At 42.9% G+C, this 72089-nt stretch overlaps 1 protein-coding gene across 4 annotated transcripts; it reads left to right on the top strand.

Annotated features, from left to right (window-relative positions):
* Window positions 1-12708: 12708 nt before the first annotated feature.
* On the top strand, window positions 12709-70235 carry LOC147262799 (uncharacterized). Of its 4 annotated transcripts, none has more exons than XM_086201981.1 (6): window positions 12709-12800; window positions 58949-59073; window positions 64855-65122; window positions 65701-65772; window positions 66040-67426; window positions 68878-70234. In XM_086201981.1, exons 4-6 carry the CDS (start codon window positions 65706-65708, stop codon window positions 69974-69976), a joined length of 2553 nt encoding a protein of 850 aa, XP_086058107.1. In that variant the 5' UTR covers window positions 12709-12800; window positions 58949-59073; window positions 64855-65122; window positions 65701-65705; the 3' UTR covers window positions 69977-70234. The 4 variants fall into 4 exon arrangements, with proteins under 4 accessions (XP_086058107.1, XP_086058106.1, XP_086058105.1 ...); XM_086201980.1 differs by having other exon boundaries at window positions 64435-65122; XM_086201979.1 differs by lacking the exons at window positions 12709-12800; window positions 58949-59073 and having other exon boundaries at window positions 59244-65122.
* Window positions 70236-72089: the final 1854 nt, after the last annotated feature.

Below are 72089 nucleotides of genomic sequence, written 5' to 3'. Positions count from 1 at the left end.
ATTAGTAACCCTTTTACCCTCTTTATAAAATTGTCGTCGTTAAAAAAAGATTGTCCCGCCTCTGAGCCGGCAGCGGAGGAGGTAGCTGCGGCGCCGAATAAGCCGTAACAGCACTTATGCAACCGGTCTACAGCGGAATAAGTGCGTAAACGAGGCTTGTGTTCAAGGACGAGCTGATACCTCTTTGAAACTGATCCCGGAGCAGATATTGGTCTCCGGGGTATGAAGCTACACTGGCTATCTCTCTCCTTCTCCTTAGGGAACTATTCAGCCGCAGCTTTGACATCTGCTTCGCCCCCTAGTTGCACACTGGTGTCCACACAGAAGACAGAAGGGACAAAGATGTCCAGCTTGGGCCAGCTAGCGTCACTGGCTCAGGGGGGGTCGTGGGGGTTGGAGGTCACAGTCTGACGGTTGAACAGTGGAGGGCCATGTCCTCGGTATCCGTGTGCCTGCACGCTCGTGCGCCTCTTGATGTTCCCGTCAATCTCAGATGGAATTTAGCCCCCGCTTCCATAAAACAGAGTTCAAAATGAGACGAACAGATGCGCGGTGCACAGATGATTTAGATTACGGTATATGACATATGTTCGTTTACATTTCTGCAAAGTAAATTCATCTGCTGCGCATTTGACTGCGAGGCCTAAACACATCCATGTGCCTTCCTGCTATGTAGCTGGGAGAGTCCAGTCACGGAGGAACCGGCCATTGCTGGTCTGACTAGCAGCGTTGCACAATCCATTGATGCATGGAGGTTAAAAGCAAACGCGCATTGTTTCATGCAAAAAGGTACCAAAGATCACGAATTCCCTGAACTAAATATTTAAAATCAGCGTATTTGGTTATATTGCATTATTTTTGAGTGCAGGTTGTTGGAAACAATGAGGACCAGGAGAAACTCCATTTTGTGGCGTAACTCAAAAAAATACCCGATCTCGAACACGCCTGATCTGATGATTACGAAGTTTTTATCGCACGCTTGTTGATTTAAGAAAAAAACACTTAAGGCTGCTGTGCTTTATTTAAAACTAAATTGGAGGACATATCTGCCACTATAAATGATGTGTTTTTACACTGTCTATGCACAGATTAGTGTATGAAGTATAGCATCTGCTGCAACAACTACTACTGGGGGACTGAAAATGGATATTAGCTAATAGCTTTATCTGCTGCAATGCATCTTCTCTCATAAATTGAGATTAATGTGCTTTTTGTTGTACGCGGCCCTTGACAAAATAAACATAATCAGCTAAACCGGGGGGGGGGGGGGGGCGCCTGCATGGCTTTAGGCTAACCGGTCGGGTCACGTACCGTCTGGTCTGTGGAGTAACAATCTCTTTATATGGGAAACAGAGGTTGTGATTTGATCTGTAACTATTTATAATTTATCTACTACAACCTTCACTTCCTGTCTTTCCTTTCAACAAAAAAATAAATCATCCCATATCTCTTTATCTCAGGTTAGTGCTACTTTTTTTTTTTTATCGCTCAGATTCTTTCTGAAATAACTTCTTCCCTTCTCTCTCTGTCTCTCTACCATCTCACCCCTCCGTCTATCTTTATCCCTCCCTCCCCGAGCTGTCGCCAGTCAGCCCACACAGCAAGGGGGACTTAATGCCAGACTTGCATCAGGCCTTATTGGGCGAAGGTGAAAGGTTCACCACGCATCATATGATAGTCTCTGGATGCACACAACACTTGCGTTTTCATGGTTGACATATTAGCGTGAGGGTGAAAGAAAAGAAGGTGGAGCTGAAAACTAGGTTTGAATATTTCTGTTTATCAGTGGGCGTAACAGTTGAGATGTAGATTATGTAACTTGTTATGTTGCGTCTGTCACTGTATGTCGTCCTAAATTGCAACAACAAATCCTGAACTTACTACAAGGTCATTAACTCGTTGTCTTTTTTCTTGTCGTTTTCAAGCCAAAAGCCTTCCGAAAAAAAATCTCCTGTACATAAAGTTCCGTCCATTACATTCGTAAAAGTACATCGACGCTGCTGTAGAACTCATATTGATTTGTTTACATGGAGAACAATAATCCCTCCTTGTTATAAGAAGACAATATTTGGATTAAGGTGACTGCATGAGCAGCTTATAGAATATTCCATTAATATTTGCGTGCCAGAGAGATTAGTTGGACAGAGGATGCACGGCCACGTAAAGCCCCCTACATGCTGCGTTACAGTTTCCATCCACAGTTTGACCTGAAATCATTTCTACCTCATTGCTACATGGTATAGTTGAAGTGTTTTTTTTACTCACTATTTAATACCAAGCCAACTTTGCGTCGCTCGCTGGATGCTACACCTGCGTGAAAAAGCTCCCTCAGGACCTTGCTGTGCGATTATGATGTCTTCAACTCCAATTATGATCTTTTTCAGAAAAAAAGCCGCCAGATGCTGTTCACCTTGTGTCTAAGTCAGATTAAAACTGGAATATTTAACGATTCAACAAAACCAATGCGTGACATTTTGCCCTCCTTTTATCTTTATGCTTTGGTCTCCACTACTGCTTATGTCTGTGCTCGCCAGCTTGTTTCCAACCTCGTCTGCTTGCCATCTGGTGCTCGTCAGGTAGCGTGCAATGGGTTTATCAGAGCTTTGTGTCGTATACAAGAAACAAACCTGATGAAAGAGAACACAAACGGTAAAGTCGAGGGATGGTGATTCTGGTGGAGCTGGGGCATCGCTACAAGCGAAGCCCTTTTATACAATACACAGTAATTACCAAGTTAAAGGTTTCCTATATTGAAATAAATTACAAGTGAAACTGGCAGAGGGGAATTTACTGTGGTTTAAAAAAAATATCCTCCTGTATTGAATCTAAAAATTGAAAGAAACTGTGTTTGCTTTGTCCCACATGTTCTTCCTGCCCAACAGCAGTGATAACAACACGCTCTGTGTGCTAATGATAAGGCATCATGCTAACCACCGCCGATGTCTTCATCCGTTTGTGTTCTCCTACACATGGTTATCTGAACGTCGGCGGTCAGACATGGAGGCAACATATTCCTGTGGTCAGCCTCTCCCAATCAGTAGGCAAAAGCTCTCAGAGGGAGAGAAAGAGAGAGAAAACCAGCCACCTAAATATAGCCTGGCCTTGGGCTCAGCAAGAGGCCCTCTGCATGAAGTCTGGCCACACACACACACACACGCACACACACGCACACACACACAAAGACAGTATGCGCGCATAGATTTTTCTAGATTAAAGCATTCATTTAAAAAGTAAAGAGGCACTCAGGATCAATACCATGCTCTTTAGCGTGTTATGTAGACCAGTGTGCAGGCGGGGCTTACTTAAATAGAGTGCTGCTGGGATGACGTATTTTTGTTGGCAAACACAGAGTAGAGCATCACCGTGCCATGAGAATTTTTGGTTATGACAAAAATAAATTCTGTGTGGCAGGCAAAAGCTTCTGAGCCCATCCACGATGGCTAGTATCGCAACAATCGCTGCCGTTAATAACCACGGCAAATATGTTTGTCGTGTAAGACCGTCCGGCACTTCTCTATTCGCAACAAATTTCTTTGTTCTCAACAAGTCAATTATTTCTTCCTCCAAGCATTTCAAATGCCAGAATCTCTTTGGAAGCAGCTCCCGTTGTGGCGTGAGGTGGCCACAAAGGAAGGAGGCGACGTAGCTTTTTTTTCAAATCCCGCTATGAGGTTCTGGTGTCATGAACTTCGCACATCACTCGTGTTTTTCTGGGTTTACACAGTATGGTTCCACAAGATAATCACAAGTTAACACAACTTTTCCCATTTGTGAAGCTTGAATACCATCTCTACAGTAAAAAAAACACTCATGTTAAGCTTTGTAAAAGGGAATGGAAAGCTACAAAGAAGCTAACGTTAGGCTACTAACAAACTACAGCACGTATGTTACACTTCAGTGCCACGGTAACTAGTTTTGCACTTATTTTTTGTTCTTCTGCATGTTCCATGTTTGATGTTTGGTGCCCGTGACAACATCTGTGGTCACTTGTTAGCAGTTAGCTTGTTGGTGTTTGTAAGACGTGTATTTTACTGATACTTAATGCCGTACAAGAAACCTTGAAATATCTCAAGCATGCACACAGACCTTATTTCAGGCACTTTAACCACAAAAACTTTTCAAAATGAAACCACATGCTCAACAATGTCGCCTTACTTATGGGTTTTAGGACTCATTCCTGTGCCACTCTGTAGAATATAGATACACACACACACACACACTTTCGACTTGGAATGAATATTTGCATCGCTGACCATCACATTTCTGCTGACTGGAGGAGAAAATCCCCTCGTGAGAGACGTGTGACAGCAGCCATTTCACAACGGAGCAGAAGGTTCACATCCACAAAATCTTTAGCAAAAATGTTGAGACACAAACCGCTGTTACATCATAGACTGTGACTCAATTTGATAAGAGTTCATCAGTGCTTCAGCCTAATGTCCTTTTGATGACTTCCCCCTTTCAGCAGCAGGGGAGAAGACAAAAGTAGCTTTTATCCGAAAGCACGTGTTCATTTAAAGCCCTCGCTACTTGTAAACACGATGCAGCTTGCTAACCTCAAAGTACATGATCATTCCACTGTGCCCGACTGGTTCCACCGTCAGCTGGTTGGCTTAGTTTCAGGTGGTTTGGTTTATTTTTCTGAGTAACTGACAGGAAAGAGGTGAGAGAACACGGCGTCTCAGCTGTTTCCTGTTTACACTGATGGGAAAATGTAATTTGCTAGCAACACTGAGATGATGGAGTGATAAAGTGATAAAGGAGGCGATTTAGTGAGGGGAAACGAGGGGGGATGAGATCAGGAATTAGAGTGAATTAGAGATAAATGTAGGGCTTGTGAAATGTGTAGAGAAGGGTGTGACAGCAAAAGTGTTGAGAGAATGAGTGGGTGAGAGAGAGAAAGTATTCAACAGACAGAGAGAAAACAGCTAACAGGAAGATCTCTGCCTCGTCTCTTCTCCGCTATGAACACAGCTGTCTGAGAACACACACACACACACACACACACACACACACTGTCACACACCTTCAAAACACCCACAGTCAAGAAGTAACAGTCAACAACGTGCGTGTGTTCTCGAAAACACATTTCCAGCCCTGTGAAAGATAATAATTACACACAGAACCACGCTCGTAGTCACGTACACTCACACTTGATTACACACGCTTGGCCTTGCAGCCTCACCACAACACAACTCTAGAGACCAAACAGTCCAAACACCTTTTCACCCTCGAGACCTGAACAGGACTTAAAAATGGAAACACACATTCTTCCAGGAACGACGATGGTAAAAACAAACGAGGTTTCTTCATCCCAAACACCAGTTAAACTGGTCAAATCCGAGTATGTTTGGTCTCTGGGGGATATATTCAGGCTCCTGTGGCAATAAGATACGGAGTTTTAAAAAAAAAATAGTCACAGCAAATGTTCAGAAACAGCCGTGACCTACATAAGACTGGCAGCTTAATGAGTAACTTTAACAGACTAATTTCCCTATGGGACTAATGTATCACTCATTACCCATACATCACTTCACCATATCACCACTAAAGATACACAAGCCTGAGCTGGATAAATAAGTGAGGTTATACAGTGTAACCCCGACTCCGTGAGTACTGGAGGGGACGGTAGAAATGGAATTACTGCATTCAGGCGGGCAGGTCTATGCATAAAGTAAATACTGCGATTCACTGGGTTGCAATCTATCTTATCTCAAAACGGAAAGTAAGAAAACTCTGCTTGTGACTCAAATAAATCAACATTCTCTTGTTAGATCAAAGTCAAACTTGGTGCCTCAAGGAATCCCAGCAGCAATTTTGAGGACCAGGCTCTGAAGGGCTCTTGGGTCTGAGATGACGGAAAAACTGAGATGAAAGTCAGGGCTGACTGAGATGACAAGATTCTAGATGTCCCTCGAGATAGGAGCCGAGACGATGGACAGGATTCTGGATAGCTTTGATGCTCTGTGTATGTACGCGGTGATCAAAACACTCGAGAGATCAAAGATGACAGGATGAGATCAAAGTAGAGATGATAGCCCCGCCCCTCGTACAGCGTGAGTTGAAAGTGCACATATGCTCCTTTCCCCAGCAGCTAGTAGCCTAGACATGAATCAGTCGCTCTCCTCAAAGAGGAATGGACTGAAAAATATGCATTCATCCTCCCACACACCTCAAAGAGGATTCTGCTGCCTTGATTTGTAACTGTGCAGCTCTTCCACCAGCGTGTTCAGGGATCAAACACAGACACAACAACAGCTAGAGGAGAGCGCACCCCTCTGTCAAGGCGCGGCCGTCTCTGCTATTAGATGCAAATTTGTAATTATACGTTGCGGCCTTCACAGTCAAACCTAATTTGGACCGAAGTTTCGATTGTGTCCTCCATCACGTCGTTAAAAACGACAAAAGATTGGCTTCTATTTTTCCAGTAAACATCTGGCAGCTTGTGACAGCCCAACAAATTACTAACACACTTTATGGTGCGGTTTCTATATTTTTCGGGAGATATTTTGCAATGTTAAAGACATTGAGAAGTAAATCTTTAGGGTTAGCCCTCAAATTTGCACTGGTTCCTACTTGAGTCGTGCTTCAGGCACCTTGCTCGTCTGCCTCCGCCATCACTTTATGAATGTGAGTTGGAAGGAGGCTGCGTTTGAGTGCGGCTAACGCACAGACGGCCTCATATAAATGAAACCCATTTATCTTTGTCCCGTTGAAAACGTTTTTTGCAGGCCTTCATGAATCACAGCTTTAAAGTGGTGAATATCTGGTTAGAGTATGTGAGAATCTGTTTAAGGAAAGATTGTGGTGTGGGCTAAAATATACACTTTTGTCAAGGTTGCACATGCGTGTCTTGCACGGTGTCTCACACTGAGGTGGATGTTGGACTTAGTTGAAAGCCCTGTTCTTCCCTCAAGGATGTTACTTTTTAAATAGTAAGAAATAGTGGAAACACACACCCTTTCCTTTCATTAAAATGATATCAGAGTGGCGGGATGCAGACATGCACTCAAAAATGAAGGTATGGGAAAAGAACAGCTCTGAGTATTTCCTAAAAAGTAGAATATTGGTCTTCAAGAGGCCAGAGATGCACACCGGAAAGGTACAAAGTGAACTGAAGGGTACACAAATGCTTTTCAGTTGGCTCACCTCCCTCCAGTGACAAGCATTTGTGCCTCTTGCACTCCTATGTTTGACAGTGAAGGGACAATTGAATTTGATCTCTCCAACACGGTTGATAAAGGGACAGAAATAAGAAGCTCAGGGGTGAGGAGAAAGCGGATGACTGATAAAGTCACAACAATGTGGGCAAAGCTTCGGTTGTTGGCGAGCCGAGGAGACGCACTCCTCCGCCCTCCCCATCGCAGCTGTTGGTGTGGAGTCAAGGCAAGTATGTGACATGACCCCCTCTATTCACTTTAGGATCGGGTCTATCGCAGGATTTTAATGTGGGCTTGGCTGGAATGGCTTGGACTAATGCCATACATTCCTCTGTCACTGTTCGTGCGCTTTCTGTTGGCCTACTTGTGTCAAAAAGCACATAAAGCACGTACGGTTCACCCACACCCTTGAGAGGAGGAGGAAGCCATTTTACTGTTCCTTCCTCAGACTTTAAATTAAGACTTGAGAGGAGTTGAATGGTGAAGATACAATTAGTCGAGCCCTTATCGGGCACTCGCGTGCGACTTCTTTTGGGAAACAAAGCACAGACTGGCGCAGCTTTGTACCTTGAACCACACGAACAGACTGTACTTACGGTGGCTATGGATAACACATGGAACGTACCGTGAATCAAAGAGCACGTGCTGATTTTTTTCCACACACGCTCCCTCTGCACACTCCCATAGCTAACACATTGTGCTCCACTGGCCTATATCACAGGCGACATGAAAGCAAACGATTAAGAGCGTGTGGGTTGACAGATTCGAGCCTTAATACTTCTCGTAAGGGGAACATCTGCTACCCTTCGTATCAGAGTCCTCGGTTTTTAAATATCCATTTCTGTCTTCCTCATTTTCTATCTGTTCAGTTGTTTTTCTGCAGCTTGTCTGGTATCTTTTTTTTTTTAACCTCTTTGTCCCCCGGCTTTTGGCTTGTCCGTAACTCTCCACCACAGCCGGGGTTGTTTTGGAACTGTTCTGTGCATCAGAGGCTGAAAACAACTGGTCTGCATTTTTGTAAAAAGCCACTCCACTCCCCGCGAAGAAGAGTTGACCCTTCTGAAGGGCACGAGGGGGTCCTTGCTGTTCCTCCCTGTCCACTTGTCTTTCACTGTCCTTCTTTGCATATTTCTGTATTTCCATGACTGCTGGTAATGAGATGCACAGCGGGCAATAAGCAGCATGTTCTGGCCATAATTCACTTTACCAGAATGACATGGAAAAGGACAATTTTGGTTTTCTTGGAAATGTCAAACACATGCCACCGTGGCCATCTGTGGGGGTGGATGTAGGCAACGAGCCGCTTACGTTATAATCAAGATTGAACTGAATTTGAATAATATCTGTGACATTTGGTTCAATGCAAAGGTTTTTAAGCGTCTTCATTTTAATTTCTACATCAAAATGTGTTCTTAGAATGAAAAAAAGCACTGTGCACCTTGGTCGGCTATCAAAAAAACAAAAATTTCTTTCCATTTTCTGGGCACCTTATTGCTGTTTGTTTTCATTCCTTGGATGAAAATAAAAATATGACACCGTAAATCCACCGTAAACTGCATCGGCATGCTGGAGCATGAAAGCAGTCTTTGACTGTGGCTGCATACGCTTGGCCTACTTTTTGAATCCATTAAATTATTGGGTGGGAGGGATGGCTGTGGTTTCTTTTATGTATTAGAAAATTCATATGGTGTATATAAATCTGTGTGTGTTGTTTGTATGTCTGAGCGAATCAGAGCAGAGGAAGGGATGTGCTGTTTATGTCTGCAGTTATCTAGCTCTGTATTGTCATACTGGAGTTTATTGAGTGACTTGACAGTATATATAACGGTATCAAAGTATATTTTCTTCTACTGTGGCTGGGGGGGGGGGGGGGGGGGTGTAGCGTCTGATCATTTCTGGATTGGTGGTTCAATCCCTGGCTTCTCTAGTATGCGAGTGTCTGCAGGTGTCTTCTAGCAAAACACTGAACCGTGAGTTGCTCCTGATCGACACAGCAGCACCTTGCATGTTACCTCCACCACCATAGTGCATAAAACTAAGTACTTTGAGTACTAGAAAGCTAGAAATGTACAATACCGAACCTTAAAATTGACCAGATTTGCAAGTTTTTCCCATTAAACCTGAGATATTTCTGTAGTGTGTTGTACAGGATAATGTTGTTGTGACATTAGTTGGACTACAAAATATTACGTTAGGGACAAAGTAAGTGAATACCATAACCCATCGCCACTTTTCTGTTTTCTTCGATGAAACTGAAGAGACAGCAGTGAAAATACACAAACCAGGATGAGGAAAGACCTTCTTGACGCATGACGTCCAGCGAGGTGACCTTATCAAACCCGGGCAACAGTATCTGGTAACAGTGAGCTTCCTCCGGACTCAGGAGCTCTGCTGTGTGTGCAGCAATCACATTTGGTGTATTTGCATCTTGTGAGGTCTCCTTTATTTGCACGTCTCCATCGGCATTTCCAACCTTCTTGGCGAATATACAAATTCAACGCAAACACAGCGATTGAAGCAAGAGAAGTTCCTTGTGTAGAGATAAAAACAAACAAAAAAACATGGTGTATACGGTCAAATTGTGGCCATTTAACTCATTGTTTTCTTGAAATCCTGCATCGTTTACATCCCCGTCTGCTACTTCGCGACGTCTTTCTCACTGCTGTTGTCAGTGTTTTGCAATGGCGGTTATGATTAAGCAGAGCTTGCTACAAGAAAGGATGTGCCAAATACAAACAAAACCAACGGACTCTCTTCCAGAAACATTGCACCGTAGCACCATTGGGTGGCAAAGATCTCCACGTGGTCGCTTTAACTCAGACAACCGTGTGCTTGTGGCGTTGTAAAATCTTCAGCTGATCAATGTAGATCGTCGTCAGATTTAAACACGGTAAAATCTCAGTCAGCACTCTAAGGCTTATATCAGGAGAATACATTATTATTTGATAGTTTTGTTTGATAGCAGCTGGTGTCTTCCATTCAGTTGTTCATCTTCACTGTTTCAGGCTGACTTGGATACTGCCTGACATAAAAGAACTTTGTTGAGTTGGGAACAAGATCAGATACAGCTACATGTTCCTGCATTTGTTCCTGTCTGTCAGGGGAGAGCGACGACGTGCCTGAGAGCATGATTGTCTGCACATATCTAATGCCTCGCGTAGGTGTTTCACAATCCTCAGTATCATGTTTGAAATACTGGTTTGTGTGTGTGTGTATATACTTTTTCTCTATTCACTAAAGTGAAACTATCCAAAATTCGTGAATTTGGCAGCTTGTGACTAACCCGCACAACTAATTTCAGCAGGGATATCCACAGAGAAGGTGTTTTAACAAGTTTTTTTTTTTCAAATGAATGCAGCATAGGAGCCAAGTAAATGCAGGTCCTGCCAAAAACAAAACCTGTTCAAAGAGAAATACTAAGCCTCGCTCTCCCACATCCCTGCTTCTCACCAAGGACATGTTTGATGTCATCCAAAACAATGTTTATCTTTCCTCTGTGTACCACAGCTTTGTTTATGCGTCATCCCTCTTGCACTTATAATTATCAGTGTGTGTATGTGCCATGCAGCAAATAATGGTGTTTTATTGACACGAGACACCATTAGGGATTGTGGGTAGTTCGCATTTGAGAATAATGTAAAAATAGCTTTGTTTTCAAATGGTAAATGAGCTCATTTACTTTGATACTCAGGGTTGGATGAGAAGAGTCACAACACTCATGTCTATGGGACAAGTATGGAGTTAGCACTGAGAGGCCATTATCTTAGCTAGCATAGAAGCTGGAAAAAAGGGAGTATGTATGGTGTTATGTCCTCAAATTTATATACGGATGAAATGATGAAATATGTTTGTTCACTTTGGAGGTGTAAGAAGGCTAATTATGAACATTAGTGAGTGCTAAGTTAGTTGTAGCTCCTTGTATAAAATCTTTATGCACAGCTAAGCCAACTAAGAGTGATATTGAGGCCCCAGGATGATTTTGAACATCGGTGAGAGCTAAATTAGTTTTGTTTTTGTGTTTACAAGCTTTATGGTGAGCTAAGCTAACTGAGATTGCCATTGAGGCACTGGTCGGCTGATTTTAAACATTGGTGAGACCTAAGTTAGCTTTATCTCTTTGTTTACAGTCTTAATGCTAAGCTAACTAAGAGGGCTATTGAACTGTGAAATGCTCATTTTGTACATAGGTGAGAGATAAGTTAGCTTTATCACCTTGTTTACAATCTTTATGCTAAGCTAAGCTAACTGAGACCAATACTGAGGTGCTGGTAGATTGATATTGAACACTGGTGAGAGCTGAGTTCGTATTAACTCCTTGTTTATCATCTTCATGCTAAGGTAAGCTAACTGAGACTGATACTAAAGTGCTGACAAGCTGATATTGAACACTGGTGAGAGCTCGCTTAGCTTTAACTCCTTGTTTAGAGTCTTTATATTAAGATATGCTAACTGAGAGGGATATTGAAGATGTCTTCATGTGTCAGGAAATTTTTGTGCAGAATCGTAATTTTTGTGCATAATCTTAAATTTGCATAATCTTAAATTAGCATAAGGATGTACAGTTTGGCTAACACCCAGAGGCTGCAATATAGTAACCCTGACTATTTATGTTTTGTCATCAAAGTGTTGCAATTCATCGTTATTTCTTTTTCTGGATTTGTTTTTTTGCTAGAATAATTGCAAAAATTGCACATGACAAGATCCTATAGTCGAGTGGGACAAAGGCATTCTATCTCTAATGTATTACAGCCTCAAAAAACTCTCTTATTTGACCAGCAGTGATCAGTGGATGTTTGGTTTTTGTAAATTAATTATCTAAATAGTTTAGTTAGTTATCTGTCCATCAACTAATCAATTACTGGAATAAGCCAGGCCTCTGATGTGTATCATTTCTGTTTTACGCCGCCGCTGCCAGCAGATGCTGTCATTCAGTGTTTGTGTGTGCGCGTATTACGGTAGACAAGCTGGCAACTGTGCACATACGTGCGTCACGCATGCGAACAATGCCACCAGTTGCTGTGGGTGGAAGCTCCCTGGTCGTCTGCCAGCGTGTGGGGAGTGACTGACCACGATACAATGAAAGGGTGTGAGTTTACTGGAGGGGGAGGGAAGAACCAGAGAAGGAGGAGGAGGTAAGGTTGGAGGGGGGTGGCGGTAAGAGGAGATAAAGCCAGACAGATGGGCCAGACAATGAGCTGCAGAGACCCACCCTGCATGTCAACAACACCCAAGCCATTCCTTTATCTTTCGTGCCAAAGTTTCTTTAAATTCTCACTTTTGTGCCAACTTTCTGTCTGTTCATCTTGCACCCTTTGACAAAATAACACTTTTGCCTCCTTGTGTTTTTATTTTCACCGACCCTCCTCCTCTCCCATTCGCCCTCCTCCTTCCTCGGTCTCCCTCCTCATTGTTCTCCGATCTGATAAAGAGAAAAATAAAGGAGAGAGAAAGAGAGAGAATATCAGGTCAGGCCAAGCTGTCACCTGTTGAGCTTGAAACCTCCTTGTTTGGAAAGCTTAACCCGTCTCATCTTTCTCAGGTTTCCACAAACAACCTCAGCTGTCAAGCGAGTCATGCAGCCCTCTGTCTTCTTAGATCCATCTCTCATCCGTCTCCCATGGCCCTCGGTCACAAAGAAAGGTTGGTTTTCATCGGTTTGTTCTCATTTTAGGCCTCAGAGGCTTTGAACACCTATTTGGAGAAAACCTTTGACATCTGCATGATTGCAGAAAGTAGGTGATCACGTGAACTGCCACACCTACTGTATGTCTTTCATTCAACCAAAAGCTATGTCTGTAGTTAGATTCCCTGGATGACAAGTAAGCGGATGATATATGTTGGTTGGCACACAGAGCCACACAGGTAATTAAACTAACTGTGCACATGAGCTTTAATTAATTATAATAGAGGGAATTCCTCTCCACAAACACGGCCGCAATCATTTTGAGAACCTTCCCTCGTATCATGGAGCTGCATTCGAGTGTGAAAGGAAAAGTGGGTGCTGCGCGTATCTGCCCCGTCTGTGAAAAAGGTCAAACTCAGTGTGGCTCTTTGAGGACGAGTTGGAGAGGAGACAGGAAGCCCAGGGTGTTGTTCACACTCTGGTTCCACATGAATAATTCCCCAACAGAGAAAGGACAAGGCCTTTCCTCTCTAAACGTGACCTCTGACCTGCCATTTTAGCCAAACGATGAAAGAACAGCTGTACTGACAAAAACACATTTTTATGAAGAGAAAGAGAGAGAGAGCATAAAAGATAAGATACCACAGTAAGGCTGGTGATATACAGTGAAACGGACATCTGCAGACGTGCTACTTCTGTTTCTCATTTCTCGAGTCCTCATCAAACTACTTGTTCGACTGAATCTTCAGACCGTCCAGAAAAGATTGAAACGGATTTTGATTTGTCTAAAATTCAGCCTGCAAGTCACAAAAAAAAAAAAGTTTTGGTAAATTCTCGCAAAATAAATCCGGAACATAGATAACAAAATTCTCTTTTCATGAGAGATGCCGCGTAGAAAATTCCAGAATTATACCTCAGCACCTTTCAATCTGAACATAAATTACAGGCATCTCTAGAGGAAGTCTGATGTCAGTTTTTAATCCATCCTTATACTGTATGCAGCTCAACTGAGTCAACTACAATACCCACAATGCCTCAGCATTCACCCCTCTTCTACATAGCTGGTTTCAGCCGCTCTCCCTGAAGCAACAAGCGATTGGTTCAAGTCTTCTTTCTTGTTTAATGCTCTCTATGTCTGCTTTAATTTTTGAAATCAAGCGCCCGGTTGAGCTAAAAGCAAAAGATTCAATCCCACAAAATCATTCTGTAAGATTTCTGGCCTCCGCTCCTCGACGACACACCGAGGTGGTATGATGTCATTCAAAGATGCTGCAATTTGTTTGTTTGCGTTTTTGTTTTTCCATCTATTTGTCACGACAGCTGATTTCACATTTCACCTCCTGCTTTTGGTGTCAGTTCACTTCATCAGACGTGACTCATGTCCTGCTGACGCCTATGGAAAGACCCAGATTGCTCACACGTTTCAGGGTATTGCAAAAGACTTACAGTTGTTGGGAGGCACACAATGTCATGTTGTGTTTCCATAGATTTTCTATTCAGAGTCTGTGCTGGTGCGTTTGTGCAAAAGTGTCCACGGGTGACTTTACTCCGATAGAGCCTGACAAACACTTACAAGACACGAACCAAGTGCATGCGCGTGTATGACGGTGTTTTTGTGTGTGTGTGTGTGTGTGTGTGTGTGTGTGTGTGTATGGGAGTTGGGGGAGGGCGGTGTACAGAACATGTGACCCAACATCTGTATCCTGTAATATCTAGTGTTGTGTTATCAAGCTCAGATTTTGAAGATGTGTCTTGATGTTGCATCTGAGAAGTGACAGGTGTGTGTGTGAATGTGTGTGTGTGTGTGTGTGTGTGTGTGTGTGTGGTATAAGGACTCTTTTGATCTATTTTCATGATTTACAGCCACAGAAATAGAGCCCAAGCAGTTCCCAGCAACTGGTAGTAAAAGGAAGATGACCTTATAAGGTTAGCTGATCATTTCCACAGAACTTATATATATATATATATATATATATATATATATATACACAGTGGAAGCCCATCTAAGCTGTGACGGGCATCAGAAGCCGGGGATACGTATGTATGTCACTCCAATACAGTTTACTTAAGAATCTATTGGGGAACCACACCCCCAAACCAAGTGGCGACATCGTCTCTTCACAAGCAGGTCTGCTCACGATTCAAGGAAATGGTTAAAGAGTCATCACCTGTACCGTACTGTAATTTCTTTGCTCTTCTTTTTTGTTGTGGATGTTCCAACTGTTCCGCAGTATCTTAAAATACTGGTTCCTGCAAATTCATCTAACCTTTTGAGGTTTTATACTTTTATTTTTCTACAAGATCACATTGCTTCTGTTTGCCACTTTCTGTTCAGTATATTTAAAGGTATAGTGTGTAACACCCCCCCCCCCCCCCCCCAGCTGTGTAAACTTGACTTTTTTATGCTGTTGAGTCTGTTGTGTTCGGGCGGAGAGAAATGCTGTTATTACTGCTTATTATTACAGCACCTAAGATTAAAGTAATTTGAGTCGATACCACAACCGAGAGAGAGGAGGTGAGACAGTTTGGGGCATTTATGGAGACGTTTTTTCAGCTTATAGAGCAGCACAGGAGTGCGACAAATCAACTGTGACAGCAGAGCTGGCACTCCCTGGAATTTAAAGGGTAAACAACCAAGGGATGAGAGGACGCGTGCTTTCTTTGCTTGTGTCACCGACTTCACTGAAATTATAGCCATAAAGCAGGTTCACCGTGTGACCCTGCTGCTCATTGTTCCTCACTGATCAGCACCTCTTAATCACAAATGAATCACGTTATTAAAGAGACGCGTCTGCTGCCGCCGCCGTGCTGTGGGATTGATCTCATTATTCGGTGTATTCTTCCCTCTCTCTGTTCATTTCTGTGTGTTTGTGAAACTATGATTGTAATCATAGATTACCTATAACAACTGCCCATTCGCTTCGTGCCACTGCAATTTCTGCCGCCAAATCATGGGGTGTGGGTGTGTGTGTGTGTGTGTGTGTGTGTGGGGGGGGGGGGGTCATTACCTCCTATTACAGCCTTGATTTCAAAATAGAGTACGATACAGAGAGGCAGCATGATGAAGAGGCTCAAAATGTCATCGAGGTCATGAGAACTTACGTGTTGTTTGTGGAACAAAAAAGAACAAGGAGGAGGAGGAGGAGGATTTTCAAGTCTTCCAGGTAACAGCAGTGTGTGTGAGCCAGTCAGATTTAATTTTAGGTGTCACAGGGTCAAGAGGTCAGGAGATCCTTCCTTCTCTGGCTAAACTGATACAGTCAGTACCGAAAAGGTGTCAGTGCAGATGTGAGGGAACAGGTGGCCTTGTTTGCAAAAAAAAAAAACCCATTAAGAAGCAAGATTTGTGTGTGTATGCGTGGGGGGGGGGGGGGGGGTGGTAATGCGACCTTGTGCTGATCTCAAGCCTTGGCAGGAAAACTGATCTGCTGAAAAGAATCAGAGGAAGTACACAATGCACGCTCCATACAGAGACATGGTGTGACAGGATTATGCGCGCACACACACACACACACACACACACACACACACACACACACACACACACACACACACAGTGTACATCTCCATATATATACATAGGCTAAACACAAGCCGTTTCCCAATGCTCTGTACGCCTCTGACAACTTGAATCACCTCGCTTGTCAGTCAGAAAAACACGCGCGTCACTTACACAAACACGTACAGTCCTCAGTTCATGCGGAAAAAAAAAAAACCTGCAGTTCTTGCCATTTTAAGTAGGCCACCATGGCGCCCATCGTTCAAGGGTGTCACACAGCAGGAGCGCTTTCACTGAAAAGTGCCGCGCAATTACCGGGAGAGAAATAGCCTCTGCAGCCGTCTGACGCCGGACACACTGAAGTACCCCGCCGCCATTCACCTCTGCTAAGGATGGTTGCATCACCCTGCTGACGGGAACATTACTTGCTATATTTACCATCACTAATGGACAAGATATTAGATGTCCTCTTCGGTGGATACAGGCCATTCGGGGACGGATTTATTGTGTTTAGTGGTGAAAAACACTGATGGATATCTTCATTTAATGTATTAGAAGCAGAAATTTAAGATTGAATACACAGATAGAACAAATGTATGTGTACCTGTCGCATGAATTGGGCTGAATATGTGTGTTTTTCATCTCTACTGACTTTTCAACTTCTTGCGGTGTAATTTTGTAATCTTTTACCCTTTGTCACACTGAAATGAGTCATATTAAGCTAATGCCTGACTCCACAAATCTTAATTTTATCATGAGGAAATGGATGCAAGACATTAGTCATGTTTCTGCCCGTGTATCTCGATTCGCATTCGCAAGGAAAACTTAGTTTTTTGGGGATTTTTTTGTTTTGTTTTTTTGGCCCTTTAATTCCTGCCAGTTTTAAAGCTACCCTGATATTTTCTTTCACCCCCTCTGCCAATGTGGGGAAGGCGGGAGACTCGTTGCCATGGATCCTCTCCTCTTTTTGTGCTAGCCTCAGGTGTTTTTTTTTGCCTTTTTACAAAAGAGCGAATGTGCAAAACGAGAGACGGGAACCTGCTTTTTGAATAAGCTCTGATATAAAAGACCTCTCGTTGGCGTAATTCCTCAAGACTTTTCTGCGTTTTTTTTCGCTTGGGTGTAGCCTTGCCAATATTGCAATCTTCTGACAAAAATACTTGTTGCACAGCCAAGTTAATGTGCTCCTAATGCGGATAATTCACATTTCCTTTTTTTTTTTTTTTGCAGGGAACTAAGAACTATTCATTTTAATTTTCGTACCAGACTGACAGAAGTTAACAAAGAGAAAAAAAACAACAACATAAACAAAAGAGGAAGCATAGTTTGAGGGAGGATACCAACACCTGCGTTTTTGTGCCTTTTGGAAAGTACCCTCACACACACACACACACACACCCTCTCTTGCAAAGAAAGTTATGTTCTTTCATCTCATCACCATAGATACCCAATAGAGGTTCTGTAAAGGGCCCTTGCAACCCAACAAAGTAGCCAAATCCTTGCCATTCTGTGTAACCGGCGGCAACAATACATACACTTGTTTAGCCGATTCATTTCGTAGGTCTCCTTTGTGTATTAGGATGAAGAGAGAGCGGGGGGGGGGGGGGGGCAGGATCGGCAGGCACGGGGGCTCTGGGGTCTGCTCTGTGCTTGGCTTTTGGAGACTTTCTAGGGGGAGTGTGGGCACACATCTGATGCTCGGCCAGAAAGAGGCCTAAAGCAACAGCCAACAACTTTGTGTGTGTTTCAAAATATCTCACTGGTTGTTGATCTGTCTTTTGTTTTTCTATGGTTTTTTTTGGAATATATATTAATATGATTTTGCTTCTTTCTTTGTTTCCCTAAATATCCAATCCCAGTTTTTTCACTTATTGGTCTGACCTATAATCCTCCTATCCTTCAATACCCCACTGGCCTATTGTCCTAGACGCCACACACTAAATAACACTCACACACACACGCACACACAAACACACACACACACACACACGCATATGCACAGCCTTGCAGCCTTGCAGCCTGCTCCATTGTCCTGCCACCATTGGCCTAATGCTGCATTGGACGAACGCCCATGTAAACAAGCTCCCGGCCTGTCTTTCGTTCGGTCCGTCTCTCTGCCTCTTTTACATCTATTCATGTCACTGTGATCACTCTTTTCACTTTATTATGCTGTTCGCTCGCTCCCTCTCTTTCTCTCCCCCCTTCGCCTCATCCAAGTCTGCTCCCACCCTTCTCTCTGTTGTGCTCTCTTAGCTGGGCTGAGCAATTAGTTAATGTACCCTCCACCCCGGGGGTGACTCTGGCACAGCTGACCAACCATGTGCTTGTCTGTATCTGTGTGTCTGTGTGTGTGTTTGTGCAGGATTTGGCAATGCTGCCGAGAAGGGTTGCTGGGCTAACAGCGGCCGATCCAGAGTATCTTTGGCACAGGCAATATTTTGGACAGCCCCCCCCCCCCCCCCCCCTCTCTCTATCTGCACAGCTACACAACCATCGTAGCCAGCCGTCTGTCCTCTATAGTCAACATCCATTTAATTACTACGGGAAAAGACCAGAATGTTTAAGACATCAGTTCAATCCAGTGACCCTCCTTTGATTGATTATGTTTTGTTCCGTGTTCTTGGACGGCTATAACACTTATTTTCGCCAGTATTAATGTTATTCACTTATTTTTCCACAGCTGTGCAGAGAACTACTTTCACCCAAACTCTAAATCCCCGGTAACGCTTGAAAATAAGGGTAGATTAATAACAGTTAGTTAATGCTTAGTTGTACTGAATAAGCATTAATTTAGCATAATTAAAGGTAGAATCTGCAGCATATTTCTTTAAAAACAAAACAAAATACAATACAAGACTGATATGGTTCAGTCCTCACCTATGGGCCTCTAGACATGTGTGTGGGTCACTTATGTCACACACATGCACGCAGACACACACACACACACACACACGAAAACAACTGCACTTAAGTGAGGTTGGGTAAACCACAGCAACAAGATGAAATTCATTCCTGGTTTGCTTTCATTAGTTGGCAGTTAGCTTGTGCTAACCTGTGTTTAGGTTATCTTTGCCAGTGGTGAGCTTCTCCTAGCTGGCATTTAACTTTTCCTAGCCAGTGTTTAACTAGTGCTAACTAGTAGTTAGCTTGTCCTAACCAGTGTTTAGTTGTTCCAGCCTGCGTTTAGCTTGTCTAAACCCGTGGTCACCTTGTCCTAACTGGCCATTAGCTTTTCCTAGCAAGCTTTTAGCTTGTGCTAACCAGTGGCTTGCTCATCTTATCCAGCATTTAGCTTGTCCTCGCCAGCGTTTAGTATGTGCTAGCTGAAAATTAGCTTGTGAGTTCAGGGCTAGGTGGGGTTGTTCACGTTGTTAGTGGCGGGGGGCGTACGCTTCTGGTGCTGTCGACTCCAGTCAGAGGGGCCCGATTCGAATGAACACTCACCCTTACCCCGACCCCAGTTTTTCCATCCAAAATCTCTGTAACCTGTTAACATCAACACCATTATCATGACGCCTAGACACAAAAGATAACTAATGGTTAACTAATCATTACTAATAATCAACTAAGCATTAAATAAGAGTGACTTATGTACCCTTATGGGAAAGTGTTACCAAATTAGTCTCAGCTACAACTTTCCATAAATGTTTGTAGAAACAGATCACATCACAAAATTGCAGATTCATAAAAGCCCTCAAGATGTGGAGAGAGTCGAAGGTTTTCTCTTATTCGGGGATTAAATCTGGCTTTAGGACCACTTTAGCCACAGCTATAAAAAGACTGTTTGGAAACTGTCTGTTTATACAAGCCAGTGGTTTGCAACACAAATCTAGGCTAAACTTCTCCAGTAAATGAAGCAACCGGCTTTTGTAACCCTGGTTCTCTGGAGCTCGGTCACGTTATTCGTCTCATCCACCAAAAGTTGTTTTGAGGACACTGGTTTTTGGCCGGCGTGACCGCTGTTTTGCAGTTCATGTCTGCTCTCATTTTCAAAGCTGGGCTGCTATCGTTGCTAATGTTCTGTGGCAAGACATATTGGATTGTCGATTTTCCCACATGATGGATTTGCTTCATGTTTTAGTCGTCGTTCAACAAAACGGGACGCTTCGTTTGAGAAACATATGATCTGAACTGTTCACTTCCTGTGGTAGCCATATTGGATTATCGATTTTCACCAAATCTTTAATATCTCGTACATGCTCTTTGATGGATTTTGTGTACTGTGACAATTTATTGCTTCACTTGGATGGAGGGAGGACAGGGTGAATAATGGTGTGAGGATGAGCGTACATTATTCTGCAGGTTACTCCTGGCAGTTGAGGGCAGCTGACCGTGGATATACAGACTGCAGTTGTACGACTTTTATCTACTGTCTTTGTCCTGGGGGGCGGAGCTCTGATCCCTCTCATCTTTAGGTTTATCTTTTTACTTCTTTCATTAACACGTTACCTGAATTAGCTACAGTTTGGAGGCTCCTATATGTCAAAGGGCAGGGCCTCGGTTTTGTTGCGCGTTTGAGTACGATACCTGACTTCACACCAGTTCAAATGAAATGAATCAAGATGGAAAATGGTCTTAAAACACCCTAAAATCTTGTTAACATGAGTCAGTGTGGGATAAACTTGTCATTTTTAGACATATAAATGAAAAAAAAAAAACGCGTCAAAATGATGCACCGGTTGGTTTATTAAGAAGGTGGGAAACTTTACCAAAACATCTCATACACTCATTTTAGGGAGCCCATTACCCACAAACATGCTCAGAATTTTCACATGAATAAGTAACATAACTACTAAGCTGTGAGAGGCAAAGAACACGTCGATTATCCTGTGCTGTAGCCGTTCAGGTGATGAACAACTCCACCCTCTAGCAACCGAAGGGTCGCTAGTTCGATCCTCCCTTCTCCCCCACGTCAAAGTGTCCTTGAGCAAGATACTGAACCTCTAACTGCTCCTGATGTGGATAAAAAAAGCGCTTTATAAATAAGTCAGATTCCCATTTGCCTCTGTTTTTCCTCATGTCATTGGCACTGGATTCTTCTGGATAAATTGTAGATAACTATTTGTAGAACTGAATCCGCTCTTCCATGCTTCATCGCAACAACAAACCCAACCACAAATTCCAGTCGAGTGGACTCTCCATGCCTCAGTGGAATCTCAGCCTGGCTTTAGAGCCTTTCAAGTCGCGTTTGGTCCTGTGAAGGTGTAAAAGGGCAGGCAGGCGCTTAGCTGGACACGGCTCTACTCTTCTAAAGGCCTCGAGGGACGCCCAGCATGCATACCCACTCAATACAAACAATAAAGGAAAGAGTGTGTCACAAAGGGACACCAGCATGGACAAGACAGAACTCAGCGTTCCACGGGGGGAGGATGAGAGTGTGTTCCCGTGAGTTTTTCTGTGTGTGTGCGTGTACTGTAGGCTGGATCCTATTAACAGGAATAGGACTAAAGAACATTTTATGGTTACTGGATGGACCCACGAGAACATATCACAATCAAGCTTGTGTATTTTGCCCTTGGCCCTCGTCTTTAAGGCTCTGAATTTATTTATTTATTTACTTTTTTTTTTTTTTGCATTTACTGCATTTGGTCATGGATGTGCGCAATACATGCGGACGGCTAATGGCCAGTGGCTAGGTCAAGTAGCAGCCCCTGTGTGTGTGTGTGCACGTAACGATTATCCAGTCCAAGTCTGAAATGTAATGCAACTGAGCATAGCCAGAAGGACAAAAGACGAGACAGCAGTTCGACCTTTCACCTCCCAACCCCCCATCCTCACTCACACACACTCACACACACACACACACACACACACAGACACTGACTGCTCACCACTGCTTTGCTAATTCCTCGATTTTTATAATAAAGAGCAATCCAGATGTTCATTCCCCTGCAAGAGAACTGTGTATCCCATCCTCTCTCAGTGTAATTACATTTGTGCATCCAAACACGAGGGCGATTATGATAGGACAGTCATATTTATTTATTTCTGTTACTTATTTATTTAATTTTTTTTTTTTTTTTTTGCCCCATAGAGAGATGACCCACTTCCACGGCTCAGACTGTATGTCTGTCTAAGCACACTTGGATTGCTTGCGGTAGAGCGCACTAGACATTTCACTGTTTGTTTGCGTGTGTATGGTTGTTAGAGCAAAGGCAAAGATTATGGAGACGGCAGACACGCAGCCACGGTCTGTCTTCTCCTGGCTAATGGATTCTCTGTTAACCTTTATCTATTATTCTCCATGTTTTAAGCTGCCCCCCCCCGCTGTGCACGTGTGTGTAAGTGTAAGTGGCGAGCAGGTTGATAGCTGTGCCTTTTTTCTCAAATTTGAAGGAGTTACACAAAGAAGACACCGTTAACCCCAGAGTCTCTCAATATGAAAGCGCACAGTTGCAAGAAGATCAAATCGATGTGAGCTGAAATGCGGCTAAACATCAACTCAACTCTGTGTTTTTAGCACCTCCACTGTAGTTTTCAGGCTTATGCAGGTGTTGTCATTGTACTTTATTCTTTTTTTTGGGCTTCGGATGTTCTTATTAATGCCCGATTGTCCTCTTCTCCTGTCTAATTTCTTGCCAGTAAGTCTGTTAAACTCATTTCCAACGAAATCAGTAGGTCATGATGCGCCTGTGCGAGTGTGTGTCTTGTCTCTTTACGTCTCACAATAATATCTAGGACCGTAAACAGGACAGTTGGCTCCTCTTGCAGCTGTTCTAGTATCTCCAAAGATTTATGAATGAATGAATATACAGCCCCACGCACGGGAGAGAGAAACACATGTTTAGCCCCAAGAAGTTTTATTCCGTTTGAAATGGAAACAGAACCGTGACCGCTGACAAACCTGCCAGCTGCATCAAGGTTTGCTTCTCTTTTCTTTTTCTTTTTTTTGCAACGGCTGCTTCTTGTATTCTTTTTTCCCCCCCGTTTTTGTCGTACATTTATCCAGCAGAATCTACTCCTGTTTGTTTACCAGGCTACTTTTCTTTCTTTTTTTGAATCGAACGTGTTGTTGCAATACAAGTCCCTTGTATGGACACAAATCTATAGTAAGGGCTGGAGTATTTGGGGGGGGGGGGGGGTATCATGTTAAACTGCAATACTTTTCTGATGACACTTTGTCGTCAACAGAAACAAATTGAGTGACTCTTACGACATCCCAATGCATCAAAGTGTTTCTTGAAAAGATTTACCAGTCAGATATTCCTTCCCACAGAGGTGTGCCAATGTTAAGACTGATATGTCGATTTTGTAGGTTGCATTAAGTGTAAGAAAACTAAAATGTGAGGCGTAAAGGCGGTGGTTCAGATTTGTGTCAGAAAGCTTGGGTCAAACACCATGTTGTAACAGCATGTTTATGAAAGCCAGGGTGAGACTTTAACACTCATTACCTTGCATCCTACACACACCCCTGTATTGTGTGCGCGCGTGTGTTTTCGTCTGTTTTATCTTCTCCTCGGGCTGTGCCCATGTGGCATCTGCTGTGGTCCAGGAGGTGACAGAGCGATCGCAGCAACCTCAGCCAGGCTGCCCGATGGCTCTGTCTCTGAGCCCATATGCCTGCTCAGAGGACAAACACACTCCTGGCAGGACACACTCCCACACACACTGGATGCTTCGTTACCTCACGCACACAAGAAAACTGTAGTGAATCGCTGATGAACAAGCACTCGTCTAGAGCTTGTGGTGCCACATCTTTCATGAAGGGGTGGCAGAAGTAACGGTTTGGGCTCTGCCAAATCACCACAGCGTACTGTTCCAGGACCGTCCAACCTGGCGGCCATATGGGTTGGACACGTCGCCGGGGGCGAAGGAACCAACACATACAAGAACATAAAATACCTCAAACGTGCAGGAAGATAAACCTACATTCAGGGCTGCAGACCAAAACAAACTCCTCGTGTCACAACTTGGCTACGACACTTCGCCAGTTAATGAAGTTCTGCTCCAGTTCCATATATTTGTCATTTTAAATCACAATTAGTTCTAGTTGCATTATTTAAAGGATACGGCTGGTGATATTACTAATTCAAATTTTCATAAACAAAACCCACTTTAAAATTCAAAACTGACAGTAAATTACTTCCACTAACAGCTTTTTTTTTAATTTTTATAACCAACGCACGCTTCCTTTTGAACTTATTATGGTATTTGTTGACAGCCCCCAAAAAACAAACAAAAAAAGAACTGCAGTAGTTAGACTCAAATACTAGTCTGCTATGTGAATTACTGGGGAGAGATAACTACTTTTAATAATCACCAAGACATAAAACTAGCATGTGCAAAATGTACAAAAACCACGTTAAAAACGTTGACTTTATCCACAAACACAGTTTAAATTCCCCGTGTCAGCTCAGCAGCATAATTGTCTCGTGACGGATTCATTAAAATCTTGCGTGATTGGCCTTTTAGCGAAGAGGTCACACAACTGTCACATTTGTTGTGAGGGGATTTGTATTTATTTAATTTTTTAATAAAGTCTGCATTTTCAGTGGAAGAGGCGTCCCAGTCATTGTCCTCTAATGGCTGACAGGCCTTGAGCCGGAGGTGGTATCATCTGTGGAGAGTTGCCTCCACTGGTAATGTATTTCATCAGCTACATCTGTATTGGATGCTCTTCAATGGTGTGGAAATGAGGGTTGTCAGGTCACCAAGTAGCTCCTTCATCCATATTAGAGAGACTGAGAGGAGGGGGTCTGCTCATTTATTCTGGCTCAGGTGTGAGAGGTGTGTGCGCGTGTTGCCTCTCAGTTTTTGTGTTTACGGCAGAACACCCCGGGTATTTTTTTCTCCCCTCTCAAATCCCGATATAAGGATGGATGGCCCCATTATGGGGGGTTTTAACCCCCGACTGAGAGAATGAACCATCACAGGGCACTTCGGTGAACGGCGGTGGGACTAGACAATATCTTGAACTGAAGCTTCCACGAACAACAATGTAAAATCCCAAACAACAAATGTAAATCTTTAGCCACGTTAGCGCGTAGCTTAAAGGAAAGTTCAGATTGTTTGAAGTGGGGTTTTATGAGGCGGTCATTAATCACAGGGGTCCTGTCTTCAGTAGATCAGCTCAACATGTCTTCCTTGTGGTATTCCTACTTATGCTGCACATTGTACTACTCCCCAGTAGCACTTTCTGTTTTCACAACGACTGATCTACAGTGCTGCATAGGTTTGAGTCTAAATCTAAATTTAAATTTGAATCAAAGCGTTGATTTTTTTAAAATTTGAATGTTTAATCTAAACGTTAATCTACATCTGAGTGTAAAATCTAAATGCTAAACCTACATCTGAATATTAAATTTAGATGCAAATCTACATTAGAACGTTAACTCTGAATGCTAAATGTGTATCTGAATGTTGAATCTAAAGGCTAAACTTACATCTGAGTATTAAATCTAGATACTAAAACTACATCTGATTGTTAAGTATGAATGTTAAATCTATATCTAAATGTTGAGTCTGAATGCTAAATCTACATCTGAACAGTAAATCCAAATGCTAAATCTACATCTGAACATTAAAACTAAATTCTTAATCAACATCTGAATGGTAAAGCTAAATGCTAAATCTAAATCTAAAAGTCAAATCCAAATGTTGCATTTAAATCTGATGTTAGATACAAGTCTGATTGTGAAATCTAAACGCTAAATCTACACCCGAATGTTAAATCTAAATGCTAAACCTACATCAGTAAGTTAAATACTAAATCTGAATGTTTGAGTCCAACAACTGATCCACAGTGCTGCATTTATTAAAGTCTTAATGTTTAATCTCCGTGTTGAGTCTAAAGCTAAGGGGGCTAAATCTAAACCTAAATGATAAATGGTGGAGACCATGATGGCATGGAAACAACAGCTCCAACCCAACGACCATATATGGTGTTTGTTATTGCTTGATAGGACGTCTGTAAGCCGAGGTAGGTTGCCTTGTGCCATTTTTTTTCATCAATATTCCGTGTATTTTGTTAAAAATAAAAAAGAAACAGACGGGAAAAAGTTCTATTCATTGGAGATCCGTCGATTTAGTGCAAACAAAATCCAGTTGTGTTTTGCGATTTGTGTTTGCTCTTGGAAAATCTCAAAGCTTTTAACAGAGAATATGAGATTAGACGATTAAGATTTATTTGTAGGACATGTTTTTGGGTTGTTGTTGTTTTTTTTTTAAAGGGTGGCTCTAATCCTTAAGTCAAATTGGTTTGAAGAGATGTTGGCGTGTTACGAGCAGCCACAGCTCTCTTTGTCTTCAAATCCCTCAACATGTTTTATCTGAAAAGATTCAAGTTTTGTCAGCATTTCTTAGTTCCTCAACAAAAACACTATTCTTCAAACCTGTGAGTTGTTTGGCACTAATGTTCGCGCGCGTCAAATATAATCGACTGCTTGTGCGCCATTTGTATGCTGATGAGCTCGACTCTTCACGTTCAACTCTATTTTCAGCCACATCTCATTTTGCTTGAATTCCTCTGACTGTTGGGGAAAGTGCTGAGGTTCACAAATAGAACAGGAGATGAAATTTAAATGTCCTCTATACATAATCATGGCGCGCATTAAAATGTGCATACTCCCCGCTGGTCGGCTCTTGTTTGTTCTTTTCATGTGCTGACAATGTCCCGGCAAGTAAGCAAAACAAAAAAAAAAACGGAAGAAAAAAAAAAACAAAAACCTTCCAGCAAAGCAGAAAAATAATTCCATGGAAGGAAGTGGAGAGGAGGATAATGGAATATCATAAATACAGAGTGATTCTGTGTTACCTGTCGATAACGGGCCCTGCTGGGGGTGGCGTCTCTGATTTTGTGCTTTCCTGTTGATACAATATGTGCCATATATTACGCTTTAAGAGAGGCGGGGGATCGTACTCGTGACCCTGTCAGTTTGCTGGCATGTCCGCGTCTATACCCTTCACCACCTACAGAGTTATAAATCTTTCATAACCAACTTCCGCCTGCGCCTATAGCGCATCCCGCCTTAAACCACACATATACTATTTTATCTTAATGGCATGCGTGATCGATGATGACTGCGTCCTCTAATTATTCTCTCCTTCCACAATTACCCTTCCAGTGGTTATCTCCCTCATAAATCTCGCTGTATGTTGCCTCTGAGGTGGCGAGGCAGTGGCGTATACGGTTGGCTCGTGAATCAAGAAGGAAGGAAAAGAATAAGGTTTGGAATTATGCGCACGCATTTTCAAGGACTGCAGCGTGGATGTCTCATCCAAGAGTTTGTGGGCTGCAAATTAGCTGCTTTACAGCCAGAGAAACTCCAGGAGCTAGTCTATCAAAGGAGACGGCGTGAAACATCCAACTGGCAGTCAATCACCTCCACCTCTCCTTAGCAGCTGTTATGCAACGTCTAAGTGGACCTGCCAATCATCCTGCCGGCAGAGGTTGCTCTAAAGTACGCTCCTGCTGCTCGCCATTAAGCGGACGCCGCCCTCCTTTGAGTTTCGGGTTCCCGAGGAGGGAATTGATTGCCGTTAATCACATTCGGGGGCTCGGCTTGATGCCGCATCACCGTCTGTTCTGAGACTGGGCAGTAGAGGGCGCTACAGAGCTGACACAGCGGTACAGTGTTGTGGACGTTCATCGTGCGACAGCCTCCTCTGGACTGATCCCCCCCCCCAGTCTCCACTCACATTATGGAGCAGAAAAACACTCGCTTAATTTGACAATCATGAGAGTTCTTCTCAGCAGCCGTGTTGAAGGATCTCTGTTGAGAAGCGTGTGTCGTCCTCTGTGAAAGAGCACGTTAAAATACCTCATACCTCACAAAAGTCATCTCCACTGCCACACATCCGTTCATCTCTGCTGCTGCTCTCCACCTCAGTAACTTCAAGAATTGCAACTGTTCATGAATGGACAAATGGAAGAAGAAGAAAAAAAAAGCCTCCAATGAATCAGAAGAAAGTGAACGAAAGTTTGGAAACGCTGAGTTTCAGATGGTTTGCTCGCTCCCTTTGTTTGATCAAAAATATTTGGCTTATTTGAACTGCAGAAAAGGTACTCTGCTGGAATCAAATCACCTATAAAAGGCTGAGGCCGGAGGGTGGAAACGCTCCGAGTCACATGGTTTGTCACTCCACCTGATGGCTGATTCTCATGAGGATGCTTTAACATCATGTTAGCACATGAAAAAGCTCACCTGGGGGGGGGGGGGGGGGGGATTCTCTGTGTGGCTTATAGCTCGAGGTCCTCTTCAACTCTCTGCAAATGCATACTACAAGCCCCTCCATCCCCCGACCCCCAGCCACAACTCCTCATAAATCACAACATAGGCACCTACGTGATGTAAGCTGGAGGGTGAGAGGCAAAGAGGACGGGAATAAACGATGAGACTGCAAAAAAAAAATAAAAATAAAAAAAAGGTTTTGTTGCCAGTTCAAGATGACCTTGTGTTGCTCTTGAGTTTATCTCTAGAGTGCATCTCTGCCTGAAAAATCTAATTACAAACCGATGTCAAGGGTCAAGGATGCTTGTGACCGCCACGCTGTGGTTAGAGGTCATTGGCGTGATCGCAGCCAAGGGGATTAAAAACACCACATTTGACACATATTCTGAGATATAGTGGGGACAAAACCAGACATTGGGACTGTCACAAAGTAAGCCACACCACGATTATACGGCCAGATTAAGATCTAAAGTGCCTTTAAATAGGAAGAGTCATACAATCTTCAGGTGTTGAGATTTCAAAAATATACCACGTTGCACCTGAACCATCATATTGTACATAAAAGCACAAAGATTCAATCCCATTCCTGACGGCGATGAACGCATTGGACAATTGTGGTTGTAGAGTCAAACTTCAGTTGCACCTGTGAAATGTTTCCCACCTCTCCAGCAGTGAAGAGCAACAGCATCCATCCTACAGCCTGAGCTCTCAGCAGCCATTTTGGAGCTGCTGCTGTTGTTTGTAGGTCCAGACGAGCCACAGATGTCAATGTGGTGCAATTGTGTTAATTGCTTTAATTACTGTCTGTTACACACACACACACACACACACACACACACACACACACACACACACCGAGTACAAACACGCAGCTTCTCTTTAGTTCTAGTTCACCCATATTGCTGCGATCTAATGGATATTCCATCGTTAATTTCGCTGCGTGAACACACACACACACACACACACACACACACACACACACACACACACACACACACACAGAGCATCACCTAGAGTGTGTATCTGACAGCTCAGAGATTACAGCACATTGCATCAGACTGCTGTTTGTGCTTCACTCAGAATTCACAGACGTTGTCATTCTCTCTCTGCCACTTTGTTTCTGATTCTCACTGAACATTCACCTGAAGTCTGTCAGGTGATACGACCCTCAGACGGGTAAAAGTATAACACGGGTGCTGCGTGAGAAAGTTGCTCTGGGGAATATAAAAAAAACAACAACCCTGCATCGTTATTAAATCTAGAAAACGTCATACGCAATGTGATTCTTACTGAAGCGGAGCTGGAAGAAGAGTGAGCTTGAATTCATAAATCTACCGGGATGGATTGACAAGATTTGACAGCTCTAGGTGGCGTTCCATGTAGCTTGTTGTCTAGCGTCGAATTAAACCGGGGATAAATGCTTTTTAATTGAATGACATCAAGGTCAAGAAACTGTCCAATTATGTCACTTTTTTGTCTTCTCTTCCTAACTTCATATCTCAGGTGACATTGAAGTCCATTACATGTACATTAAATGGAGACAACATACATAGCACGCAAAACATGAAGCTGTTGTAAAACCCTAAAGTGATGAGCGACACGGCTGTGGAAAAAAAAGTTAGTTTGTGGGATCATTAATAATAAGAATAAGTAGCAGTTCTGTTCATATTTAGGGAAAAACTCTGGTACCCATTGTCAGACCCTCACATTTTGCTGACAACGGGGCCTCTCTAGAGATGATTGTTGCCTCCAGCTGTCCTCTGTAGTCCCAACAAAGTTACAAATGTTGCAAACATCCATCAGCTGCGAAGGACAGCGCATGTTGCTGGTAGGACAGTATTTACAGCTACGCGACTTCTGTACGTCGCCAAAACCCCCCCCCCCCCCCAAAAAAAACTCGGAATCAGTGTCACGTAAAAGTCAATCTCCTTTACAGGTTTTCAGTGGATTTAGTTTGAAGTTTCTGTACAACAACAAAAAAAAAAAAGGTATTTCATCGTCCGTGACATGGTGTGAAAAGCTAAAATATCCGGCCACATTTACTCTTTTTACCCTGAAGCTGTGAGGAGAAAGACAGACGGTGAAAACGGGGAGGAAGTGGCTGATGATTGCATTATTCATAGTCGTGTAGTGGCCCCGAGCTCAGTCCGTATGGTTAGCTAGGCCATGTTGAGCTGCCATAGGTGAACTCTCTCTTTACCTGCCCGTCACACACGTGTTCCAGCACTCATTCATCGACCTTCTTTTCTTACGTCACCACATCCCACTCATGTCCCTGTCCTCTTCCCTCCCGTTTGTTTTCCCCTTCTTCTTTTCCACTGAGCTTTTAAAGTACTTTTCATTTTTTAATCTCTCTTCCTCTCCCGACCCTGAAAGGTTGATCTGCGACTGGGGCTTGATGCTATTTTTTCTTTTTAGTTTTTTTTATCGTCGCTTCGCAGTGGCCCCCGAGACAAAGGGCAGCTGGAAATGCCACAATATCTATATTCTGTGTGTGTGAGCGGATGCAAAACACATGAAAAGAGAGTGACATTCAATCACGGGCTGGAGTACAGCAGGGGGATGGAGGGGAGGGGAGCTGGGGGTGCTGGGGTGGGGGCTCGTTTTTGTAATTGATTATGCTAAATCCCGACCCAGGATCTAAACTAGGGTTTAGACAGTGGATAACCAGTGGATAGCGGAGCGTTTTACTAAGTCTTTACGTCCTTGACATGTCATCTGTTGTGTTGTCTCTCACAGAAACGAACCAAAAAAATAAAAAAGAAGAAGATTTAAGCTTCCCCATCTTTCAGGACGCCTCCTTCATGCTTCAATTCTACCTGAATTCAAAGGTCAAAAGGTCACCCCACTTTTTCACTGGAAGTGTGTTTGTGTAGGTGTGTATGTATTTATGTGTGTGTGTGTGTGTGTTAATCCTGTATCTGTATCTGCTTATCTGTCTCTGTCTGTTCCCTGACTCCCCACACATTTAATCTCACCATCCTTCTGCCCACATAACACTGCTGCTTGCTGCTGCTCACTGTTGTGTGTGTGTGTGTGTGTGTGTGTGTTTGAGAGTGTGTGTAGTTACATTAATACTCCTAAATATTATTTAGCTCAATCAGTTCCCTTCCAAGTCTCAGTAGATTTCTATTAATCCACTTCACACAGCTCTGTCTTTCATTTAAAAAAAAAAAGGGTTAAACCAGGATTCCTTTAAAACCCGAATCAATGCACGGATCACCTTTGGTTTTTCCATGTGGAACCTTGACAATCCCTTTTGGAAATTTACTAGACAGCATTCCAGAGCGTGCATATCTTTATCCACATGCGCCATCGCAATCAATTCGTAGTTCAATGTCGATTCGGCCATTTAATCGGACTGTGTTTTTGTCGCGGTGTAGTAGATGGGGAAGAATTGATTTATCCACAGAGGGGGAAAAAACAGCCTCTTTGAAATGCCTTGTTTTTACATCCTAGTTTTCTCCGCCATGATGACACACGACTTGACTTTTCGCTCTTGGACTTTAACACTGCAGCGAATCCTACAGAACATGCCCAGAACAGTATAGCAACTATCCCCCCCCCCCCCTTTGAATTAAGCGACGATCAGCCGAATCGTTAAAACCACTGACAGGTTTGAGTCCTGCAATAAATCGCTCCTATATGAGGATAATAACATTCAGGGTTTTTTCTTTTATTGCCATATCTGTTTGAGAGAGGAGCAGATTTATTTTTATGGTCGTTTGGTAGGTTGTAGATTGTGGTGCTGTTGAATTACACTGTTGTTTTTTTTTAATCCGTTCCATTTAAATGAATGAAGGTGACGCAAATGACGACCTCCAAAATCTACTCAGGAAAGAGGGATTTGTTAACGGGGCACTGGTTTTACGCTCCAACCTGTGGCCGGTGTCAGTGGCTTGGATGATGGTATCGTCGTCATGGTGGTTGTTCAATTCCCAACTGCATTATCAAGGTTGGTTGAAAAGCGCGAGGTGTGAGGAGGCTGTATGAAGCCGGTACCTGCTCACCAGCTTCCTGTATGTTGTTTTCTGTGGGTTCTGTTAAGGAGTTAAAATCGTGATTCTGCGATCACATAAAAGTTCAGAACCAGCGGAACACGTGGGAGCTTGCGTATCTTCAGAAGTACTGCACTTTCATTGCGAAAAGTTAGCAGTTGCACGGCAAAAAGTTGGAAAAATGTTGCATTTGTTGTTGATGCGGGAGTGGCCATTTCCAAAAAGTGACGGCCATGTTTACGTGCAGCATATTCTGGATTAAGATCCATATTCTGGTTGAGGTAATATTCCCAATAAAGTGTTCCCATGTGCCACAGCTGTGGAAATGTTCCCGTCTCCACATTAGTTCCCATGTTCTGAATAAACTGTGTTCTGCACTTGGGAAATACAACGTGCAACCAATCTGCTTCACTTCCAGGTTCTTGTTTGTTGCTAGGCAACCTCACGGGAAAAATTCCGGTTCACATAAACTGCATTAAACTCATTTTTCAGCCGAAATGCAAAGGCATCACAGTGAAAAAAACAACAACAAATAGTCTCAAACACAGTAGGCTAATGTAACATAGTACATAAACAGTACTTCACGCACCCTATACTCTGGGTCGTCATGGTAACATTTTAACCTACTGCTTTTATCAACTTATCTACAAAATCGTACACAACTGTTAAGGGGCGTTTTGTTAAATTCATTTAATTAATTCGGAATCCTGGAAGGACTGGGTTCCACTTAATCCCAGTGTTCCCCATTCAGTGTTAACCTCAGCAGCAACTGGGGCCTACTTTCCAGTCTCCCTGAAAAAATTGACTGAAATTCATCCGACGCTAGCGGCTCTACCCTGCTAACAGCCAGGAACAGCCCTGATGGTTCCAGCGTGTTCCGTGTACTGTTACCAAACTTTCAACCAGACTTCATCAGAGTCTGCGCTTTAGTTTTGCAGAGATCCTGCTGACACACATGCGGGTGATCACATGACCTCCTTGGTGGAGATGATGATGTTTTATGCCGCAATGAAGAACTTTTACTGTTTTTAAAAGCTTGAAAAATGAGAAATGACTGCTCTGTTCCACCCTCACTTTGATTTTAATTAAGAGAATTCCAATAAATGAAATTGAACATAACAAGGTCTTTGGCATCCAGACATTATTTTTCAACAACTCCTCCCCCCTCATCTTTCATCCCATTTTCTTCATTCCAGCCAAATTAATTTACAAATCCTGTTGTTTTTTTTAAAGAAATAAATCACTGCACCCCTTTGTAATTGGAAGGGTGTTTTGAATAAATGCGCGACACAAAATCAATGGAGCTTTGATCAAGCCGCCTCTCGGTAAATGTTAATGTTCCACGACTCAACCTCGCTCGCTGCTATGGAAACTAAAGGGCGTCTGAAGGTCGCTTCACTTCAAGGAAGCACTAATACATGCATGCAGCGGGCTGTAGAAGACCCACCTGGAGATGAAATGAGGCAAATAGGGGAGGAGACGATGGGGAAGGAGGGGGGTGGAGGGGGGGGTGCGTGAAGAGGCAGATGGATGCAATATGCTCACTAACACAATGTCCCGAGAGCTTCAAAGCCTCCCAGATAGTGCTTTCCTGGATTCAGCAAGCGTGTCCTAAAAGACAATCCCATCTTTAGCCTGACACACCTCCGCTCATCCTTTCTGTCTGGGGTTCAAGAAGATCTAAATATTCTCAACTCAGCACGTCCGGATTTTGTGTCTTAATCCCGCTTCCCATGACGGGGAAGTAAAGAAACCTCGGATCAGCACAGGCGGAGCAGTAAAATGTCAGACGGGGCCGAGAAGAGGAGGACGATGACGAAAGTGCTGTCGTACAACAACAATTCATTACTAGAAAGAATATTAAAAATCAAGAAACAATGACTCTTGACACACTTAGTATAGAGTGAGCGTGTTTAACCGCTTCCATCTCCAACACTATGAATATTAAAGACAGAGAAGCACTCTGCTTGTTCAATACATTCCATAAATTTCCTGTGGCATGTGCACTTTATGAAGATGTATCGGCCTGTGTGTGTGTGTGTGTGTGTGTGTGTGCGCGCGTGCTGCTTCTTAGCTTATAGGTGCAGTACCTTTGCTGTTATTTATGCACGTATCGGAGCACTAAATCAATCTATCTGCATTGTGTCGTGTATAAATGTGATGTAAAATGAAAATGGATCCGACCCTGAGGTCTGTTGTCCCTGCACTGCTTTTACACGCCCTTGACAAAAACGGTTCACTAAATCACACACACAGGCACACTTGATTCACCAGGATAGAGAGAGAGAGAGAGGGAGTGTTAGCACGATAAGACAGGTGTGTCAACAAGAAGTCCATTTTGTAATGTTCAGTTAGAATAAAGTAAGCAATTTTCTGAACAAATTTCTATTTTTGAGTATTACAGTGTAATGTAGTACCTCAAATGTAACAGGTAATAGTACTGTGCTGTAGTAATGATTTGTATCACTTTTTTTTTTTTTTACTTCAGTGTGACCTTGTTTTACCTCCATATCTCTGTAGTGAGCAGTATCAAGTATCCCCACTGAAGGACTCTGGGGAAAAGGTGTCCTTGTCGGACTTTATCGATTAAAGTTTTCTTTTTGAAATGAACGCTGGAGGCTAAAAGATGGAGGAAGATGTCCCTCCATTGTGCTGAACCAGCACAGAACCAGCAATCGCTCTCTCAATTGTTGCTTGTTTAAATTTCTGGAAGACAATCGATCACAATCCTTGTGGGTGGAGCAAAACCCAGAACACAACAGAGGGGCCCCTGCAGTGGGAAACTGGCTTATTTTGTTGTATATCTTCTGTTCACTGCAAGAAAGGCGCAAGCAGCTTAGCGCCACTAGCTAGCTCACATGTTGTAGTTCCAGAGACTGCCCTTTTTAAATAGTCGCTAAACTCTTACCTGTCAAGTTGAGTATACGCTACGATTTTAGAAATCTTGTTGAATTCCAATCTCTGGCCGATGACAATTGTCAATAAAGCTTTGTTTGAAAGCTCGGAGGAAGTTGAAGAAACAGAAGACAAAGTTTCATTTGTTTGTTATAAGTTGAATGAGTTTGTTTGCGATCGGAGGAGGAAGACGCATCAAACAGGTGTTCATGCTGTCGCCACAGCAACCAGCCAGCCTCCCGTGATGCATCATGCCGCCAAAGCACTTTCAGACGCTAAAGCTTACATGGTTTTAACAACACCTTTTTGATCCGTTCTGGAAAACAGGTCACTCACAGCTGGCAACTGGGATCATCTGAAGTACGGGATCTTTTCCGATGGTCCTCACTAAAAGCGTAATACTATTTGGCTTTTTTTTTCCCCCACATAAACAGGCGGATTTAAGTTTTGCAAACCTTTTAAACATCATTGCAACATCAATTCTGTCTGAAGAAACCACATTTAACAAAAGCAGGTTATCTGCACTCCCCTATGTTTGCCTCGCCGTTTTTAATTTCGTCTTGAACGCGTCTTTCTGGCTCTGTTTTGGGACGCCGCCCCTCAATCTCCTCACCAGACAAGGACAGGAGATGGTGATGGGTGGTCCGCATAGGGATTTCATTATGGCTTCCTTCCAGAGGACCCAAACGGCAGTAAACAAGGTCTCCAGCAAGGACAAACACCAGAACAGGCAGTGCTGGGAGGGTTTTCACAACAGTATCACAAATGCTGCTGCACCTGGGAAGAGCTGGATGCTGCGTACGATGAAATATTTGTCTGTATGCAGTGTTTGCCATGATGTGAGTCGCACGGGACCCCAGACTCAGCTTTATCATTAATGCATGTCTGTCTTCAGCCTCCCCTCCATTTCAGACACACGCTGAAATGAGGTCATAGTGTCATAACGTCTCTGCTGCGTGTCCTCTAGCACCCCTCGCCACTGCGCGCCTCACATCCATTCGCCTTGATTTTGGTCATCAGTGTTGGTGAGGTTAGTCTCAGGGCATGGAGTGTCGTCTCAGTGTGTTGTCTGATTGGCTGATTTGTGCGTGAGTGTGTGTGTGTGTGTGTGGGGGTTGTTGTTTACTTTGTATCTCTGTGCCCAGTGGAGGGGAACAGACCCCCCGCAGACTGCAGCCTCTGTACCAGACAGTCATCACACCCACTCACCGATATTCCTCAAGCGTCCCCCCGTGCCATGCTGTGGGCTTGTTGCTATGCAGACACACTTCTGGTCTCCCACTTTGGCAGGCTCACTTCCAGGACACAAGTATGGTGCTCTTAATAAATTGACAGATGTGGGCCATGACCCAAACAAGCTCCATTGTTATTCACATTCTTTTACAATTTTGCATCTTTCTGCAAACATCATCAGCTGAGGTTTCCGTTTTTTGGATTTGGAAAAGTTTGATGGGGAAAAAAAGAAAACTCTTCATTTTTTTTAAGCCCGCTTGAGGTAGGTTTTGCTTTTTGTAAAGGAGGAAATGTGCGAAAAATGCAGATGGAAAACATTTTTATGAAGCGCTGACATAGAAAAACGATCACTATCAGTCTTAATCTTCCAGAATTTTCCCAAACAAAAGATAAACTCCGCCAACTTCAAGTTCAAGATGTCTCTTTTTCTTCGTTGTAAAGTGAAATATGAAAATATCCATCACTTTGCGTAATTTATTGCTCCTCACCAGTTGACGGAAGTATTTTATGCCTTCAACATCTCCAAACTTTGCATATTTTTTTTTTTTTTTTGGCAAACAGAAACACAACTAACCTGGTTTTCTTTTTTCTTTCCTCATTATAAATCCTTTTTTTGTGTGTTTTTGAGTTTTCAGATTTTCACATCAACCTTTTGTTTCACCCCTAAAGACCCGCGGAACCAACTTGTTTTTATATTAAAATATTCCAACAAGCAAGTCAAATTTCATTCTTACCGGCGCCATTTGCACATGTGAGCGACACGCAGGGAAAGCTTGACGATATGTAAATGTTGCAGCCGGCAAATATGAGCATAAGCAGAAATCAAAGAAGAAAAAACGAGCACTCCCGAGCCATCGAGAGAGTGAGGGAAGGATGCGATGTCACTTATCTTGGTTTGGAGACTAAAGTAGCATCATCATTATACAGTACAGACAGAAAAATTGTGCTTTTGATTGAAAATTGCGTCTAGGTTCTCGTATCCATGGATGTAAATTTAAGTCAGACTGCTCTTGCACATACAAGAGGTGACCTCTTAGCGTGTAGAAGCCCGAGCCCGATGCTAATTGTGCTATCATGCATGAATAACAGATTTCTCCTTCGAGTTGTGTGAGACAGTCGAGCTGAAGCGTGATAATAGTTTCATGTTCTCAGTATGTGGTAAAGATGAAGAATTACTCATGGAAGATGTGTGCATCATGTCTGTTTGTGTCATGTCTGAGGGGTAGCGTTAGCCCCCCCCCCCCCCCCCCCCCCCCCCCCGTTGAGCTCTCACATGACGTGTAAAGGCATGCAAGTTAAAGTACATCCCACTTACATGTTCGAGGCATGAAATGAATTTGACTGCGTTTCCCTCTTCTCAAAGAAAATTTTAGATTTTAGAGCTGGAGAAGGAAGAAAGGTTTGAATTAGGTGTATCAAGTAATGTGCTGCATCAAATCTGATTTATATTTCTGTGTGTGTGTGTGTGTGTGAGTGTGTGTGTGTGCGCGCACGCGCGTGCGAGTGTGTGTGTGTGTGTGTGTGCGCGTGCGTGTGTGTGTGTCAAGGTCTGTTTCCAATGACTGAAATCTACCTTGATTGCTGGTGGTAAATTATTAATTGAAGCCTCCCATTTTCCCATCACTTTTAATGCAAGCTGCTCCCCCTCATGACAGCCCCTCTCCTGAAAACAGCGAACGACGCTTATTCCATCGCTTTGCTGGTTTTATCCGGTTTTAAACTGCAATTACTCCATTTAAAAAAAAAAAAAAAAGCTGAATCCAAAAAGGTCCAACAGTCCATAAATGTTGGTCAGGTCAACAGTCTCCTGTCTTCTCCCTCCTAATTATCCTCTCGTAGGGACAGGCCAGAATCAGACGTCAGGAAAAATGGATAGAAATGTCATTATTTATGAGCTCATTTTGACTAGTTTTCACTTTATGTGCACCACTTATGCTTCAGAAAGCTCCAGCAGCCAAAACACAAGGAAGTGAAGCTTTAAAACAATGCTTTTTTAGGTGTATATTTTTATTTCCTCCATTTAGAAAAAATAGAAATTCAGCAGGAAGAGTTTCATTTACAACATTTATTGAAAAGTGTTCACTTGATTTTTAGTACACGTCCCTGCACAGCTGGCTGACCCAACTGAGAGCATTTAGTTCCTGGCTGTCACCCAGGAAACTCTTAATGCGGGAGAGAAGGAGGAGGAGGAGGAGGAGGAGGAGGAGGAGGCCGAGGGTGGTGAGACAAAAACCTTGTGTGGCGGCTGGATTTGTTTCACACAACCTTCAAATGAAAACGAAGCTTTAGAGTTCTTAGATGTTCATTTCCTCGATTTAAATTTCAAAAAGTTGAAATACTGAAAACAAAGAGATAGGGGAGAGTGATTTGTGACTGTAACCACAAACTCTTTGACTCTGATTGATTTAACCTGATTAGTTAATTTGGTTACGTTTGTTCTGTTCTGTTCTGGCCAAACAGGGTTTAAATGAGGAGGACAGTTTGTCCTTAACACGAGAGCCTCTGCAGAAAACAAACTGATGATGATACTTGATGATTCTCGCACAAAGGGCTTTCAGCAGAGCCGGTCTACGGCTACCGCGCGCCAGAACAGATGAGATCTGACCTGAAATTCAGAAATAGTGTGAAATGACTGTGTTTCCATCATCAACTGGTCAAACGTAACAAACGGTAGAAGAACCATCTATGGGGGAGGGGGGGGGGGGGGTTGTTACTGAGGACACCTTCACTGTAGTGAGGTATCAACCAGTACTGGCAGTTATGCAAGATCAAGATTTTCAATATCAACGTCATACGTCAACATCAAAAGGTCTGTCAAAATATGCCGATGGAAACTCTATCAACGGACAAATAGAAAGTAGTCTTTTCAAGCTAAAACAAGGAGATCCTCCACGAACCAGGACGGTCCAGACCAGTCAGGCTCCTGCCCTCTTTGGTATCTGCTTAGATGCATTTGCTGAAACACTCATGTTAGATGGCAAGTTGGTGTTCAAGTCTGCTGCCATGTAAATTGTTCTCAAAGAGGTTGCTGGTCAGTACAATTAATGCAACCCCCCCCCCCCCCAAAAAAAAACACGTGTGTGTGCGGCATTCGGTACGGCATCAGACTTTTTGTTAGCATCCCAAATGCTGGTTGACTTCCAGTATCTCAGATTACGCTGCCGTCGTTCCCTGGTACCGATATGCCCTCTCCCTCGCTCGGCCATATTTGCACACGGGGACGCAAAAAAGGTACACAATGAACAGTGGAACAATTAATCTTGTGGAGTTCCGTCTGAGAATCTGATTGTTTTCCAGTTTAAACAGGATATCCTCGTTTGATCTGGCTGAGTCAGACAATGACGCAGAAAAAAACAAAACATCCAGCCTGGACATTGGTGTGTCTATAGTGACCTGAAATGTTCCCCAATTAAAAATGTGATATAACGGCCTCAGTAGTTCACATGCCTAACCTTGTTGATCCAGCTTGCCATTTGGCAATAACCCATCGCCACATTCATTAAGCTGTTTTCCTTGAGTGCCAGACAAAGAGGCAATTTTAAAGACTGCAAGTTAGAGTTCTGCAGAGAGTACATCTGTTCTGGGGACTGTTAAAGCCCAGGAACAAACCTTCACACTTACTGAGACCTACGATCTATAAAATCCATTTGAAACTGTTGGCTTACAAACAGTTTGTCTTTTAGGTGCTTTGGGTCTGCAACAACATGTTTACACTCTCTTGATAGTTTTCTTCCGATGCATTTCATGGTTTTGGATATAGCATGCTGGAGAGTTGGCTCATCTGGATGATGAGCTTCGATTCAGAATACCCTGATGCTAACTAGCTAACAAGAGAATTTGGGAGCAGTTCATTAGCTTTTTTTTTTTTTTTTTTTTTTTACCTCGCAGGTTGATTTTTCTGAAATAATTAGTGCAGATGACCACGGATCAACAGAGAAAGAGTTCATTTTGTGACAGGTTGGGCCTTGGGTGGTCTTTAGCAAGACTGAATGGAGCTAAATCCGTGGGCTCAATCCAGTTTTTGGCATTGTCCCCAATAATCCTCGGCCCACTTCTTTGGTGCACAAACAATTAGTGGCATGCTAACCAGTGAATATGGTGCAATACCTTTAACAAATGTCTCCTCTGTAACAATCTTTATGTTCTAAAGGGAAGGTGGTCCCACAACACGGCTCCAATTTGTTACCATAGCAGCACAGTTCTTTCAAGGTCAAAAACACGACCTGAGAGATTGTTCAGTGGAGGCTGCTGCAGAGGTGCTAATGAACTTTAAAGGCCTCGCCACTGAGCGTGCGGCTGTGGCAGTACAGACGGGGTAAAGGATGAGGAAACAAAAAGGAGGACCGAAGGGGAAGTGGAGCACGGTTTTCTATGGAGAGAGGAACAGAGGAAGGAGATAATGAGTGGCAAGGCAGGGGAGAGAGAGAGAAGGACGGAGGGAGGGAGGAAGCCAGTTTCAAGGAAAATAAGGATGAGAAGGGCATGTAGCTATCAAGCTATTGGAAATAGACGCGGGTAGGGAATTGGTTGAAATGAACCGAGCTAGTGAACAGATTAATGGTTAGGTCATGGGTGGCAACGGTGTACAAACATTAGAATCAAGTGTAAAAAAAAAAGAAGAAGAAGAAATGTGCTGCTAGACAGACAAGGGAGATGGGGAAAAAGAGTTTAAAGCCGAAGGAGGGGAAAAAAAAGCATCCTAAATCCAGAGGATTAGTTCCACACATTCTTGGCATCTGTAGCCATGGCGGCACCTGAGGCTGGTGCAGGATGGCATTTGCATTTGCTGATTAGGTCGGACTCCTCCTGTCGCATTTCAAAACTCTTGGGATTTGTTTTGCTTCTTGCATGCCCTCCTCTCTGTATCTTGTTCCCTTAAGTGAAGGAGGCTTAGCCTACTAAGGCCTGTGAGAAATAGGGAAATTTGTTTTGGATGGATGACGAGAAATCTACACATCCTAAATCCACATAAAACCTGCGGAGCAATATTGAGAGGGCTCCTCCAATGTGTTATTGTTATATAGGCCAATAGGTTTGGACACTTCATGTGACAAATTTCTCCGTCAATGAAACTTACCTGCTATTGAGTTTAAGGGAACCTAAGACAGTTTTAAATTTAAATGAATTCAATCTTGACAAGTGTGTTAATAATTTCCTCGGGAATGTTCCTAATTACAAGGGTTTTTCTGTGGAGTCTCAGCGGTGACAATGCTAAAAGTGCTTTGATTGAACATTTTGGAAAAATAAAAACCAGAACAACATTACATTTCTCTAGCTTTGACAGCAAGATAATATAAAAAACAAAACAAAAAAAACTTCCTATGCCTGCATGCAAAAAAAACAAACAAAAAAACATTAATAGCTGGGTTCTTCATGTGAAATTTCAAGGTGTCACATGCCTGACACAATCAACTATGACTTGGAACCTACTTGGCTTCATTTTACCTCTAATCCCTTCCAACTAATCTCTCTGGGACTCAGTGCACTGTGGAGACTTTTCTCTCACCAAAAACAACCAGATCGATTGTTAATGTGACAGACCAAATGCGATTCATGTTTAAATGACAGATATCGTTCAGCTGCCACAGTGACTACGGCCAGAGGACCGCAGATTACCGCAATGGACAGCGAGAAAGGCCAACTGAGGGGGAAGGCTGGGGGCTGGGGGCTGGGTGGGCCTTCACATGGAAGAGTGCTGATCATTTCCAACCACAACAGACCGCTGTTTCCTGTTTGCAAACCGAATGTCTCCCTTGATACGGTGATGTAGTTTACAGCACAGCTACATGAAGCTGCGTACCCTACGGCATTCCATATGTGCACGTTGTGTCAGTGCAGACTGCAACAACTGCAACCAGTCCGTTTCATAACATCACATTTCCCCACCATCTCCGTATTTATTTCAGTGTATGTAACTGTTGAAATTTAGCTCAACTCCAAAAGTGTTTGATCCATTGGGAGTACGCAAAGAAACTCAGCGCTGACGTCAATTAGCATTTGGCTGGTGCAACTGTAGCATGACACAAGCACGCCAGCACAGAGGTGTAATGCTCACCTATGGAAGCTATGGCGAAAGGCTGGCATGAACCCAACATACATGCATGAATCAGTCTTAACTTTACCAAAGGTGCGAACCCAAACCATGGTCCTGAGAGTTAGGGTAGGCCAAATGAGCCCACAAACCCCAACGCTAACCCTAACCTTTTCCAAGGAGGCTTATTCTATCCCAAACCATGGCCCTGAGAGTTAGGGTAGGCCAAATGAGCCCACAAACCCTAACGCTAACCCTAACCTTTTCCAAGGAGGCTTATTCTATCCCAAACCATGGCCCTGAGAGTTAGGGTAGGCCAAATGAGCCCACAAACCCTAACGCTAACCCTAAACTTTTCCAGGGTTTGGAAATCTGTTTGTGAGCCGAACAGCCCATGAACCTTTGTGTTACAACATTATAAAATCACTGGCACCGGTAAGGGCTCAAAGGAAACAAGTCTATGGCTCTTATCAGCAGAGCAAATGACCTATGGATGTTGGAAGGTTTGTCGGCACTGTGCCAGTTTCTAAAGCTGGCCCAGCAAGACGACAGCTGATTACATCAGCAGATTGTATTTAGTTTGTTGAACAATGGGCTTATACCACACCAGCAAACTATTTACTTCCCATCGGAACTTCAAGGCGGTAGACACAATGTTAGCTTTGTGGGGAGTCAAAATACAGTTGACACTTATTAGGACAGGTCCATGTGGAGCTCGCTAAACATTCATTGTTAGCTCATGCCTCAACAGAAAGGCTAGCTAAAACAAACATGGAACATTTTTGTTTGAAAAGACCGAACAAAGGAGTAAAGGAAGACCACGGAGATCAGCATCCTAATTAATAGATTAAATCTTCACTGTAAAATGTAGTTTAACGTGTATTTCAAGTGGAAATGACGGTAACTTCCCCTAGTGGGACGTGGCAGGATGCTAGGTGTGTCACAACATATGCCAGGCTGATATTTATGGAAATGGTGAGGCAATAAAAACAGGGAGTCTTAACTTAAATGTTTCCTTCTGTGTCATATAGCTCATATTATATTTTCAATGAGGGGATTTTTCCAACCTTTAAGCCACTTGAGTATTGCCACCGTCATGGAGCGGCCCGCTAATTTTCAGCTTTGCGAATGTTTCAGAAGGAAGGAAATGCAATTTACACTTTGGCTTCAGGAGGACAACCAGTATATTGAGTGACTAATACTAAACTTAACTTTTGTTGGTTTACAAGTCAATTCCACAGGACACCTTCTTTGAAAGGGTATATATGACTCATCCGGTGTTTCCGCTGGTTCTCTGTGGCCCAACCCACCATCCAATCAATCAATTATCCAGGGCTCTATGATTTCTGGAATCAATTACCATATTTGGTGTTATTTCTGAAGGTTCTGACGCACTGGAATGGCTTGTGTTTACCCTGCTGCTCATTGGTTTATTCATCGTTTTGTCAAAAGTCAATTTTAAATTGAAGTGTAGTTGTAGATTTGAATATCCACATTACAACTTTTGACTTAGAAGACCCACACAATGGTGAGTTGGAATGTGCAATGCTCACAGAAAACTAAATGGGATGGATGCATTATTATATTAGTTACCCTGTTCATTTATAATCAGTTCCACAGCATTTGGACAAATCCTGAGTCGCGCATGAAAGGCTGGTACCAGTGGGGGTCCGCTAAATCTGTTGGCCTGCAGAGCAGAGTCATGTGGCTGCAGATCAGGTTGGGTAAATTGCCCCCAAAGGTGGTGGTCCCGCATTTATTACCATGACAACCATCTGACAGTGGTTACATAATAATCAGCCAAACCTATAATCCTAAACTGAGTGAGTCTACGGCATTCTAAAAAGTGTCAAACTGTTTTGTTTTTTTTTATTTAGAGGTTGCTCACAGGAATTTAACTTGGCTTTACTCCTTCAATGACTTTTTTTTTTTTTTTTTAGCTTTTTGTTCTTTCTAAATCAAGCCCCTTACATAAATTAAAAAAAACTGTCTTGCTTCATAAAATATCACATAACATCCAATATTTTTACAAAATAAAATAGTATAGTATAGTAATCGTATACAAAAGAAATTCTCTTCATGTTGACTTTGTAGAGTTCCTATGAGGTTTAAAGTTTCATAAAGTGGCGTCTCCACTCATTACAAGCATTTTACCATGACATGTTTGCACGCCTGGCTTTTAAGTTCATATGATATAAAATGTACAGATACAGTTGGTCCTGTATAATATGTAGGACGTGTGTGGAACCATGCTGTGGGAGCACATACCTGAAAAATGTAAAAGACACTCTGGGTTTTCATGTTAGCTCCATCCATCCACATATGGTGCGTGCAAAACAATGCACATTCAGGGGATGGAAAGAAGAAGAAGAAAAGCAGAATGTTTTCTTTTTCATTCCTCCTCCGAGCTCCTATTGTTTGTCTTGTAACAGAGGGATCCATAAGTCCATTCATACAATACAGAAGGATGTCTCTGCGCTTCCTTCCCGCTCTTGTGAAATCTGTCATTGTGAGCTACTTCGTATTGAGAAGTTGAACCACCGCTGATGTTATTGACGCTTTTCTGTTCATATTGGTGGAAACGCATTGTGTTTTTAGCGACATCGGAGAGCTCCTTCTCAGATCTCAAACAAAAGCGAGAAATACCAAATTGATCCAGCTGCTCGGATGAACGATGCTCTGTCAAATCCTTTCGTGTATGTATGGGATTGTGCATGTTTTGCTCTACATTTCTCACAATTGCAATTTTTTTAAAGTACACTTCTAGTATTACATCAGTGTAGTGTGTGTGTGTGAGTGTGTATGTGCGTGTTTGTCACAGTACTCCATTTCCTCCTGGTGGTTCTCCCCTCAAGACACATTAAGCTATACCTAAGTTATTCTGTTTTATAGTCTATTTTAGGGCTTGAAATAAAATGTGCTTCTGCAACATTTTTTTTTTTTTGGAAAACATTTCCCTCACTATGAAATATTTACCGACAAAATCCAACAGATTTGTCAAGAACGACTCCTGCAGGGACAAAACCAGGAACGTGTTTTGACACGTAGTTGGACTGAAAGCGAGTCAATCTGTCATGCTCTTGTGTGCGGATGTAATCAGATTCTCTACCTGACGGCACGCTGCGATGTAATGACCTCTAATCACTCAGTATGTCTTCATGTGAATCATCTCTCCAGGATTATTACCCCCCATTTTTTTAATCTGAAGAAATAAAACATTGTGCATGTAGCTATGTGTGTGTGTGTGTGTGTGTGTGTGTGTGTGTGTGTGTGTGTGTGTGTGTGTGTGTGTGAGTGTGTCTTTCTTTGCATCTTTTATGTATGGGCTCATGTGCTGTCAACAAGCGCAACACCCCCCCCCCCCCCCCCCCCAACCACCTCTCCCCCCTTTTATGCACTGGAGTCTTTTTGTGGATTCCAGATGTCATGGCAACAGGATGACAGTAGCCTCAAGCCCATGCAGTAATCGTCACTGATGAGGTAAATATGCTGTACGGCTCTAAAGGCTGTCAGCACACATCAGGCAACCTCTCAACGCTGTGAAACAACCTATTTCACCTGGTGGTAATGAGTTGTTAACATGCTGTTGCTTTCAAAAAAGGCTGCACGGTGTGCGACTTTGTCTCCAGACTTTAGAGGTTAGAGGACATGGAGCAAAGGCTGCATTCTCCTTTTTTTTTTTTTTTGTGGATGTGGCATGAACCTGTGCAGGGAGAGAGAGAGAGGGGGGGGGGGGGGCAACATAAGAGCCTCACACATTCACCCATGCATTATTTACAACGTTAAACCCGCCGATTTGTGAAAACAGCGATCAGTTTGAGACGCTGCCCGCATGGAAGCACCTGAAGTGCTCGTTTTCCTGAGAGACCAGTTTATCATGATTTTTTTTTTTAAATTTAATTTAACATTCAATTTATAACACACAGTTACAGACACGCGGGAAGCCTCGAGCTCAGACAGACAGCTAAGATAGACAGCTGGTGAGATTTATGAGGCGTGCTCTGTGTCACCGGTGGAGAGACCTGCCGCGTCCCCGTGGACGGTCACATTCATGATCACATGTAGATGAACACACAACTGCAAAGGTCAAAAAAATTTGAAAAGCAAATGTCAATCAACTGCATGTAAAAACTTTGCCTGGATCCCATCCAGTTTTAAAGCCGTTGTTTACATTGACACACACACACACACACACACACACACACACGCACATGCGCACACACACACACACACACACACACACATATACAGAGAGCCAGTGGGAAACTGAGCATGTGGAACATGTAACCCACTGCAGGGCTGGTTGTATAATCTGTTAGTCTGGCTCTGATCCAGGAGGGCGCGAGCTTGTGCCTGTGGATATTTGCATATGCATGAAGCGAAGTTCATTGGGTCAAAATTTGGTAATTTCTAAATATTTGTCTTTTTTTTTTCTTTTTTTTAAAGGCTTCTGGCTTGACTAGAACCATGTCCATGAAATCATTTTCAATCAGTTTAACCTAGATTTAATCTCTCAGAACCCTGAAGAAAAAAAAAAAAAACGCACGCAAAAATTTGTGTGGTAGGGTGAGGGTTCGGAGAAGAAGTCAGGTTTTTCTCACTAATACACAGAGTGAGCAACAAAATACTTAAATTGCATTTTTATGTCAACGATAACAGCAATATGTTACATAATCTATGAGTTCTCACCAGTGACGTTACCAAAACCTTCAATTAAAACCTAAAAATGCTGTTTGTTTAAAAACAAACAAACAGTTTTATTAATTTTTTCCGATACTTTCAAAGGTAAATGTAATTTATCCCCATCAGTATTCAGCCGTGTGGGAAGTAGGCAGCAGTGTTCGACAGTAACGTGGTTATGAAATCGTAGCAAAGTGGGTTATGTAAACATATATGCAAACACACAAACACACACACACACACACACAGACGGGACAGTGTGTACGGAGAGCTTGATTAGCAGATCTGAGGCGTGTTTGTCACCATCACGCAGCGGAAATGGAACATTGCTGGTTGTTCTATTATGCTGCTGATGCCGCTTCTCTCTTTTCTATCCTGGTTTGGAGTTCACGAGTTCCTCGCTCACCGTCTCGGCTCCTCGCCCTGATTAAACCTAATCACATGCTGGGTTTTTATTTTTTGTTGTTGTTTTTTTTCCAGGTGATAAGAGGGACAGATGGTCCGGCTGTAAATAGTCAGCAGGAAACTGAGATATAAAATAAGAATTTAAATTAAGAACTCCTGGAAAAAAAAGAAGAAGAAGCTTTTATACCGGAGCAGATAGAGCAGGTCAAGTGAGATCGGTTTTCTTTCTTTAAACATGTGCTCAAAAAAAAAACAAAAAAACAAATAAAATGCAGAGAGAGAGAGAGAGGCAAAGATCCTACAAAGATACAAAACATAAAAACCTACTGTGAGATTCAAATCAAACTTTATTAATATTGCGCGAATCACAACGCTGTCGGCCGGAGCAGGAATGAGTCCTGAAACCGAGACGTTAGCATTGTAAGATGTCAGACTCCTTGTCTCATCGTCAGCGTGGGGTTTTAAGGGCTTAAGATACTTTAACACTTAGTTCATTGACACCAGTCGATAGCGCGCTTGTATATAGCGCTAACAAGAGAGGGCAAACGTCGTCATGCAGGAGCGCAGAAACTAGCGCAGCCTGATTAGCAACTCTGGCGTTTAGTCTCGTTAATTTGGTGAGGCAAAAAATCCACAGTGATGATCCCACTAGTTTTTGATCAAATGCCCGCAAAATACATAAAGTCAGTCTTCCAGTTCTGTATTTGCACGAAGGGACTTGGACCTTGGATTTGGGTCCACATGTGACTGGAATCAACCCAATCCATTCAAAGGTGATTTTAGGCCCGTTTCAGGGGGCTCAATCACCCAAGAACCTTGTGATCCACAATCCAGAGTGCAGTTACTTTTGCAGTCGATACAACAGGTGAAAATGAACGGTCCGGCGTGTCGTCGCTGAACCTGCCAGGCTTCATTCGTCTCTTCAGCCCCCTTCCTCTTTCTCTCTCTTCTGTTCATCACAGGTTACTTGACTGACCTGATCTGACAAGCACACACATGTAGGCAAACGGTCTATCGTTCTCTATCAACCACTTTGTTTTCTCCATTTACCTCTCTTGTTACTCTGACACACACACACACACACACACGTTGTTGCACTTATGAAGACAGGATGTTCTGGCTCTGCCTGCGTCTAATGAAGTGTCTCTGAGGCTGTGCTCACTGTGAAACCAGAACAAACTTGTTTTTTCTTTTTGCTTTCATTTAAGTAGATCAAATGTGTCTTAATTGTGGACACACCTCGGGCGATCCGTTTAATCTGTTAAAGTCATCACCAATAAAAAAAAAAGAAGAAGAAAAAGGGGATCAGCTGCTGGAGGACGGTCAACAACAGCCGTGTTGAAAACATCTTGGTCCGTATGTTCTGAGGGACATGTCTTAACCGTGTCATGCTGTCCTTAACTTTTATCAGTTAACTTAGATTACACAACATTCATATTCCCCAGAAGATGGACATTCACTAGTTACTAAGAAACAATGGTGCGAGGGCGCGTTTCCCCTGGCTCACATCAGCTCGGAGCGGGTCGGTACGGGTGCGTTTCCTCCAGCACTGGGTACCACGTCAGCGTGGGTGGACTCCAGCCGAGAGCTCCCCGGGTTAATTTGTGTGTGACACAACAGCAATGAACGACATGGAGGCAGCGTTATGCCTGTTGCTCGGTCAGTGGTTTTTGCTTAAATTAAAAGTGAGGGACGACAGATGGGCAAGGCTTCAAGCGGTGAAACAGAACACCCAAGAAAAGAATAAAAGACCTTAACCAAGCGATCGACCAGTGTTCCGCCGAGGCCAAGACGATAGGAATTAAACGATGTAAGTGGTTAAAGTTACCCAATCAGAGCCCGCTTAGTGTTTACATCACACTTTAGCCCCTGCTCGGCTCGCTTGGATCCGCAGCGGAGCAGGGACCAAAATGGTAACGGTTAGTACCGTGTTGGGGGCCAGTGGAAACGGGGCTAAACCAACGCAACCCCAACCGACCCGAGCCGAAGTGAGCCAGTGGAAACGCGCCCTTACTTCAGTACAACCAACACAATAGGCAGGTTGCGGGGGAAAAAATTAGATATTGAAGATAAATTGAGTTTATTGTCTGAAGTAATGGTACTGACATTATAGTTCTGCTTGTTGTTTCTGGTTAGCAAAGTCGGCATTTTTGTAGACGATTAGTTAATTGTTTTTACCCTTGATTAGTTTGCATCCCTGGTGTATCATATTACAAGATTTTTAATAATGGTATGATATTGATATAATCATTTTGAGTACATCGTCACTTTGGGTCAAGACCAAAACCTTGTAAATTAAAGCGATACATCAACCAAATAACTGCATTTGAGTTCTACGTTTCAAGTACCCACAAGTAGGTTCCTTGAGCTCAGGGGGACATTTTTTTTTCCACCCCCGCATTGCTTCTTTGTGATTCAGGAATGCAGAAAAAGCCAGCCACCTACATTTAGCTCAAAGCTAACCGTGCCCCGACTACTAACAACAGCAAAACTGTCCAATTTTTTTAAAACTCTGAAATTCCTCATCAATTATAATTCACAAGACATTTGGCATGTGCTCGGTGATCCACAGACACTTTGATTGGAGCTCAAAACAAATTAAAACACCTCTTATTTGATGCTAACATAAGCAAATTGGTTCAACAAGTTGGTATTTTTCTGACTGACTTGACTCGAAAACGTCTCCTGTTGACTCTTGAAATGAGGCGACGGTTAATTAAAAACTGATCTGGCTTCTACCCGCACTTGCATGCATGCATCGACGCATACGCGCAAAACACACACTCGAGTGACTCGTGAATTTCACGCAGAAGTTGTAGCTCGCACGCTGTTGTGCTATTTCCCCACTCTCAGCACGTGAGGGTGGCAGGAGGCCTTGCTGATGCACTCGTCTCCTCCTATACTCCGTGATCCATGTCAGTGCTGTTCACACAACACACACGCGCGCACACACACATACACACACACACACACACACACACACAAACCTCCCTAAACAACCAGAGATTGTTTATTCTCCTATCTCTGTACTTTGCATATGCAAATAACCCCTGAAGGAGTTCTTGCGTGGTGAATTTGTCACCAAGCAACCTGAGATTGTTGATGAATTTCCACACACACACATTTTAAATCCCTCCCATGTTTCCATGATCCACTTTTAAGGTTTTTTTTCAAAATGCGTCAACATATGTGACCCATTTACATGTTTATATGTCACATTTCCATCCGGCACGTGACTCCAAAATGATCTTTATGTGACAAATTAGACGTTGTTTTCCTGGTCGTACGGCTGATGGTTAATTTGCCAAAACTGTACTTGGATGAAGGGAGTGTGTTCTGAAAACCAAACAGTCGAGTCGGTTTCATAGTTCTGCTTCCGTGTGTCTTTTAGAGTGTGTTTTTGTGTTTTCTGAGAAATCCATTAAGACACATGTAGGCTAGTAATGACAATGATGTTTTGTGGAGCGTGTGGGAGGCCAGTCGGGAACATGCAGTACACCACTCAGATTAAAACACATCAAAAGACGTCACAAATCCACGAATATGATCCCCCGTTTTTCGTTTTTTTGCGCACTCCGTCGTCTGAAAATCTACGAGAATCACAAGCTGTAAATTACAGTTCATAAAGTGGACACAAAAGAAAAAGGAGTAAAACACATAAAAGTGAGGGATGGCGGCGGCGGCTCACACTGGTCCGGCCCTGGCGTGTCAGCTGACAGCAGACAATGGGAACAGTTTGGGAGTGGAAAATCACAGCCTGAAGCGTCTTCCTGAACATTGGGTTTTGTATTGCTGATCATTTCCTACTTCATACAAATTAAACACGTGAAAGTGACCACGAGATACACGTATACCGCATGAAATCACCATAATCATGTAAAAAAAAAAAAAACCTCATAAAGCAAACATTGCACACGCATAACCCTTTTTTTTGGGGGGGCGGTTAAGTTTGTCCGTGCAAACAACAACTATTGACTTTGTGTCGGGACACGTGATGGATATGAGGTGACTGCAGGTTATTCGCCTTAAAATCCTGAATGAAAGCCAGTCAACAGCTCCCTGAATGAACCAGGATCACTTGTGTACACATCAATAACGTACACCGCTCTGTTTGCAGTAAAGATTAGGGTTCTTTTTTTTTTTCCAGTCAATTTTGTTGTTTTTTTTGTTTTTTTTATTAAGGGGGAAACCATAGATAAAAGTATTTTTTCACGATAAAATGTTTAGATCGTTGTGTTCCACAAAATGTTGTTCACACTAAATCAAACAGATTTTTTTTTTCCGGAAATGAATAAAAACTAAGACGACGTGTCTTCTGCGGTGCATTCGATACTTAAACATTCATCTCGTAGCAAAGAAATCACAGCTCCACCCTAATGGGTACTTTGACTCCACTGACCCTGCAGCGTGCAGAGTCTGCTAAAATCTCTTAAATGGAGCGATACGAGCCAGTTCAACCGATTTGACTTTTCTCTCGCAGGTCGTAGTTTTAACTCTGACGGTAATTGGCAGCGATTTCGCTAAAAGAACTACGCGGTAAACAAAGCCAGTTCTTCTGGGCTCGAGATTCCTGCCGAGTTCGTACGGGCGCGCGCGTATGCAACCGTTATTTCGCGCCGCCCGCTTTACTTCGCAACAAAGTCGTCTCTCTAGAGCGCGCGTGTATTTCTTTCAAATTCCATTTTACATACATCCTCGCTTCCACGCGCTTATCGTTTTCCATGTTTAATTGTAGAGAAATACATTGCCCTTTAATGTCTGTGGCCTGCTGAGATTTGCAGGAGCTCTGCAAATTGAAGGGGAAAACATAGCTTCTGCAGCAGCCACAGAATGTGTCTGGGCCGTGGAGTCTTTACTCAGCGATGTAAATCACTGTTTAAGTCAGGATCGTTTATACTAAACCACTCATCATCCCCTTCCACGCAGGCTTGTGCTCAAAGATAATAGCAGGAAAGAATACAAACAACCGGGGAGAGAAAAACAAAAAAAGAAATATGATTAAAAAGTGGAAGAGGGTGTTTTTCTTTTGAGTGAGATACATCCAGAGTTTGGATAAAACCCTGGTAGTGTGGTCTTCTTTTCCGTGTGCAAGACCAGCGACTCGGTTTGATAATTAACATTTGAAACAGGAGCAGTTCCTCACCTGCATGTTCATTCATCTCTTCAAAAAAAAGCAGAAGAAGAAGAAGAGGAAGAAGAAGAAGACATCATTCAATTAAAATCTCTGCATGGGTTCTACTTAAAGTGTGGGCTGAAAAGATTAAGACCGCCGGTGGAAAATGAGCGATGCCTAAGAAAAGAGACCACATGAGTGTTTCAGCACATTCTTGCTGGAGCTGCAAAGAAAAAAAAAAACAAAAAAAAAACGAGACCAACGGAGAGATCATACAGCGAAGCAAAGTTCTGCTGGAGGTGTTTCAGAAAGAGTCAGTGAACCATCTGCTAATAATGGCTCTCGTTTAGATCCATGGGACCATTCAGAACCCTTCACGTACGTGCGGGAACGGCTCCTGAATCACAAACACATTTTGCTCGTGTAAAAGTCTTCAGGCGCAGGCGCTAAATCTCATTCTGTGACACTGAATTCAAACCATCTGCAGAAGCTTGAAGGCTGCAGCCGATAATAAATACAGTATATATCACAGGATGGAAATGGAAATGATGAACCAAACAAAACCAATCATGAGATCCCCTGGTTGATAAAAGGAGACTTTTTTTTTTTTTTTAACCTGTCCTGTTCAGTAGCTGGGGCAAGCAGCATCAGTGTTCCTGGTGCCTTGTTGTACTGAAGCAGTTTTACTCTGCATAGGAGGAATCTGATAAACTCCTCCTATCGCCATTTGTGTTTAACTTTATTAGGAATGGTGTTGGTTCATTGATGAAGCGACCGGACTGAGGCTCAGGAGTGGACAGGAAGAGAGAACAGGGACAGGATAGGGAAGACAAGGGGGAGGGGGGGGGAGACAAAAACAACAACAGCAATAGCAGAAAAAACAACAACAAAACAAAACACAAAAAAACAAACAAACAAACAAACAAAGAAAAAGTAACAACAACAACAACAGACAGGAGAAAAGAAAAAGCATTGGTTGCAGAATTTCCGGTGCAGGCTTACCATTTGGTTGAATATAATTTTAAGATAAATTTCTGAGTGTGTGTTTATGGGTCAGTTGTGCGCCCCATGCGTGTATGTGTGTATACGCGTGTGTATGTGTATTTGTGTGTGCTACGGTTTGTCTTGGATGCTGTGCGTACCTGGCTGTAGCTGATGTGGGGTGGGGGGGGGGTGGGGATAAAAGGAGACTTAATACTTGGTTGGTGTCGCAGGAGTTGAACTCCAATCTCCTCCACACCAGCTAATCTGAGAAATTGACAGGTATAATCAGGAAAACAGAAATGTCCAGCACACAGATTTTGTCTGCTTCTCTCTCTCTCTCTCTCTCTCTCTCTCTCTCTCTCTCTCTCTCTCCCCCTCCCCCTCCAGAGTGTATAATCCTATCTAATTTCCAGAGATGTTGGGTGGAGCAGACATTGTAATCCAGGACTGCGTTTGGGATTAAACTGGGATTGTCTAGGAGATACAGTGGGAGCAGATTGAGGCTGTTTTCTCACACGTCTGTGGGAGAGCTGGGATCATTACCGATGTGAACTCTGATTGGCCGGCGTTGCTACACGCCCCTCAGTTGTTTGTGTTTTGTAAATATTATGTGGTCATACATACATACATAATGTGGTTAGCTAACTAGATTATTTATTGACCCACTCAAGCCCCTTGATGATAATAACAGTGGATGGGCTCATCCCTGGATTTCCTAACAGGGGGACGCAGTCATTTCGGGGTACACAAACATAGAAAAAACTGTAGTGTCCTATGTTTTTTCAATGTGTGTTCTGTGACAACCCACTAATCTTTCTCTGGTGTCTCACCTGACTAAACTAGGCCCCAGGGTAGAGTTTGGCTGCAGGCCAATCCTCTAAGGATGCCTCCCCCAGTGTGTCCAGTCCCTCCTGATACTTTGGCATCTGATATGTTGCCTAACTTGCTCTAATATGAAAAAGAAAATAGTTACATGGACCTCAGCCTACATCCACGGTGGCACTAGTGAAAGCAGTAAAACAGTTTAAGACAGAGTCTGCTGCTGCTCTAGACTTTCTGTACCATGTCTCCCAGAGCTAGCATTAACATTAGCACTGCTAGCTTAGCTCCTTAGGAAGTGATAATAGAGATTTCAGAGTAATATTACTCATATTGTGTCTGAACCGATGTGAACCATTGATTTATGGTGAAAAAAGAGAATATCATGAGGCTGAATAACTATGAACTAGCATGAACGTTGGGAGTGTTAGCCTAGCCGCTGATGGGGCTAGTTTAGCTGGTCTTAACACCGACATTGCAGACTAATATGACTCATATTGTGTCTGAACTAATGTGAATCATTGGTTTATGATCAAAAATGAGAATTGTATGAAGCGGAATAATCATAAAGAAGCATGAACAATAGCGGCGTTAGCCTAGCCACTGGTAGCGCTACTGAGGAGTCACCACATCATGCCTCAAGTGATGTGCGTCATTGTTTTCGTGACGAAGAATAAGATGCTTATAAAGCAGAATGAAAAGCAAAATCTTACGCGGCGTCATACATTTGGCCTACTTTATGTTTGTGACATTCAATTATAACTATAGAAATACATTTCCTTTTTGTTGCAGGCTTACACATTTGTCAAAGTGAAATATATGAAAGATTGTGATGCAGGGGGGTTCACAGTGCGTTGCTGTAGTTGCAGTATTACTGTTGTAATACCTCTCAGTACATGATACATTTTAAGACTAGAAAAAAATTGTTAATCCTCAAGGAAAGTAAGTCTAGATTAAATCATTTCCACTGAGTTGAAAAACTCACTGTCTCGCTCCATACAGACAAGGAATTGAAGAATTTTCCACTGTAGCCCTGAAGGCCTCCAGGTTTCATTAGTCTGCAAATCATTCTCTGACATGTGGGTAAATTTTATTTTACTTCAATATGAAAATGACTTGCCACAGGCAAGCTGCCTAATAAAAGCATTCATGTGTGAAAAGGGATGCTTTCATTTTTTAAATCTGATTGCATGTCAGTATTTCTGCTGGGCGTAATGCCAAGTAATATCACCGAAAATCTCTTCAATGACTGATAAGAGGTGATTTCTCAGTAATATAGGTCCAGGATAGATTGGTTGACCTACATGCAAAACTTAGATAATACAGAATACATTTGCATCTGATATGTACGGTAACACAACAACCATATTAACATAATAGGTTCAGGGGGGGGGGGACTAGTTTCTAATGATAAGGAGCAGCCAAAAGAAGCATATGCTCACATTTTAGCAGGTCAGTTTATCAGCTAAATGTTTTAGTTGGAACATTGATATTAATACACATTTAAGCAAACATTTGGGTCACTTACAAAACGGGTCCACGGAGCTGAACGCTATGTGCTGTCTGTACTGGGATCTGTGCGAACTGTGTCAGCTGTATCATCATGCTGGGATCCTGCTGGTGATTTTCATATCCACTGACTCACTCACCACTTCATCATATCACATATCGTACTCTTGATAGGGTTGTGTGTTTTTCCCTTGGCAGAAATATTAGTGGGAAACTGGTGAGCTTGTGTGTATGAGGCGCTCCTGTGATTACTATCTGTACAATTTGTTTTAAAATACAGATGAGACGGCCATGTCCATGTTGTATCCTGATGTATTTTTTAATAAGATTTCATTGAATAGCAGGAAGCACGGTGCACGGTGGTGCAGTGGTCAGCACTGTCGCCTCACAGCAAGAAGGTTGCGGGTTCAAGTCCCGGCTCAGGCACGGGATCTTTCTGTGTGGAGTTTGCATGTTCTCCGGTTCTCTCCGGGTACTCCAGCTTCTTCCCACCTTCCAAAGGCATGCAATTGGGGACTAGGCTGATTGAATACTCTAAACTGACCGTAGGTGTGAGTGTGAATGGTTGTTTGTCTCTCTGTTGGCCCTGCAATGGACTGGCGAGCTGTCCAGGGTGAACCCCGCCTCTCGCCCGTTGATGCTGGGATAGGCTCCAGCCCCGCCGTGACCCTTACTAGGAATAAGCGGAAGACAATGGATGGATGGATGGATGGATGAATAGCAGGAAATAATGTTGGGGGAATTTGATTGGAGCACAGCAAAGTGGGTAAATCATAACAATCATGCAGATAAAGTCCATCTTGTGTTCAAAGTATCGTTGCGTACCTTGCGCTTAATGTGGAACTGTCTTAGATCCCACTTACCTCTAAATCCATGATTCCAAAACGCTGGGATGTACGCTGAAGAAAATCAGTAGTATCCTCTCAAAAACTTCCATCAGAAATAAATTGGTGTTTTTATGTATTTCCATCCTCATTCGGGGAAGAAACACTCACTTCTTATTCATCCATCTCAATTGAAACACCTAAAGGCAACAAGTACCTGCCAGTCACAGTCAGAAGAGGGCCAGACTTGTTTCTCCAGGGTGGTAAAAATGAGGCTCTTTAGCATCCATGATGTCAGCCAATTCGCTCAAATATGGATAAATGGTTGAAAATAACCTCACCCCACACCAAAGGAGCAGCAGAAACTGATAAACCATCTGCTACAGGGTCTCTGGTACCGTATCTGATAGAGCTAGCATTAACGTTAGCATCTAAGTGGTGTTGTAAGCAACTGGGCTTCTCTGGGTTGCCTCAAAAAAGTTTGACCGGCTAACATGTTCTTGCTAGCGCACAGGTTTAGGACTGCATTTCCTGGATCCTGGTTTTATTCACAGCACCACCTAGCAAAGTGGAGGCTGCATTTCCGAGACCTTTACACCTTAAGAATATTCACCAACACTGATGTTTGCGTTGCTAGCCTCTGGCAATGCTAGCACCATCTGTGGAGGTTGCGGAGGGTGCACAGCAGGATGTTGAATCTATCAAGAGGGTGGAGAACTTTAAAAGTTTCAGGACACACTGCACTAAATGAATAAATTTGAGCCAGAAGGACTGTAACCACACTTTTTGGGGACATACCAGTGTGCCATTTTTGCTAGCCAGCTAGCTATTGTAGAGTTTGTAGACATATAAATGCTGCTTAAGGTTGAAGACTTATTGTTTAGTGCCTGCTAACGGAAACACGCATTGTATTTCAATCTACATGAAGAAAAACTGATTTCACTTTCATGGGTTAAAAATTTTTTTTCCCTTTTTTTGTGGCATAGATTGTTGAATAAGTGAACAATGAGAAAAAGCATCAGCCTGGCATTTGTCTTTTCAGTTCAACTCCAGTGTAACAGTGTACTTTGTTTTTTTCCACGTGTAGCAATTTTGTTTTCAGGACAAGCTGCAATGGTAGTTTCATAGGAAGCGTGACCTCCTGGGGAGAGGGGAGCAGTGTGTTGAAGCTCTAAGCAGCTTTGTTCAGTCAATGCAGGATGTATGTGAGTGTGAAGCCCACTGACACATGCAAGCACACACACACACGAAAGCATGCAAAGCAAAATTTAACTTTGCACACACACACACACACACACACACACCCTCCCTCATCAGCCACAACTTTACCCCTTCAACCTTTGTTTCTCATCTGTCAACCTATAACATCTAGCAACCACGTGCGTCACAGCTACTGTAAAGCAAACACCTATTATCCCCGAGAGATGTGACTCAAATCCCCTAAAAGCCCACTCAAAGCCCAAGAAACGCAGGTTCTGCAGTGGCATGTCTCAGCCTGCCAAACACACAAAGCTGCTGACATCAATAGAAAGAAGTCACCACCTCTTTGTTGCCGTTTGAGACCTGCTTGCTTCCAGACGATGTAAAATGTTCAAAAGATCCGAAGAAATGTGTAAATGTGCATGTCTTTTTTTTCTGAACACCCTTTAGAACTGTTCTCTGATATGTTCTTTGATCAAAGAACACAGTTGCTTTTTTTAATCCAGAAAAGTGCCCCCTCTGGATTTAATAACTTTTAATGTGAAGGAAAAGGAGTTAAAAGTGTTTATTTTGTATATAACGAACATTCTAAGTGCAAATCTGCCCGGAAAAGTTTGTGAAAGTTGTCCAAGTTCTTTCATTCTGCTTTGACAACCTTCTCATTCTGCAGTGGAAATTTAACCCGCATCGACTCTTTCAACAGAAAACTTTCTCACAATCCTGACTGTTCTCTCCCCCCTCTCTGTTGTGTTTTTCTCCTCCATTCACTTCCTCATCGCGTGGCTCATCTGATTGGTCATTGGAGGTGGAAAGTTAGCCAATAGGGAGACAGTTGCCAGGCAGCCTGCACCATGTTTGGAGGCGGCTGGAGGCTCACACAGCTGTCCCACTGAAAAGCAGCAGGACATAATAACAAGGGCCCCTTGCTGCGTGAGTGCGCACACACACACACACACACACACACACGCACACACACACACACACACACACACAGACGCACACACACACACTCAAAAAAAAAAACCATTACATTTGCGTTTTTTATGTCTTTATGCTGGGCACTTAAATGAGAGAACTTAAAACTTTATCAGGGTTTTCTTCTTGTCGTTTTTCACCTCTCACTTCCCATTTTTAACATGATGGTGTGATTAAAAACCATTTAAAAGGTTCCTCATATCTTCTGAATGTCAAAATTGCTTACAAAATGGTCTGGGTTGAAAGGGTTTTCATAGGACAGAAAGATTATATTCGATTATAAGTAGATTTGCATACAACCAGTTTTTTGCCTCATCTTTTGTGAACTTTAAGCCTGCATTAAAGTTGGAGTCTGGAGCTTTTACATATAAATGAACATCTGTTTCATTCAGGCTCCTGCCAAATGAGTTCAAACAAAGCTGACAAAGCCGCCAGATGAACGTCTGAATTTCACAGTGTACAGAGTTTGTCAAATCTGCGGTCTGGTCAGAGCGATGTAATATGTATTGTGTTAAATTTTGCGGCATCAGCAAAGAAACAATAGCGGGAATCGGTTATGATACTCTCTCATGGTGGCCACATGGATTCCCTCGTTCTCCATCACATAACAGTGGTTTTAAAACATGAGAGTCCACATCGGAAGGCAGGTTATGGTGACGGTAACTGACAAACACTAGTTTTTGCAACAGGAGACAGATGTTCAACCGCTGCTGGAAGCTAACCTTAAAAAAAGAGCCCAGATCCAAGCAGAATTTAAAAGCATCTTTCACCCAGAAACTGCCTTTCAATGATTCGGTTTAGTGTCTTTCTGAGAGGATTTCTGTTGCATGACTACCAGAAAACACCAGCCGTACTATTAGCTTGAAGCTAATGGAGACCAACTACTAACATTAGTAAAACTCTCAAAAATGCCTGTATACAAACTCAAATGCCACACTTTGTTTTTTTTGCCAAAAACCAACAAACCAGGACACTTCCGCCTCAGCGTGGAATGCAGCAATTACAAGTTGAACTCGTTCACGCTTTTATCGATGTATCGCTTTAACTGTTTTGACGCGTAGTAAAACATTATCGTTCAACAGCAAATGTCATTTCAAGTTGGTGCTGTCTGACAACCAGTAACGATAAAATGACATTTTGAAAACAACAAGCAGCCCACTGCATTACGTTGATGAAAGCAGTGATTTCATGCGTCCACTGCAAGAAAATATTAATAGATTTCTACGTTATCAGGATGTGTCCGGTAGGACATGACCACGCTGGCACACCGGCAGTGGTTGGGTCGTGTTTAGCATCGCGACACCGTCGGTGACAGCAGTTTAGAGTGTGGAGGAAGGACCTAAGCAGAAAGATTTTCCAGACGCTACATTTTGTAGAGGTCTAGAAAGCGAAGGTTTATGTGTTTAAAAAAAAACAAAAAACAGAAGCGATAGATTAAGCAGGTAATATCTAGTGAGGCCTTTTGTTGCTGCATTAAGAGCAGAAACAAAGACCACACTTGGATGTCACGTTACTTCTCTTGGACAGGTTGGTATTTGTGAAGAGAAATTTTTTGATAAATGGCATCACTTGGCATTTTACAGTTCTGCCCTTATTTGTACTCCGGGATGATGGACAGCGGGTAAACTGTTGGCCTGCTTTGTGAGTGTGGGCAGCGGGTTTTTTTGTAATTATTGTAAGTGCCAGAAGGGGGAGACAAAAAGCTAGGTTTAACTGATTTAATGGGGTTTTATGTATCTCATGGCTTCCAAGTGGCAATCATAGAATAGCTGAACTCCTTCTGAAGATGACATGGTTAGCCAGAGTCGATTACTCCACCTTCCCATTCAAGTACGCCACTGTCAAACGGCAAATGTTGCATACAGCAGCTTTAACTCCAGTATATTTAGTCGTCATTTTACCAAAAGAGGAGTCTTTAAGGGAAAGAAAAAACAAAACCAAACTCTGACCTTGTCTCTCAGCCTGCAACATTGTTTTGCAATGGGACAGTTTGCCTAATAGCGCTGGCGAATTTCTAACCAGGCCCAATGACCCACATCACCCAGGAAAACATTGTGTGTCCATCTGGCCCTCTGTCTCCTGCTGCAACAATACAAGCCCTGTGTGCATCCTGCACACAACTCCACCCACATGCTTCACACTTGTTGCCTCTGCAGATCGCAAATGATGGCACACCCACCCTGGAGTGCAGAATAATAATAATAAAAGAATATAAAAGTGGGAAATTGGAATGAGGCTTCAGCGATTGATCGATTCGAATGTGCTGTGCTGACATGTATGGGGAGCTTTTCTTAACCGATAGCATCAATCGTTGGCAAACACACACACACACACACACACACTGATATGATGCTCTAAATGGAGAATTTCTGCAACACATGAGTCACTCGGAGAACAATGAGGTAACATAAAGGACAAAAGGAGCCGTTCTGCCACAGCGCTTTACGATTGTTTCTACTTCAGCACAATATGTGGCAGCCAAATGTCAACGCCATCTTAAATGGTGACTTTTACCCTCCTCCTCTCCACATAAAGCAAGAGAAACAAAACAACTAATAGATCCTTGTCCTTCATAACGTTGGGAAATGTCAATTTCGAGTGCGTGTGCGAGCGATCGATGAGCCTCCTAAGGTGTATTCTTCAAAGCGAGCCTACTTTCTACCAACCAGAGAGAGAAAAATCAACAAAATTCTCTTTTCTAATCACATAAAAGAGACCACACTGAACGAGAGTGAGGAGTGTCCCAGTTTGGCTGATCTTCTCTGACCTGACCTTGTTTTGATCAGCCTGTTCTGTTTGAGGAACTAACTGACCTGAAGGTTAGATAAGCTTCATTGAAGAAAGAACATCTTTGTCCGTTTTCTGTTTTCGATTAAAAAAAAAAAAAAAGTGAAATCTTCACAGCAAAAAAAAAAAAAAAACAATCCCGAGAGCCGATTTTAGAACGCGCTTCTCCTCTTCCCCCTCCCTTCCTCTTTTCTCTCGTACATCTTGCCATGTGGAACCCACTAACACGCCGAGATTTCCAAAGCTAAAACAAAAACACAGGTTTAATTTGATGGAGGTATTCTAGGCAGGGTTAAGAAAACATAGCGAGGCCTCTGCTTATAAAGACTCCTGGACTCACTGGGAAAGAAGAAGCAGGACAACATTTGGATTTGAAAGCATGTAAAAATACTCCGCACTTCCTGTTTCTCTTCAGCACACGAAACACATGTTGCTATTTTAGTACCACTTTGGTGCAGCTTGTCGATAAAACACTCCAAGAAGGTCAACAGAGCACAACATTTGGGATGTTTTTGGACTTCCAAAACTAAATATTAAGCACTTTTGGATAGTATCAGGCCTTCGCGTTGCTGCCAAATGTTAGCGACTGTTCTGGGATTCATTCATGTGAAGAGATAAAAGATATGTAGAGAACCGCTTAAACGGTCAGCGAGTTTGGCTAATTTCAACACAGAGCCACGGCAACATAAAGTCGATCCCCACTGTGGTGGTGGTGTCTACCCAGCTGCACGAATTTAGAGCTGCCGCTTTTAGCCGACAAATTGATCAGTCTGTGACCTTTGCCCTTTGCCCTTGTTAACCCCACCACCACCACTACTGACGCTACTGCCAGCAGACAAGCTCTGAACAGATGGGATAATTCGGGGGGTGGGGGGGGGGGGGGCTTTAGTCTTGCACAGCCTTGTTGTCAGTCAAGCTCCTCTAGAAAACACACGATCTACCCTGTGTTTCACACTACTCTCACCATAAATGAGATTGTGTGTTCTTCAAAAAAAAAGGAAACACTCACAAAACCGGGGAGAAAACTGCATTAATGTTGTTATCAATTATCTGTCCAATTATCATAACTCAAATCGATCTAGAAGCCCCGTGGTGCCCCGTACGCAAATTCAAAAAAACCAAACAAAATCACACCTCGCTCACACATATTCAGAGCTCATGAAAATCCACACTGACCCGCAAGGTTGCTTTACCTGCCCTGAACCCTGGGTTTTTTTGGGTGACAAATGCATGACACATGCCTCTTCTTCACCACTCGGGGTCATCATTTATTCAGACGACAGGCTATGAAAGAGAAGATAGTTGGAGTCCCAGCAGAAGAAAAAAAAAAAAGAACAAAAAAAACAACAACATTTTTTTTGTCTTGAAAGGTGACTAAAACCATAAATTGAACCTTCAAAACTCTCGACGGGAGACTGAGTCGGAATGAATTGTTATTCTCTAATCATTTCATGTGATTTCGGTTCACGTGGATTCACCGGGAAGCGTAGAAGAGAGACAGACTTTAGGGTGAAAGGTTTGAGAGGGACTTCAGGATGAAGTTTTGAAAACAAATGGGAGCAATTTATCTTTGAAACTGATAGTGCGCGTGGTAATTTGTCATAAAAGGGGTTGAAATAACACCCCACTTCCTTTAAAATGACTCTGTTGGCTTTCATGTACAAGCCTTTTTTTTTTTTTGTAGCCTAAAACAGGTGCAGGTCTAATCAGAAACCCCCCCCCCTCCCCCCCCACCACCTCTCTGTCTCCTCTATTATTGCTGCTTTTCACACCTCCTCTCCGATACATTACGTCACCTTCAGCAGGAAATGAGATGCCACAGCTTGAGGTGCTAAGAGACTCGTCCTGGTCTTTATGGGCTTTTGATGTTTCAATTAGTCCCTTTTTCTTGACATTAACTGCCCGCGTGAGCGATGTTATTGTCAGTCTGTTCCTGATTCAAATAAGAGGGATGATTTGAGGCCCGGACGAAAACATGTAAACCCATCTGCTGCTGTTTTCCTGCAATGTTATGCAATACAAGACTCCCTCTGGGTTGCCACGTTCATGGATAAGTATGTGCTGCCCCTCGGTGGTCATTTGGTACATTGCACTTGCTCTCTGTGTCATTTTCACGTTTCACACTGGATGCCAGCAGCTGGAGGGTTTGCAGGTTTGACTGGTTTTCTCAGTTCTTTTTTGCAACAGTCCAGGTTCCCGTGGGTTTTAATCCCTGAAGTTTTGTGGATAATAAGCATTAAACTCAGGCTGCCTCTTGGTGCAGGTGCAACTCAGAATTCAGGTCGCTGGAGACACTTGTTATTACCCGCGAGGTTGACTCAGTTTAAATTATGCACCTTATCAACAGTGAGAAATCACTTCAATGACATTTAAAAAAAAAAAAAAAGTTCTTTGTTTTAGTTCTGTAATGTTTTTTTCCTTCAACTTTTTATATCTTTAATGTTTTTTTTCTCTTCAATGTTTTATTTCTTCAATGGGTTTTTTTTCTTCCCCTTTAATGTTCTTTTCCTTTATGTTTCCCACTGTCAGATCTGAGTAAGGGCTTAAATCATGGGACAATTAATAGCAGGATGTGATAAGTAAAAGGGGCAAAACATCAATCAGCCGCTAATCAGCGGGTTATGGTTATTAAAGAGTCACCTTGGAGTTGCTACGTCTTCTTGAATCCTGACTGGAATAAAGTTCAAGATGCTGCTGGAGAGCAGCAAATAAAACAAATCACTTTAATCACTCATTAGCATTGACTTGCTTAAGATTATTAGCATGTGGGGTCAAAGGTCAAGCAGCTTCCAGGATCTACTTGTCAATACTATACAACCAATGGGATGCTAATATCTCCCCCCGGAGGAGAGCAAACAGTAGCCACTGTAAGAACCAAATCCGACCTCTGACCCCTCTACCCAGAGTTGCCCTTCTTTCCCGCTATTGATCCTCTGATGTTGAGGGTAGGTGTGAGAATTCTCCTCCAGATAAAGGCATGCGAGGGGTCATTACCTATCCAGAGCGTACGTGTGAAAACTCGCTGGAGGGGATCAATAAAGTCATCTAGTGCCTGCTGGAGGTGGCGGCGGTGGTGTGCGGTTCAAAGGTTGCCCCATTTTCTTCTGGACTGTCCGGCTCAGCGACTTGTAACTCTTCTGATCCGGCTCTCCCAGGCTGGTTTGGGGTCAGCTGGATGACCTGAACAAATGCACCTTTGACGGAGCTACACATCCAGGTAAACTATCGTCCGTGAAAACTCTCAAATATTTGAAATTTGTTTTCCTGATGTCCTTTAAACTTCTTCCCAAATGTATATATACACCTTTCTCCTTTTTTTTTTTGTTATGTTTAAATCCAGTTTATAGAAATACTGAAATGGTTTACTTTTGTACAACAATACTTAAGCAATATTTGGAGTTTTATGTCACATGAGCTGTTTATTTCTGGATTTTTATTGGTTAGTTTACTTAATTGCATGAGTTTTGTTCACAGGAAGTCGAAAAAGGGCCTTCAGCCCAAAATTCATAACATTGTTTTTTGGGGTAAATACACTAGAGATTCCAAAATTCTTATTTCTAACACACTTTACTTATACTGCTCCTAAAAAGTTTTATTTTAGAGGAATGACATTTTCTATAGCCTATTTTGCAATTAGTCTTTAGTTTTCTGTAGCTTGTTAAAGTTTTGCTCGTTTGTTTTTTTTTGTTTTTGGGGGAAAATATTAAAAAATAATTACCTCTATCGAAAAAGAGCCCACTAGACAACAGCGTTTTAAAATAAACCTTTACTTTTCCTGTCGATGTTCTCCAACAGGTGAAATGGAAGCGCTCACACTCTTGCTAGTGTTCTTTGCAGTTCCTGGATATTCACACATCCTGCAGCCCAGTAAGTACCGCAGCCATTAGGCCAGCATTTTCATCGCCTAACGAAATGGACCGTGAGAATCTTTTATTATTTCTAATTTATCTCCACAAACAAAGGGTCAAAACCAAAGGGAGTGGAAACCAATCTCGTGGCTAAGATGTAACTAATTTCGCGGCACGCTTTGGACTGAATCGAAGGTGTATTGCTGAGAAGACAAGAAAAAAAAGATCCTAATTTTTAAAAGTCCGTTAAAAGTGGCTTGTGGTTGTGATCTCTTTTTTGCCGTAGGACTGACGTTGACAAACCCGGCTGGGCTGGACGGAGCTGGATTGAGACGTGAGCGGCTGAGAGATGCCCCAGTATCAGCGGGGGGGAGGAAAAAGGCTGCCAGGTCCACTGAGGGGAGGAGAGCTGACGAGGAACAGAGGAGTGACAGTCGCACCCTGGAGACGAACCCTGTGAGATGGCCTGTCAAGACCAGAATGACAGCGGAGGAATGGAGGAGAGACAGCGGTTTGACTCCAGAGAGAGTCCCGCACAAGAAGAGAACTAGGAATACACACTACAGACAGAAGGAGGGGGGGCAAGATGGACCGCATCAACCACAGAGGAGGAATGAGAAAAGACCCAAAACAAAGGACTTGAAAACTACAAATGCAGGGATGCTAAAGAAAAGACAGGATGAAGGAGGAGATGCAAAGGTTAAGAAACTGAAGGCAGATATGGTGGAAGAGGAGAGAGAGAGCATGCTGGTTGCAGGGATTCGTCTTCATGAGATGACGAGAGACGATGAAGAGGACGAAGATGACAATGAAGAATGGAAAAGGGATAAAAAAGAAGGAGGAGAGGACGTAAAAGTGGTCCACCAGTATGATTATGCGGAAAGAGAAAAGGATTCTGTAGAAGTAAGCATCTCTACACCACCTCAGCCCAAAAACAAAGCGTATATTCCCACCACGCCTCAGAACCCTCCTCCTCTTCCTCATCGTGGCCCTCTAAAACACCCGGTTCCACCCTCCCAGGCTCCTCCCATCTTCTCTCAACCCCTAACGCCTCACGCCAAAGTTCACCCTCCCTTCTCTCCTCTCTCTGCGACACTTCCTAAGAAAACCCATCCAATCTCGGCCTCAAGAGTCTCCCCTGGTGACAAGAAGTCGGTCTCGCTGATTGAAGATCTCCTCATTGAGGTGTTCCACAGTCCGCGTCATCATCTCAGCCAGCTGCAAGAGAAGCCAAAGTCAGGAGAAACAATAGTCACAAGTATACTGAGGGAACCTGAAACAAAGGACCTACAAACTACACACAAGGACACCAGAACAATAAAGACTATCATTCAAACAAAAGAGAGGGATTTCTTCTCTGAAGCAAGGGCGAATATTTCCGCTGCAAATCCCACTCACAACCCCAAAACACTTCGCTTAACGCTAAATGAAGCGAAACACAAAGCAAAGCAGAATAAAGCTTCCGCTGCACAAACCGAAGCGAAGTCGACGGCTTTCCAAACCCCCTCAGCGAAAACCCACAGAGGAAGTAGAAATATGACAGTTAAAAAGTCCAAGGAAAGGGGAAAGAACAATAAAAGCCGCAAGCCGGAGAGGAAGGAGGTTACCACGCCGACCTATTTCCCCTTCTTTCTGGAGAACTACTGTCCTCCTGATTGTGCCTGCTACGGAAGGTAATACATAACAAGCTAGTATTCACATGTTGAAGCAAAATATCAGGTCATGACAGAGTAAATGAGCCCTAACAAACCAACCAACAGGCAGTTTGTTCGCAGGATATCTCAAAAACTAGCAGAAAGATTTTGATGAACGCTTCAGGCGGCGCGTGACAAGGCGGTTAGCTTTTCGGGCGTAGCGTTATGGCGCGTTTAGTCCCGCAGTTGTTGTCATGGCGTTGTTTTCTTGAGTTTGGTTGTCGCTGTGGTGGTAGCAAATCCTAATGTTTTCTTGTTCCTGGTTTGTTTGGTTTTTTTTAAAGTTCTTTACGGCAAAACTCAATCCGAATGACCGTGTGTTGCCACGGTGATGTGTAAACAAATGGCAAAAATGTATCAAGTAAAATTCTCTCATCCAGCAGTGTACTAAAAAAAAAAAAGGCGGGAATTTTTCTTTTCCCCATTCTGTCGCGAACTTTTTTCCCCCGCCAAAACGTGAGGAAATTCCCTCCTAATTAGCATTCGCCACGTCTAAGTTTTTCTTAATCCATCCAAGTGGGATTTTAACGCGCAGCTCCGAAAAGAAAGAGCTTCTGATTGTTGAGAGTCAGCCACGCTTTGTCCTTGCGCCAAAGCTACACAACTTCCGCTTGTGCATTCTTTTTCTTTAACTTGTCTGTTTCCCACCTTTTTTTTTTTTTTTTTTTTTTTTTTTAATGGCGCACCTGCGTCTTGTCAGGTAATCAGTCCTCGTCAGTCACAGCCCTGCTCCCAATCAGCTCCTTCCCTGCCATCGCCGCATTCTCCCGCCTGCTCCTTGTTGTGTGATCCGATGAGATCATCTCACTCCTCTGTGTCCCAGTTTGTTTGGTCACTTTAATCTATTTTGTTTTATAAGTTAAGTTCTGTTTTTTTGTTGTTGCTAGTAACACATATCTGGATCAAAATAGTTGATCCTGGATCTTGAAGACTGTTTCAGAGAATTGGCAAAATATAGCTGGCTGTACTTTTCTGGATGTATCAGATGAATTTGAAGCCAACTCCATCCATTTAAAACCATTTGACGGATGACCGTTTCCCGGTTTTTCAGAAATCATCTTCATCTTACTCTGGATTTCTTTTTTATCTGAAGTTGTATTTCTCGACACCACTGGTCAATATATCAAAAAATGTTGTCGAGGAAATGTATTTGTTGCTCAGAGAGAGAAGCAAAAAGTGACAAACATTCACTGTCTATGTTTTGACATCTAAGAGGCTACAGATTAATGAATCTGTTAATTTATGAGCTCTGGAAGTGCAAGGAGGTGGTTTTCGTCAACCCTTGCAGCTGCTGACTGTAGCTTCATACAGCATTTAACAGAATCTTGACGTAAATGAGCACGTTTATCCCATGATTTATATTTTTTAGCATTATAACGGATGCACTGGTGTCAGAATTGTTGAAGCTGTGTATTGGTATTGTTTTCCAGAGTGGTCCAGTGCTCAGACAAAGGTGTGGACAAGTTTCCTTACGGTATCCCTTATAATTCTCGCTACGTCCTCCTGATGAACAACCACATCAGCAGCCTCCCCCTGGACCTGCTCAGTGAATACGTCTCCATGGAGTTCCTGGTGCTGAGCAACAATCGTCTCACCGACGGTGCCATTGAGGGGGCTTTAGGGGGGGTTCCAGCTCTGAAACGCCTCTACCTGGATAGAAATTTCCTAGCAAAGGTGCCCACTGACCTTCCAGTTTCTCTTGAGGAGCTTCGCCTGGACAATAACCAGCTCAGAGTGATGTCAGAGGTAACCTGGGCTCGGTGTCCTGGACTCCTAGTGTTGAGTCTGAGTAACAACAGCCTGGGCAATGAATCCGAATCGCTCCCTGACGCCGTGTTCTCTCCACTGTGTCACCTGCGAACTCTCAACCTGGATTATAACCAGTTAATCTCAGTTCCTCTGGGGTTACCGTTGTCAATCAAGGAGCTGTACCTCAAGGGGAACCTCATAGAACAGTTCCGTGGAGGGGCCTTCAACGGGACGTCAGAGCTGCTGGTCTTAGATCTGAGCTCAAACAAACTGACTAACAAGGGTCTTCCCAGAGACGCTCTCCTCAGTGCTACTCACCTGGAAAGCCTGAATTTAGAGGGGAACCGATTGAAGCAAGTGCCACGGCACCTTCCCACTTCACTAAAAACACTAAATCTCGAGGGCAACCTCATATCTTCCATCAAGAGAGACGCTTTTAAGACCTTCAAATACTTGGAACATCTGGGCTTGGCAAGAAATAGGATCTCTAAAGTCGTTCCAGGTGCGTTCCGAGCGTTGCCCGCCTTGCATCAGTTAGATCTTTGCCATAACTCCTTGCAGCATGTGCCCAGACAGCTGCCACGGGGTCTTCACTCCGTAGCCCTCACCCACAACAAGATTCAGGCGGTGCCTCGGGACGCGTTCTGCTGGGGCAATAATAGCGTAAGTCTCAGTGGGCTCGTCCGAGTGCAGCTAGAGAACAACTTGATCGATATCGGAACGTTAGATTCTCAGGCTTTTAGATGCTTAAGGGGATTCCAAGTTGTGCATTTTTACTGAGCTACTCAGCGGTGAATTATCTGCTGTTCTGATTTGATTCCCGAGTTAAAAGTTCAAAATAAATAATTGTGACTTGAATCTCCTGTCCCTAATTCCCAACTTCTCATTTTTGACTACTTTTACAGCGTATGTCATATTTCCCTGTCAAACTACAAGCTTTTATTATCAATAATTCACAAGTTTAATTTTTTTTTTTCCTTTGGAAAAATCAAAATAATTGATTACATTCCAGGAAAAATATGGTTTCCTCTCATGCAAAAAGTTTTTCAGGAAGAAATGAATGCCAAATTACTGACATATAGTAAAAAAAATCATATTTATATATCTTTTTAAAGATTACGCACAAACAAGAATGTGATTTTCTCCGCTGCCGAACATCGAAGACCCTCAGAAAACAACACAAAAGAGCACCATGTGTTAGTAGCATCATACATGTTAGCATCATACATGTTAGCATCATCATGACGCGGCTTCCTCTTCTTTGTTGGGAAATATTTGGGTCCACCTAAAAATGCGCTCCTCCTTTATTCCACTTCATGAGTCTTCATCAGCGCACAAAACAAAAACCACAATGATCATCATATCTGTAGATATGAATATCATTTCTTCATGCGTGCGAAATGGGTTGTCTTCATTTTTGCGTCGTGATTAGAAGATATTTATATCCATATCCAGAGATATTCCTGCCTGAAACACGTCTTATTGTAACTACAAGATGTTGACCATGCAGAACAATGCACAAATCAAACTTCACCCAAGAGAGACGACCCCCATTTTTTTTCTTTTTTTTTTCCTTTCAATGAACCTCAAACTTCTCTCAGGCCTCCGTGGGACAAACGCGCCATCATGTTTTGCTCCCACATATTCATGTGTGTATGTGTCACGTCAATTATAAAACACAGCCTGCCCTCCAGTAAAACCTGCTCCAGGATTCCTTGATTCTCACCTAAAAAAAACAAAAAAAAACCTCCCTACCTTGAGGTCCAGAGGAGCCGAAGGTCACATTTACGTGACAAGCAAACGTACCACGTGTACATAGTACACAAATGTATTGAAGGTTTCCCACATGTTGAACTGGCGTTATCATCTCTTACTGTTACTGACTAAAAAAAAAAAAAAAAAAAAAGAGAAGAAATTGTGGTTACAAAAAAAAACAAAACTGGCAGCATTCACAATCAAACAGCTCTGAGTCACTTTTTCCATGTCGATAAATGATCCCAACGTTCCATTGTGGAACAATCAAGCAATTTTTCCACACACAACTAAGTTGCGGTTGGATTTTTAGTTTTTTTTTGTTTTTTTTTGTTGTTTTTTTGCAGTGATGATTCCCTGAGGAATCACATGAGAACAAGAACACTCATTGATGAGTCAGGATTCTCGGCCACAGTCGTGGAAATGATCAATGCCCTCGACGTGATAATGGAAATGTCAACCGCAACCTTTCCAAACAAACAAAACTACTGTTAAAAAAAAACTCAAATTTTTATGTAAAAATATTCCTCTGCCTCTGACACAACTATGTCAACAATAACAACAAATACCATAGGTACCATAGGGTCTTTTTATTAGGAAGTGACAACAAACAAGAAAATGTATATATCCTATAACCCAAATTAACTTGTGCATGTGTTGGTGGGTGAGTGCGTACATGTGGTAGCTCCTCTATATATAATTTGTTCTGTAAACAAGCCAACAGAACAGCCTCAGTTATGAAATAGAAATGTGGTGTTACCAAAATGTCCACTAGATGGCAGTAATGGATAGGGAAAATATTTAGATGAGCTTTTTCAAGCCTGTGGGGGGGGGGGGGGGGGTTTGAGTTTGGCTCATTTTCACAAAATTGCGGCGATTGAAATGCATATGCATCAGGAAGTTTATCTTGTGGGGAAAATGGTATATTTAAGGCTTGTGCCTGCCAGATTGGAATTTCTAACACACACACACACACACACACACACACACACACACACACACACACACAGGCGTGTGTCACAGGACAGACTTTCACAGAGAAGCAAAGATGTTTCTTCTGTAATAAAATGTTAAACCGCAAACTTGTGGGGAGTAAAAAAAAAAAAAAAAAAAAAGGTTTGATAAGTGAAGATTTGTCCTG

Source organism: Aulostomus chinensis, chromosome 4 (assembly GCF_037954235.1).
Source record: "Aulostomus chinensis isolate RoL2024-O1b breed Wild chromosome 4, RoL_Achi_v1.0, whole genome shotgun sequence".
NCBI lineage: Eukaryota > Metazoa > Chordata > Actinopteri > Syngnathiformes > Aulostomidae > Aulostomus > Aulostomus chinensis.
The sequence above is the reverse complement of the archived record's forward strand: the minus strand, read 5'-3'. Positions and strand labels throughout refer to the sequence as shown.

Coding starts and splice junctions, on each gene's coding strand:
- LOC147262799 (XM_086201982.1), top strand. CDS start 65,706: ATGGAAGCGCTCACACTCTTGCTAGTGTTCTTTGCAGTTCCTGGATAT. Junction 65,773..66,039: donor TTCACACATCCTGCAGCCCA/GTAAGTACCGCA, acceptor TTTTTGCCGTAG/GACTGACGTTGACAAACCCG. Junction 67,427..68,877: donor GATTGTGCCTGCTACGGAAG/GTAATACATAAC, acceptor ATTGTTTTCCAG/AGTGGTCCAGTGCTCAGACA.